At 38.6% G+C, this 72,089-nt stretch overlaps 3 protein-coding genes and 2 pseudogenes across 3 annotated transcripts; 4 read left to right on the top strand and 1 right to left on the bottom strand.

Moving 5' to 3' along the window:
- The first annotated feature begins 14,279 nt into the window (after window positions 1-14,279).
- On the top strand, window positions 14,280-15,209 carry LOC133065883 (olfactory receptor 4C6-like). The gene has a single exon (XM_061156400.1). It carries the CDS (start codon window positions 14,280-14,282, stop codon window positions 15,207-15,209), a length of 930 nt encoding a protein of 309 aa, XP_061012383.1.
- Window positions 15,210-41,306: 26,097 nt separating this feature from the next.
- Window positions 41,307-42,242, top strand: LOC133055794 (olfactory receptor 4C15-like). Its single transcript, XM_061140899.1, has one exon. It carries the CDS (start codon window positions 41,307-41,309, stop codon window positions 42,240-42,242), a length of 936 nt encoding a protein of 311 aa, XP_060996882.1.
- A 6,116-nt stretch (window positions 42,243-48,358) lies between these two features.
- Window positions 48,359-49,272, top strand: LOC133055784 (olfactory receptor 4C11-like; annotated as a pseudogene).
- Window positions 49,273-59,090: 9,818 nt separating this feature from the next.
- Window positions 59,091-60,005, top strand: LOC133055773 (olfactory receptor 4C11-like). The gene has a single exon (XM_061140888.1). It carries the CDS (start codon window positions 59,091-59,093, stop codon window positions 60,003-60,005), a length of 915 nt encoding a protein of 304 aa, XP_060996871.1.
- A 5,203-nt stretch (window positions 60,006-65,208) lies between these two features.
- On the bottom strand, window positions 65,209-66,146 carry LOC133055763 (olfactory receptor 4C6-like; annotated as a pseudogene).
- Window positions 66,147-72,089: the final 5,943 nt, after the last annotated feature.

The following is a 72,089-nucleotide window of genomic DNA, read 5'->3' as shown; positions in this document are numbered from 1 at the left end:
GCCTTTTTTAAACCACCTTGACCATCTGGAAGTTCAGGGTTCATATATTGCTGAAGCCTGGCTTGGAGAATTTTGAGCATTACTTTACTAGCGTGTGAGATGAGTGGACTTGTGTGGTAGTTTGAGCACTCTTTGTCATTGCCTTTCTTACGGATTGGAATGAAAACTAAATTTTCCAGTCCTGTGGCCAATGCTGAGTTTTCCAAATTTGCTGGTATATTGAGTACAACACTTTCACAGCATCATCTTTTAGGATTTGAAATAGCTCAACTGGAACTCAATCACCCCGACTAGCTTTGTTGGTACTGCTGCTTCCTAAGGCCCACTTGACTTCAATTCCAGGATGTCTGGCTCTAGTTGAGTGTTCACACCATCGTGATTATCTGGGTTGTGAAGATCTTTTTTTGTGGGGGGGTGGGGGTGGTGGTAAACACTTTTTATTAAATTTCAATAACAGGTATATGTTTAGGTTGTAAAGATATTGCTCCGTAAGTCTGATAAATATATTTACATCACATGATCATTTTATTATCCACCAGACACATTCACCTCAGTTGATTCATCCACGTCCTAAGCTGGTAGTTTCGTTTTTATTATCCCCACTTTACAGAGAACAAATTGAAGCCAAGAGAGATTCACTTGCCTCACATCACATGCGTTTCCCTCGTTAGTATGTCAGGAACTATTACACTGGAGTCCAGTCCTTTCAAAAGTTTCATGGCTGATTCATGTCAATGTATGGCAAAAACCACTACAATATTGTAAAGTAATTAGCCTCCAATGAATAAAAATAAATGGAAAAAAAAAAGTTTCAGCCATCAACTTCCAATTCAGGTCTTTCAAACTCAGTCTCACTTTCTTTCAAATGAAACATTGCTGTCTGTGGTATGTTTAGGTCTGTAGATGAGGAAAATATCTGAAGTCTTAATGATTTACTTTGTTGCTTAGTCATGTCTGACTCTTTGCAACCCCATGGATTGTCCATGGAATTCTCCAGGCCAGAATACTGGAGTGGGTAGCTTTTCCCATCTCCAGGGGATCTTCCCAACTCAGGGATCAAACCCAGGTCTCCTGCATTGCAGGCAGATTCTTTACCAGCTGAACCACAAGGGAAGCCCAAGAATACTGGAGTGGGTAGCCTATCCCTTCTCCAGGGGATCTTCCTGACCCAGGAATTGAACAGACGTCTCCTGCATTGCAAACAGATTCTTTACCAACTGAGCTATAAGGAAAGCCCATGTCCTTCAAGAAGATAGTGTTAAATCTGTTGCAGTCTCTTCTCACATGTAGCAATGTATTTCAGCATTACATTTTTTTCTCTCTCTCTCTTTTTTTTTCCACTTTGGCATAGTGACCTATGCCAACTCACTTTTACAATAGGCCAATGTTAGTATGGTAACAGATTTGTTTCTTTCTTAGAAAAGCAAAAATCTTCTTCTATTTCTTTCCATTAGTGAAATCGAGTACTAATGTTGGTCTTCAGTGACCCAAAGGACTGTAGCTGGCCAGGCTCCTCTGTCCTTGGGATTCACCAGGGAAAAATACTGGACTGGGTTGCCTTGCCATCCTCCAGGGGATCTTCTCAACCCAGGGATCTAACCGATCCACCCGGGAAGCCCCTTAAGCTGTTAAAATGATCAAGTTTTTTCAGTTAATAATGATAATTAAGCATTTCAAGGGTCTAGACTTAAATAATATGTGTGACAGTTAGAGATTAGCTAAGCATAATCCAGGGATAAGAATAGGGAAACTCTTGAATAAACATTGCTTCTACTCTAAGACTAAAGGGAGGATCTGAAGAGGAAATCTGAGGCCAACAGTTGGGCTTTAGGGGCTATATGAAGGGCTTGTTGGAGGGGTGAGATATTTAATGAGGTATATATTTAAAATTGTCAACAGAAAACTTAGAAGTTTTCAGAGCTGAAGATGGAAATATAAGGCCATCTGGCATTCTCAGTTGGAGACTTGCTGGCTTGTAAGTTCAAGGTATATTAAGATGTCCCTTCATACTCATCATCAAGAATGTCTCTTGAAGACTAACAGCTACCTGATTATTTCCAATTTTTAAAAAATAAAACATATAAGCATTCAAGTATGTTTCCTTAAAATTAATGACATAAATGTGTGGATCTTTATTTAAGGATACATTATTTTAATCTGGACTTTAGTGAAATTATTAGGCATTAAATGAGGAAAGTGAGTTCTCTATTGTTGAAGGCCAGCTATAAGGCTTTTCTCTTCCTTCCCCTTCTTGTTTTCCGATGAAATCAATCAAATATAGTGAAACTATCTGTCTATATACAGTCTAGTGAAAAGGTTTGAGTTAGAGTTTGAAGCTTTCATACCAACATGCTAGAATAGAAAAGTGAATATTTAATTGAATTTTTTTTTTTAATAACCAGTAACTGAAGAAGATTGTCCCTCTGTAGTGTGGTAACACTGAAGTACTTGCTGTATTGTATCTGAAGTCATGGCTGAGCTTTTAAAATTTGAATTAATTAGCAGTAACAATTTTAATTTATATTTAAACATAAATTTAAGATTTACCTTAATAATAAGACTAACTGTTTTTGAGTAAAATTAATAAACCATGTGCATGAAGACTAACACCACTTACACAAGAGATGCAGGTTTGATCACTAGGTCAGGAATATCCCCTGGAGAAGGGAATGGCAACACATTCCAATAGTCATGCCTCGGAAATCCCACGGACATAGGAGGCTGATGGGCTACAGTCCATGGGGTCGCAAAGACTTGGACACCACTGAGCAACTAACACAACTACAAGGCATATATTTGCGTAGGTTCTTTAAATAATTTAAGTGTAATTAAGGACTTTACTGTATTTCATAGAAAAAGATATGACTCAATGAAGGTAAGCCACACAAGTCTTTTAGACTTTATTTCCTTCCTCTCTTCTCACCTGACAACAGTGGTCCTTGTTGTCATGATGTGAAAATATCAAAACACAGGTATGATCATTTGGCACATTGTGGATACTGCCACTGAGACGTTTCCCCCTTTTGGTGGGGCGGGGACGCTGCCCTCTCTCAGCTCTCCCTTGACCTTCATTCCTCGGGCGACTTGCACTTTCCTGATTCCACTTTTGTTAGAGAGAAGCCTCCTGATGATCTCATCTTTGAAGATATATTACCCTTCATGGGCATCATGAAAAGTGAAACATAATGGGCTCAAGAAATGAAATTCAGTGGTTGAATTTCAAAGAAAGTGGCACTTGGGTGAAAGACATTTGGAAGGAAAAAAAAAAAAAACAGCTGAATCATTGAGGAGACTGCTCCTGAGTTCGGGCTTGAGGACAGCACCTTGAAGAGCTAATTGGTGTCATTTCTCTAGGGCTTTTCACATTGTTATCCCACAATGTTACCATCTTTACTGGGAAAATGGCTTCATGGCCAATTCAGTTTAGGAAATTAGACATTTAGTTCATTCAAAAAATATTGTTCGGTGTCTACAATGAAAAAAAAAAAAAAGCTGTGGGATTTAGGTCTAAGACATTGAATAATACAAATAGGGTTGTATTTATGTGGAAATAATTCCGGTGGTGAGTAGGTAAGTAATAAGCAAGTAAACAAATAAAAAATAAAATGTTGTTAGTAATGGGTAATATGAAGAATATTTTATGAGAGGGTGGTGTAGGAGAGAAAAATTTGATATAGATTTGTGTAGTTGTTTGAAGCACAGCTATAATTTCAGTTTATTCAGAGTTTAAATAACCATACTATCCTCCTTCCATTTTCAAAAATAAGCAAGTTATTTAAAAACATGCATTTGAAATGAGGGCAATATCTTTCCCAAGTAAGTAAAAATGGTTTCTTGGGGAATGAACGTTTCTTGCTGTTTTTATATATAATGCACAGATATACATACATCACATAAAAAGGTAGCAAATTTGTGGCATTCCCATTTCAGAAGAGGAAGCGATTAAGGAAACGAAACATCCAATGAAATACCCTTTGGGGCCGCAGTACTGAAAAAGAGAATCGTGCTAAGTTGCCCTGTGCTGGCTCTGCTCAGTCGCTCAGTCGTGTCCGACTCTTTGCGACCCCGTGGGCTGTCTCCCGCCAGGCTCCTCCATCCATGGGGTTCTCCAGGCAGGAATACCGGAGTGGGTTGCCATGCCCTCCTCCAGGGGATCTTCCCAATCCAGGGATGGAACATGGGTCTCCTGCATTGCAGGCAGATTCTTTATCGTCTGAGCCATCTGGGAAGTTCAAGTTGCCCTAACTCATGTCTATATTGTTAGAGGAGAGCATGGAGTAACTTTAGAATGCCAGGAAAGTTAATCCGAGCGCAGAGGTTGGCCCATCTCCTGACCTTCAGTAAAACTGAGAGACTCTTGCTTCTCTGGAGACTTCTGAGATTGTAGTCAAGTATGTTTGTTGGACCAGTTATAGTCTGTGAAGTATGTTGCAAATGTAGGATACTGTTTTTGTTTTTTTTATTAATAATAGTAGAAAAAGAATAATGGTTCTAACCCCCAAATATTTTTAATTTTAAACATGCTATTTGAAAATACCAATTTTTAAGGAATGTGAAATAATTTAGCCTTTCTTTTTTCTTCCTGAGGAGCATTTTTAAATGCTTTATAGTGGCAGTTAGATGTGATACTATTTTAATAACAGTCTTAAAAGATACAGAGAGAAAAACACCAATACAGTATACTAACACGTAAAGATGGAATTTAGAAAGATGGTAATGATAACCCTATATGTGAGGCAGCAAAAGAGACACAGATGTATAGAACAGTCTTTTGGACTCTGTGGGAGAAGGCGAGGGTGGGGTGATCTGAGAGAATAGCATTGAAACATGTGTATTACCATATGTGAAACAGATCTCCAGTCCAGGTTCGATGCATGAGACAGGTGCTCAGGACTGGTGCACTGGGATGACCCTGAGGGAGGGGATGGGGAGGGAGGTGGGAGGGGGGTTCAAGATGGGGAGCACAGGTACACCCATGGCTGATTCATGTCAATGCACGGCAAAAATCACCACAGTATTGTAAAGTAACTAGCCTCCAATTAAAATAAATAACTTAAAAAAAAAAGATACTGAGAATTTCAGATCAGGTGATGGAAAAATTCAGCCCTGGGGCTAGTGAGGTGATCAAGGATAAGTCCTACTGACTTTTATTCATCTCTATTATCAGGCAGATGAATCATTGTGCGGTTTTTCTTCTACTGAAGAAGAGAACTTAGTTCAACAAATAGCTCAATAGTTATCACCCACTGTGACCGGTTGTGTTTGTGGAGCATCAGTTCGGCCTCGCTCCAGCGAGACTCCACTCCTGGGAGATGCGGGTCATTGCAGGAGTGGATGGGAATTCCCTGGTATGGTGATTAGTGTCTCAGGCGGTGGAGACACAGCCTCAAAGGGGTGCAGTTGAATTGATGCAAGTCTACACTTTTTGAAATCCTGTGTCATTTGAAAATAACACTCTGTCCTCTTTAACCCAAGTCTATTGCCCAAAGGAAAACGTCTTAGTAATGATGTTTTTTTCTAAGATATGTACTGAAAACTGTTTACCAACTAAACTCAAATATAGCTAAATGGCAGGCAGTTCCATGAATGATTTTGCAAACTGTTTATATCTGGCTGCCTTTTTTAGAAAATGTTCATGTTTGAATTTTGCTCCTATCCACAGAGGCTGTTTCTTATATAAATCCTTGGACATTTAGATATGTTTTAAATGTGTTTTTCAAAATCATTAGAAACTCTGGTCCTATCAAAATTACTTCCCATTGACTGATTGGATGATTTGCTTCCAAGGTGATCCTGATTTACTCCATTCCATACTTGAATCTTCTAAGTTGCAACTATAATACATCATGATTTCTAGACCTTTTGTAGAGAAAAGTTCATGTAAGTATATCCTGGATGGAGTCAGACTTTTGATTACTCTGACATGATCTTAGAAAATTACTCACACACTCTCTGCCTTCTAGTTACAGAGATCATCAGGTAATTGGAGAGATGACATGAAATTGAGTTTTGGAGGTGATTTTAACAATTTTTTTGAGTATTAAACATGGTCTTATTAATTTGAATTACTGTTTTGAAGTCACTGAAATTACTGAATCATATACATACACAATTTTATTTAAATGTCAGTTGTTAACCTATTTTGTCTCTATAAGCAAATTTTAGCCTCAGGTTGAAAATTCTTGAGTTATCAACAATTTTTAGCTTAATTTACTTTAAACTCTTTCTTTGGGCAAATTACCAGAACTTAAGTGTCTACTTTTTTGTCTCTATCCAGTTCATGAGATTAGCAAATAAATTGCATGTTTACATGTCAGCGGCTTGTCTTAGAAAAGACAGGAATGGGAGTAGCTGGCACATACAGGATAGTTGTAGACAGACTGTGTTTCCCTTCTTTCAAGCAACATTCTGTGTGCATGTGTGTTATACAAGCAATGTATATGTGTATATGCATAGATACAGTTCTGTGTTCCTTTTGTACCAACTGCCTTTCTTTTTCTATTAGTCACCTTTGATAAAGGCCTTATTTAGTATTTTTTCTGTTTTGATAAATTATTGATTCTAGTTATTTCATACATATATTAAATTTATATATATAAATAATACATATTAAATTTGCATATATATATATATGTGTTAAAACACAGGCATTTATTTCTAGGAGCTCTGCCTATAAGGGTGGTGTCTGCATTGGTCCTGAGGGTGAAGCAAACGGTTGTTCAGGGTTGAAGGCCCCTGCCTCTGGAGTCATTTCAAGAAAGCATTAATTTTTGTATCTACAATGATATACTAATTTCTATCCAAAATTATGCTGCTGTATATAATTACATGTCTATTCCTCTTTCAAGGAAAGCAGGTGAGTTGGGAAGACTTAGGGACAGAAATAATCCTTTTAATGCCCTTCCTTAGAGACAGTCTGTTGATGATGCCTGTGCTCAGAGCATGAGTCTTCTAAGAAACACAGGACACTGTTGCTCTTTAAAAATGATGACCCAGAGGCTCTCCCTAAATACCTTGCTATCACTTCCTGTTATCCAAGATTTTATGGAATAAATCATTAAGCTCCATGAGAAATTCAGACACAAGAAACACATATCAAGTTAGATTTGTCTTCCTGGGTTCACATCAAGGCTTTCTTAATTACTGACTGTATACCCTTAAGCAAATTAATAATTCTGCTTTATCTCAGTCATACAATGTGTCTCCTCATAGTTAGATGTGAAGACTAAGTGAGAAAACATGTATTAAGTATTAGCAAAATGTCTGATGTATAGAATATACTAAATAATTTATTATTAGTTTGATCTGGATATGTGTATAGATGGTGGCTCTGTGGTAAAAAAATCCGCCTGTAATGCAGGATCTGCAGGAGACACCGCTTCTATCCCCGGGTCGGGAAGATCCCCTGGAGGAGGGCATGGCGACCACCCCAGTGTTCTTGCCTGGAGAATCCCACGGACGGAGGAGCCGGCTGGCTGCAGTCCACAGGGTCACAAAGAGTGGGGCATGACTAAAGCGACTTAGCATGCACAGATCATGTATCTCTACACAGATATTATAATATCTCTACACTGATATTACCTTGCTTTAATTTGAGCCTCCCTAGTGGCTCAGTGGTAAAGAGTTGGCTTGCCAATTCAGGAGATGTGGGTTCAATCCCTGGGTTAGGAAGATTCCCTGCAGGAGGAAATGGCAACCCACTACAGTATTCTTGCCTGGAAAATTCCATGGATAGAGGAGCCTGGTGGGTTACAGTCCATGGGGTCGCACAAGAGTTGAACATGACTGAGTGAATGAGCTCACAGGCATGCTTTAACAGACAGCTTTAACTCTGGAGACTAACATTTGCTGTTTATGTCACCAATGAGATTCTAAGACTGAATGATTTAGCAAATTCAAACTAAAATAAGATGATTTTTCACTTCATTATTTTTATATATTCAAGGTTCTTAATATTTAATGATGACAAAGCTGTGAGAAAAATTAGTTTTTAATACGCTATTTTGGGGAATAAAAGGTACTTCAGGATTTTGAGGGCAATGCTACAGAATCTGTCAAATATAAACATATGCATATATTTTGTCTTGGTGATGACAGATTTCTCCAACAGAAATAAGTGAAGATGTCTGTAAATGATGTTCATTGTGTACCTATGTGTAAATCAAAATAGTAAAACTAAAATAAATTTCAAGCAAAAATGGACTAAAGGAATTATATTGTAACAATGAAATGGAGTAATAAGTACAAATTAAAATCAAGGAAAATTCATCAATATTGACAGATAATGCTCACACAAAGTGTAATTAGGATTTCAAGTGCATTGTTATATTTTGTATATTTTCATATAGAGTAAAAGCATCAATGATGGTAAGTGAATTAGTGAAAGTTGCTCAGTCGTGTCTGACTCTTTGTGACCCCATGGACTATACAGTTCATGGAATTCTCCAGGCTGGAATACTGGAGAGGGTAGCCTTTCCCTTCTCCAGGGGATCTTCCAAACCCAGGGATTGAACACAAGTCTCCTGCATTGCAGGCAGATTCTTTACCAACTGAGCTCTCAGGGAAATCCCTCAATGATGGTATATATGCCAAATACAAATGCATATTTTAGGAGCATTTACTAAGCTGTTAATAGAGGATCAAATGAGTGAGTGCTTATGGTTGGGAGAGGGTTTCTGACTTTAATCTTTCTATCAATCTGTCGATATAAATTATTTCTCATGGGGCATGTCTTGCTTTCATAATTTATGAAAATAAATTATTTTAATTTGAAATATTCTACTTTTGGCTAGAAGAGTGTTTTAGGAAGCAGTTGCTTTTGAAGGTTTCCTTTAAAGTCAATTCAGAAACTTACACCTTACTAGGTGTTCAGGAGTAATTAAGCTGATACCCTTTTAGCAAATTTAGTATATAATAGATCCAGGGGTTGTTAGTTGTAAAGAATCAGCCTGCCATTGAAGGAGACCTAAGAGATGCAGGTTTGATCCCTGGGTTGGGAAGATCCCCTGGAGGAGGACATGGCAACCTCCTCCAGTGTTCTTGCCTGGAGATTCCCACAGACCGTGACGCCTAGCAGGCTGTGTTCCATGCGGTTGCAAAGAGCCAGACCTGACTGAAGCAACTCTGCACACACAGACACATATGTATTGATAAACGCCTCACCCAAAGTCAGGTGATCTGTTCTAAAATGGCTTTCTGTCTGTAGAATTTTACTTATTCTGGGGAAAGAAACAGGGATACTTATCTAAGTTCTCTACATTTATAAAATTATTATTAATGTATTATTACAATCATTGCAACAAGCCTTTCAGATAGGTAACATTACTTTGCATTTTTACAGGGAATAAAACTGAGGCACAGAGAGGTTATCTGACATATTATAGAGCTCAGAAGAAAGAACAAACTGTAATGTGAAAAATCATGAATTTAGGAAGATTTCTTTAAGATTATAGCTCTTACTTGTGCTTCTCACCTGGTGCTAGTGATAAGAACGCGCAGAGTCAGAGACGACTGAGGCATCAGCTCATAGCTCTTACTACTTATTCCCAATGGACTCCACTATGGCTAAATGCCTCTACTCAAAGGAACTCATATATGGGATTAAAAGGCATGTATGTAACTTTCATGAGACACACAACATATACCAGGACATTGCAATATTTTAAAATATTTAAGCTACAATTTAAGTTCACACTTTAATCATATTTTTTAACATGGAGAAGGAAAGGCAACCCACTTCATCATTCTTGCCTGGAAAATTTCATGGACAGAGGAGCCTGGCAGGCTACAGTCCATGGGGTCACAAAGAGTTGGACACGACTGAGTAACTAAATCACTCTTTTATAACATTGAATGTTAAAATATAAACTGTAATACTAGAAACTTAATTTGTTTAATATAATAACTCTGAAAAAAGCAATTGAGATTTAGAAAGAATAAGTAACTTTTAGTTAATTATACCCCTGGAAGATCCATAATGAAATCCAGGTTTTCTGATGTCAAAGTCCATATATTTAGACTATGTATCCCATATTTTCACTTTATTTTCTTCATATCTTGATCATGCTATTGCTATTCTTACTCACTTTCAAAATTACAAATTCATAAACTTAGAATTGTCTAAAATCTGATATCAAGGACTAGCTGATTTCATCTTTTTTGAAGTCTGAAGAGCATATCGATGTTTTACCTTTTGCATATGCATTATTTCAGGAGTGCTAATTCTGCCTCCCTCTTATGGAGAAGCCACTGCCTTATACCTCTCACACCATCAGATGTGCTATAAATGAGAAATACGTACAGTTTAGGTAATAATTAGGCAATTGAAGAAACAACATTCTTCACTTCTTTATATGGACTGTCTTTTGTGCAATGGTATTTCAAGGAACACTGGAAAGAGATAACATTGCAAAGAGGATTTGATGGCAGCAATTTAACACTGAATGGGAAGCCCAAGGTATGGTTCAGCACTTGGTTTTGCTAAAACATAAAAATGATTAAAAAAAAAAAGAACCATTGCAAATTGGAAATTTGAGCCAGATTGTCAGAGGAAGCACAGCCAAGCTCTGACAATGGCACTCTCAATTCTGGAGGTAGCGACTGTCACTGGTTTGCTTGTGCCCTAAGTTGAATACAGTTTTCTTAAGATAAATTCAATTTCATGAATATAGCTAACTTTAATTAAATGATTCCTTGGAAGGAAAGCTATGAAAAACCCAGATAGTGTATTAAAAAGCAGAAACCTCCCTTTGCCAACAAATATACATATAACCAAAGGTATGGTTTTTCCAGTAGTCATGTGTAGGTGTGAGAGTTGGACCAGAAAAAGAGCTGAGCACCAAAGAATTGATGCTTTTAAATTGTGGTGTTGGAGAAGACGCTCTAGAGTCCCTTGGACAGCAAGGAGATCCAACCAGTCCATCCTAAAGGAGATCAGTCCTGAATATTCATTGGAAGGACTGATGCTGAAGTTGAAGCTCTAATACTTTGGCCACCTGATGGGAAGAAATGACTCCTTAGTAAAGATTCTGATGCTGGGAAAGGTTGAGGACAGGAAAAGAAGGGGATGACAGAGGATGAGATGGTTGGATGGCGTCACTGACTCGATGGGCATGAGTTCGAGCAAGTTCCGGGAGTTGGTGAAGGACGGGGAGGCCTGGTGCACTGCAGTCCAGTGGTCACAAAGAAGTGGACACAGCTTAGTGACTGACAACAAAATTTCCCTGATGGCTCAGACAGTAAAGAATCTGCCTGCAATGCAGGAGACACAGATTTGATCCCTGGGTCTTAAAGGAAATGGCTACCCACTCAGTATTCCTGCCTAGAGAATCCCATGCACAGAGGAGCAAGGTGGGCCACAGTCCATGGAATCGCAGAGTCAGACATGACTGAGCGACTAACACACACAGAGTGTACAGAGAGCAGCATTCAAAATTTGATAGAAAGAGATTAAATTAGCTATCCCTAAGCATCCACGTCATTTTTAAATTTATTTCATAAACGTTAATTTTCTTAAAAAAAAATTGCTAACTAAGGAGATACCTGAATTACTTCTGATATGCAAGCTTTACAGATGCAGATAACATATATCCAGAATAACAGGTGAAGGAGATTTGGGAGATGATGTGAGGCTGAAAGCTGAGAGTAATGGATTTGTTTACCAGGTGACATGAGTGTAGAAAGGGGAGGCCGGGAGCTTATAGGAATGGAAGATAACCATGCTGACTGCTTGGACAGAGCTCTCCAAACATTCTCATGCCTGTTGCTTCCTTTGATTTTCATGAGTGTTGTGAGACAGGGTGTAAACTTTGTGGAGGAGCTGTGGTCAGTGACCTGAGCTATCAACTTAGTCACAAAGGCATCAGGAGGCTTTGAGCAAGTTATACACATTGTCTAAGTCTTATTCACTGCTTTAGAAACTCAGGATAATGCTAGGTCTTATTCCATATGGTTTCCGTGAGAATTAAAAAAGAAAATCATAAAGACTTTAGCACAGCGCCCTCAAGTAATGATCCCTTGACACTTAATGACCTTAACTGCTGTGGCGCTGTTTTATTTTTACAGGATGTAAAGGTTAGGTAGTCAGCAAGTGGCCTGATTGCAGTGGATAATTGAGTCACTCATTCTTGACCTCATGGACTTTTCCACTGTACAAATCACACTCGGATGTGTTCTGACAGAGATGGGCTTGATGGCAGGGGGAGGGAGTCACAGAAAAAGATGAGCTCAACTACTTTGGCAAGGGGTGTTGAATTTCAAAATAGGAAGTTGAGATGTGGACTAATAGTCAATAGATAAGAAAATAGAAGGGGCATTGTTATCTAGTACAGTGTACTTTGTTTTAAAATATTTGAAGTCATGAGATACTTCAGACGAAATATTACTTGGAAGTGTAAACATTTATGTAGATAAGAGCTGAGCTGCTGTGTTTGAAAGGAACTGAGTCTCTATGCTGGCTCCTTTGAACCCCAGTTCTCTAATAAGCTGCCATAGCCTCTTCATTCTCTAGACAAGAAAACTGAGGCCCAGAATAGTGAACAATGTAGCAACACTAGGAGTGAGAGGGACAACCTGGAATAAAACCAAGTTATCCTGATTTCCAAGAACACTTCCTTTATACTTCATTTGTTCTATTAAAATTTTCTGAAGTTCTTAGGCTGGAGATGAACGAGATTTAAGTTAATCTACACTGTATATTTACAGAGTGTCCTGGAAGTTGTATAATTTTGTTTAGCAAGAGCAATAATCCTAAGAGTGGGTCTTAGGTGTTTACAGGAGTCTCAGAAACTGTGTAGCTTGCATCCCCATTTCCCCATTTAAAGCAATCATCTCTAACAGAGGTACACCAAGACAGCCTCTGCTTAAGTATCCCTAGCAAAGAGACCTTGGCTAATGAAGCACTTCTCTTACATCTCATCATCCAACTGTGGTAACAAATGCGTTTAGCCAGTGGAGGCCACCATTCACTTCTTTAGTGATATAAGGCAAAGACTAAGAACTTGTGTTTTAAAATGAGATGATGCGGATTTGTAATTTTCACTCTTTTTAAGTGAGATGCTCAATGTGTCTAAGCCTCCGTTTCCTCATCCTCAAGATGAGATCTGTGACAGTACCCTGTCCCAAGTGATATGAAAATAAATGTAATAATGCAAACAGCAGACTGATCACCTTTCGTCACATAGTGAATGCAAAACAAATTAGTTGCTTTGTTAATGTTTTTATTATTCATTAGAATCTTTGGCTTTATCTGGGAGCACCCCTTTACAAGAAAAAAAAAATGAAGAAAGGATTTATGTTGACTCAGGCTTGTCTGCTGGGATGAAGCAGGCCAATTTGAATCTGGGTCTTCCTGGAGCAAAGAAAGAGATTTAAGCTTTTGTTTTCTTTAATCAGCATTTTTGCAAAATAATTAGAACCTCGGGAGGTTAGTTAAAGGTTATAAATCATGGTTTCAGGATTGGATTATAGTTATAATAAAAATTTATTCTTCATTGTAGTCTCATCATTGAATTAATTATTGAATTTTACTGTAGAATTATTGAGTAAGATATGCACAGGAAGCATGCATTTGCCTCTCTGGATTGTTATGATATGGAAATTATTGGGGTATAGTTCTTAATAAGTGGAGAGGCCTTGGGATATGACCTACCGGCTTTGCAGGCTCTTCAACTAGAACATCCTAGTGATCAATAAGAATATGAAACAAATGAATGAAATAAAATGTTCTGAGGTTACTAGGTATGCCCATTGAGTTCAGCTTCCTAGCTGGAGGGTCCTAAAAGGCAGCAGCTGAGAGGACTGTGTGTAGGTAGTTCATTTTGGAAAAGAGAATGAAGGTAGGGAATAGGGGAGAGTGCAACAGGGGAGGAGCAAAACTGAATCTTAGATTGCGCTAGGCTGGTTACCGTCTATCCACTGGCTCCTATCGACTGGTGACCTAGGCTTTCCTAAAGGTATGCTACTTCTCCATATTGTCACATGGTTTACATCCCAGGGTGATGAACCAGGATCTTCTAAGTGTCTCAAGCAGCAAGTGTCAGAAAAGAGATACACTGGTTAGCGGTGTTACAGGGGTAATGACAGGGATCAAGGTGTCATCAGGATACGACTGTTTGCAGCTAGCTGCTGTACTGATGGCTGAAGGAAAAGGTAAGTCAAGACGGTGTGAAAGAGAGTCCAAAAAATAAAAATCCCAAATTTGTAATAATTACTAACTTAGAATAATACTCTTTTGTAGATTTTCCAGCTTAGAGAGATAAGCTTACCTCAGCCCGCAGTAAATGGGGAACCCCAACAATGTGACGGAATTCATTCTTTCGGGCACTGCAGAGAACCCAGAGCTGCGGAAAATACTCTCTGCTATGTTCCTAATCGTGTACGTGTCCACTGTTTTGGGGAACCTCCTCACAGTGGTAACTGTGGTCACAAGTCAGAGTCTGAGGTCACCCGTGTATTTTTTCCTTACCTCCTTGTCCGTCAAGGATGTCACCTGCTCTTCTGTTATTGCCCCCAAGTTGATTGTGGACTCCCTCTCTGAGAGCACTGCCATCTCGCTCAAAGCCTGCATGGCCCAGCTCTTCGCTGAGCACTTCTTTGGTGGAGTGGGCATCATCCTTCTCACTGTGATGGCCTATGACCATTACGTGGCCATCTGTAAGCCTCTTCACTACAAGACCATCATGAGGCCTCCTGTGTGCTGCCTACTACTGGGAGGGTCATGGGTGGGGGCATTTATCCATGCAACTGTGCAGCTTCTCTTCATGTATCAAATTCCCTTCTGTGGTCCCAACGTCATTGATCATTTTATGTGTGATTTGTTTCCGTTGCTGAAACGGGCCTGCATGGACACCTGCACCCTGGGCCTCTTAGTCATCCTCAACAGTGGGGTGATGTCTGTTACCATCTTCTTTATCCTCGTCACCTCTTATGTGGTCATTCTCTGCTCCCTGAAGTCCTGCAGTTCTGAAGGGCAGTGTAAAGCCCTCTCCACCTGTGGCTCCCACCTCATGGTGGTCTTCATGTTCTTCATGCCTTGTATTTTCTTGTACGTGAGGCCTGTGGTCACTTACCCCATAGACAAGGCAATGGCTGTGTCCTTCACCATCGTTGCACCCATGTTAAATCCCCTGATCTACACCTTGAGGAATGTGGAGGTGAAAAACGCCATGAGGAAACTGTGGATGAGACAAGGGGCCTTGTGTGGTCATTAGCTTACATGCCAAGAGCAGTCTTTCTTACAAGGACAATGTGCCTTTCAGTTCAGTTCAGTTCAGTTCAGTTCAGTTGCTCAGTCGTGTCCGACTCTTTGAGACCCCATGAATCGCAGCATGCCAGGCCTCCCTGTTTATCACCAACTCCCGGAGTTTACTCAAACTCATGTCCATCGAGTAGGTGATGCCATCCAACCATTTCATCCTCTATTGTCCCCGTCTCCTCCTGCCCTCAATCTTTCCCAGCATCAGGGTCTTTTCAAATGAGTCAGCTATCTGCATGAGATGGCCAAAGTATTGGAGTTTCAGCTTCAGCATCGATCCTTCCAATGAACACCCAGGACTGATGTCCTTTAGGATGGACTGGTTGGATCTCCTTGCAGTTGAAGGAGTTCTCCAACACCACAGTTCTCTAATACCACAGTTCAAAAGCATCAATTCTTCAGTGTTCAGCTTTCTTTATAGTCCAACTCTCACATGCATACATGACCACTGGAAAAACCATAGCCTTGACTAGATGGACCTTTGTTGGCAAAGTAATGTCTCTGCTTTTTAATATGCTGTCTAGGTTGGTCATAACTTTCCTTCCAAGGAGTAAGTGTCTTTTAATTTCATGACTGCAATCACCATCTGCAGTGATTTTGGAGCCCAGAAAAATTAAGTCAGCTACTGTTTCCACTGTTTCCCCAACTATTTGCCATGAACTGATTGGACTGGATGACATGATCTTAGTTTTCTGAATGGTGAGATTTAAGCCAACTTTTTCACTCTCCTCTTTCACTTTCATCAAGAGGCTCTTTAGTTCTTCTTCACTTTCTGCCATAAGGGTGATGTCATCTGCATACCTGAGGTTATTGATATTTCTCCCGGTAATCTTGATTCCAGCTTGTGCTTCATCCAGCCCAGCGTTTCTCATGATGTACTCTGCATATAAGTTAAATAAGCAGGGTGGCAATATAGAGCCTTGACGTACTCCTTTTCCTATTTGGAACCAGTCTGTTGTTCCATGTCCAGTTCTAACTGTTGCTTCCTCACCTGCATACAGGGTGCCTTTACCTTCCCATTCATTCCAATCTATTGAGGATACAGCAGTCACTGGCATCATTTAATCATGCAAATCAGGTGAAGATTCTGTAATCCTGTTATTCCCCACCTCTACAGTGCATTTTGGGCTCCATTCCCTTTCTCACAAGGCTCTGGCCACTTTCTCTTTCTCTCTATTTTCTTATCCTGCCTTTTGAGTAATTGAAGCCTTTTCTAGTTTGAGGCTTTTGCTTTTCTTACTCTGCTCACTCCTGAGATTCTCTTTCCCAGAGTTTTTCTTCTCTGTCTCTATCTCATTTTTCCCCCCTCTTTTAGATGAACTCTCATTTCCTTAAACAAGTTTTCCCTGATGGCTTTCTCTAGCCATTCTTCTAGGTTACTCTTTAACTCTTCATCTGATTATATCCTTAGTATCAAAGTCACAAACTATACTTTAAAAATTATTTCTTGGCTTTTTTTATTAGCTTTTTTTAATTATTATTTCTTCATTTATTTTTATTAGTTGGAGGCTAATCACTTTACAATACCACAGTGGGTCTTGTCATACATTGACACACACATATATATATGGAATTTAGAAAGATGGTAATGATAACCCTATATGCAAAACAGAAAAAGAGACACAGATGTACAGAACAGACTTTTGGACTCTGTGGGAGAAGGCAAGGGTGGGATGTTTCGAGAGAACAGCATCGAAACATGTATATTTCTTGGCTTTTATTTTATCTTTTCCTTCGAACAAATTTGTAATCCTTGTAAGGCCAAGGATTATGTTTATTGCTTCATGCTATGGATAGAACACTGTCAGTAAGCTAGTAGGTGCTTAATAAATATCTTTGAATGAATATAAGTATGAAAGTAACTTGTTTTTTAATATTACAAATTAATACTGAAATGTAGAGGTGAATATATATGTGTGTGTATGTGTGTGTGTTTATGTATATATACAATATAGGAGTTAGAATTATCTGGCTTGCATGTTTCCAAGTGTCTTTTCTGGAAACTTTTGGAAGCAAACACAATTTCAGATTAGTACTGTACTCAGTACTTTACTATTTAATAAGGAATACAGCACTGCCAAAATTCTCTGCTGCTGTTATTTCTCCTTTAGAGAAGCAGAATAAGAATCACTCACACTGGGAGTCAAGATACTTCAGAATCTAGTGTCTGTAGCTATGGCCTTTATGAAAAAAAAGTAACTCTGTAAAGGTCTAAATTTTTCTTTAACTGTGGGAAAATTTTTTCTTGCTGTTACATCATAGAGCTGGATTTTATAATGCAAGTGACATTTCTTTTCCTCCAGATCTTGCTTTGTCTGTCACTAGAGAGTACTCTTGCCTGGAAAATCCCATGGACGGAGGAGCCTGGTGGGCTGCAATCCATGGGGTCGCGAAGAGTCGGACACAACTGAGTGACTTCACTTTCGCTTTTTACTTTCATGCATTGGAGAAGGAAATGGCAGCCCACTCCAGTGTTCTTGCCTGGAGAATCCCAGGGACGGGGGAGCCTGATGGGCTGCCGTCTATGGGGTTGCACGGAGTCGGACACGACTGAAGTGACTTAGCAGCAGCAGCAGCAGCAGCAGCAGCAGAGAAACACTGATATCTTTTAAAAAGTCTCCCTTACCTAGTATATGGGAAATCTAATGTCTTAGACTAAATTAGCATTCTGTTATAGTTTTCTTAGCTTTAAAATACATAGTATATATGATAGAAATAGTTACAATATCAGTCATAGTATTTAAAGCAAAGACAATAATTAAGCCAGTATTTATTTTTATACACAAAACATGTGTACAGTAGATATTTCATGTTAGTTATCATCAGCTATTTTCGAAAACTTTGAGGTTCATTTATCTACTGAAGAATATTTGGTTGCATTGTATGAGGTGTCCGATGAGGGGCACCTGTCATGAATAAGGTGATGCTTCTCTTTTACCTTGGGGATTGCATTCTAGTGCAGGAGACAATACAAGAAATGAAAACAAAGTCATGAAGTGTTAACCGATTGTCAGAAATTGTAATGGAATGGTGCATATGTGACCAGGCAACTTTAGTTAGGTGGACAGTGGGGCTTTTCTGAGAGGTTACTTCTAAACTTCTAAATGATGAGATAGAATCATTCTTAAACACATCCATGACAAGAGCATTTCAAGGGACTATGGAAAAGCTTGTGAAAAACTTATAAGGTAGAAGCCAGCTTGAATAGAAGAAGGTCAGGATAATCAATGGACAGGAGGGAATGTGATGCAAGGTGAGATGTGAAAATTACACAGGTTTCTTCTGATGCAAGGCAAGATGTGAAAATTAAACAAATTTCTTCTGATCAAGAAATCTGTTGTTTTTTGACTTTTAAGTTCAAAAAGAATTATGGGCATCAGAATAATTTTGATTAGAATAATAATTAAAAATCAAATCCTCCATGTGTTTATGGATAACTCAGCAATTTGGCGTCAAACATCTTTGCACATAGGCTTCCCAGATGATGCTAGTGGTAAAGAACATGCCTGCCAATGCAGGAGACATAAGAAACGCTAGTTCAATCCCAGGGTCAGGAAGATCCCCTGGTGGAAGGCGTGGGGACCTACTCCAGTATTCTTGCCTGGAAAATCCCACGAATAGAGGAGCCTGGTGGGCTCCATAGGGTCGTAAAGAGTAGGACATGACTGACGCAACTTGGTATGCATGCGCTGTCCTGGCAGGGAGTGTTCATTTGATTTTTGCTACATCATAACAGAGCGTAATGTTTACTGGCTGCCTACAATATCTTAAAATTGAACATCTGGATTCACCTAATAATTATTTCTCTTGCCTCATGTCAAAGAAGAAGAAAAAACTGCTCAGTTTCAGTTCAGAAGCTCAGTCGTGTCTGACTTTTTGCGACCCCATGGACCGCAGCATGCCAGGCCTCCCTGTCCATCACCAACTCCTGGAGTCCACCCAAACCCATGTCCATTGAGTTGGTGATGCCATCGAACCATCTCATTCTCTGTCATCCCCTTCTCCTCCTGCCCTCAATCTTTCCCAGCATCAGGGTCTTTTCAAATGAGTCAGCTCTTCGCATCAGGTGGCCAAAATATTGGAGTTTCAGTTTCAACATCAGTCCTTCCAATGAACACCCAGGACTGATCTCCTTTAGGTGGACTGGTTGGATCTCCTTGCAGTCCTGACAGTGTGTAAATGTTGATCTCTGTGAGAACTTTCTGATGATCACTTTTACTATTTTAATTATGAGAATTGGAAGGTTCATAATGAGATCCCTAAAGCTAAATAATATTTTTGGCAATTCTCTAGCATCAGAGTAGGTTCAGAATTTACGTTTTCTATTACAAAGGTAAGGCCATTCTGAGCATTCATGCTGAAGTTGTTATCCACAATTAGATTCCACAAATCTCTTCTCTCTTCTGTAGGTCTCCCTAGTTTCTTCACATGAAATAGCTTTATTCATTAAACATATTACTTTTCAGCTCACTGCTCACCTTTTTTGTTTGGTTCTTTAATGCTCTTATTTTGAAACAAATCTTGGTCTTGCTGCTTTTTAAAAGAAACTCACTGGAGATAATTGATTGTAAATAATCTAATCTGTGTAATAGAAAATTTCAACACTATTTATGATACAAAGACATTACAAAGTAGTAATAAGATAACATTTTAATTTGAAGGAGAGTATTGGCCTAAAAAAACACAAAAAACTACTGCAAACATCCAACTTATTTGGAGACATTAAATAAGCTTACTTGCTATATCATTCTGAAAATGTAAGCTATCTGAAGGGAACTTCTTTAGATTCTTGCAACTATATCTACCAATTTTCAAGCACCCATTCAGATATTTGCTACCTTCTTACCTACTCTTAAAAATTCATTCATTATCTATGCTCCTATGCAAAGAAATCAACCTCTTTATTGTACACTAGACCTTATTTCCTTCTTGTTTGCGTGAGGGCATTGGTCTAAAAATAGCTTCTATATCTATTTTATCTACATTTCACTTTTTACTTGATTATTTTACTTCAGCAAAGAATCAAATATGTTATACCCTTCATCTTTAAAGTAAAATCTCATGGAGAGATCACAACAGACAACACTGAAATACAAAGGATCATAAGAGACTACTACCAGCATCTCTATGCCAATAAAATGGACAACTTGAATGAAATGGACAAATTCTTAAAAAAGTATAACTTTCCAAAACTAAACCAGGAAGAAATAGAAGATCTTAACAGACCCATCACAAGCAAGGAAATCGAAACTGTAATCAAAAATCTTCCAGCAAACAAAAGCCCACGACCGGATGGCTTCACAGCTGAATTCTACCAAAAATTTAGAGAAGAGCTAACACCTATCTTACTCAAACTCTTCCAGAAAATTGGAGAAGAAGGTAAACTTCCAAACTCATTCTATGAGGCCACCATCACCCTAATTCCAAAACCAGACAAAGATGCCACAAAAAAAAAGAAAACTACAGGCCAATATCACTGATGAACATAGATGCAAAAATCCTTAACAAAATTCTAGCAAACAGAATCCAAGAACATATTAAAAAAATCATACACCATTACCAAGTGGGCTTTATCCCAGGAATGCAAGCATTCTTTAATATCTGCAAATCAATCAATGTAATACACCACATTAACAAATTGAAAGATAAAAACCATATAATTATCTCAATAGATGCAGAGAAAGCCTTTGACAAAATTCAACACTCATTTATGATTAAAACTCTCCAGAAAGCAGGAATAGAAGGAACATACCTCAACATAATAAAAGCTATATATGACAAACCCACAGCAAGCATCACCCTCAATGGTGAAAAATTGAAAGCATTTCCCCTGAAATCAGGAATAAGACAAGGGTGCCCACTCTCACCACTACTATTCAACATAGTGTTGGAAGTTTTGGCCACAGCAATCAGAGCAGAAAAAGAAGTAAAAGGAATCCAGATAGGAAAAGAAGAAGTGAAACTCTTGCTGTTTGCAGATGACATGATCCTCTACATAGAAAACCCTAAAGACTCTTCCAGAAAATTATTAGAGCTAATCAATGAATATAGTAAAGTTGCAGGATATAAAATTAACACACAGAAATCCCGTGCATTCCTATATGCTAACAATGAAAAAACAGAAAGAGAAATTAAGGAAACAATACCATTCACCATTGCAACAAAAAGAACAAAATACTTAGGAGTATATCTACCTAAAGAAACAAAAGACCTATACATAGAAAACTATAAAACACTGATGAAAGAAATCAAAGAGGACACAAACAGATGGAGAAACATACCGTGTTCATGGATTGGAAGAATCAATATTGTCAAAATGGCTATTCTACCCAAAGCAATCTATAGATTCAATGCAATCCCTATCAAGATACCAATGGTATTTTTCACAGAACTAGAACAAATGATTTCACAATTTGTATGGAAATACAAAAAACCTCGAATAGCCAAAGTAATCTTGAGAAAGAAGAATGGAACTGGAGGAATCAACCTGCCTGACTTCAGACTCTACTACAAAGCCACAGTCATCAAGACAGTATGGTCCTGGCACAAAGACAGAAATATAGATCAATGGAACAGAACAGAAAGCCCAGAGATAAATCCACGAACCTACGGACACCTTATCTTTGACAAAGGAGGCAAGGATATACAATGGAAAAAAGACAACCTCTTTAACAAGTGGTGCTGGGAAAACTGGTCAACCACTTGTAAAAGAATGAAACTAGAACACTTTCTAACACCATACACAAAAATAAACTCAAAATGGATTAAAGATCTAAATGTAAGACCAGAAACTATAGAACTCCTAGAGGAGAACATAAGCAAAACACTCTCCGACATAAATCACAGCAAGATCCTCTATGACCCACCTCCCAGAATATTGGAAATAAAAGCAAAACTAAACAAATGGGATCTAATGAAACTTAAAAGCTTTTGCACAACAAAGGAAACTATAAATAAGGTGAAAAGACAGCCCTCAGATTGGGAGAAAATAATAGCAAGTGAAGAAACAGACAAAGGATTAATCTCAAAAATATACAAGCAACTCCTGCAGCTCAATTCCAGAAAAATAAATGACATAATCAAAAAATGGGCCAAAGAACTAAACAGACATTTCTCCAAAGAAGACATACAGATGGCTAACAAACACATGAAAAGATGCTCAACATCACTCATTATCAGAGAAATGCAAATCAAAACCACAATGAGGTACCATTACACGCCAGTCAGGATGGCTGCTATCCAAAAGTCTACAAGCAATAAATGCTGGAGAGGGTGTGGAGAAAGGGGAACCCTCTTACACTGTTGGTGGGAATGCAAACTAGTACAGCCACTATGGAGAACAGTGTGGAGATTTCTTCAAAAGCTGGAAATAGAACTGCCATATGACCCAGCAATCCCACTTCTGGGCATGCACACTGAGGAAACCAGATCTGAAAGAGACACATGCACCCCAATGTTCATTGCAGCACTGTTTATAATAGCCAGGACATGGAAGCAACCTAGATGCCCATCAGCAGATGAATGGATAAGGAAGCTGTGGTACATATACACCACGGAATATTACTCAGCCATTAAAAAGAATTCATTTGAATCAGTTCTAATGAGATGGATGAAACTGGAGCCCATTATGCAGAGTGAAGTAAGCCAGAAAGATAAAGAACATTACAGCATACTAACACATATATATGGAATTTAGAAAGATGGTAATGATAACCCTATATGCAAAACAGAAAAAGAGACACATATGTACAGAACAGACTTTTGAACTCTGTGGGAGAAGGTGAACGTGGGATGTTTTGAAAGAACAGCGTGTATATTATCTATGGTGAAACAGATCACCAGCCCAGGTGGGATGCATGAGACAAATGCTCGGGCCTGGTGCACTGGGAAGACCCAGAGGAATCGGGTGGAGAGGGAGGTGGGAGGGGGGATCGGGATGGGGAATACGTGAAACTCTATGGCTGATTCATATCAATGTATGACAAAACCCACTGAAATGTTGTGAAGTAATTAGCCTCCAACTAATAACAAAAATAAAATAAAATAAAGTAAAATCTCCCATTGATTCCTTTTTCTTTATCAGCTACTCTTTCATTTCATTCTCTCTTCTTTCTTACAAAACACAAGAGATTCTTTAACACTTGTCTCCCCTTTCTCTCTTTGTGTTCTGTTTAAACCCTTTCAGCCAACTTCAGTTAAACTTCTCCTTTCCGGGTCACCAGTGCCTTCTATGTTATTCCACATAGCTGTCATCACTCACTTCTCATCTTACAGAATCCATCAGCAGTGTTTCATCCCATCTTTCTTGGCACAATTTCTTTGAGAAATGATTCTTTGAGGTTGAGACCTGGAAATCCAAATTCTTCCATGGTATTTCCACCTGAATGACTAACAGATTTCTTAAACTGGTCCCAATGACACAGCATATTTTCATGGAAATTGATATAACAATTCTAAAATTATATTCATGTGTGCTTGTCTTTAAATAAGTTTGGTGACAGAAGAAAAGAGAAGAATAGGAAACTAGATTTACTAGTTGTTAGAACACACCACATTCCACGATGTCTGGCTCTGGGTGAGTGATCACACTATCGTGATTATCTGGGTTGTGAAGATGTTTTTTGTACAGTTCTTCAGTGTATTTTTGCCACCTGTTCTTAATATCTTCTGCTTCTGTTAGATCGATACCATTTCTGTCCTTTATTGAGCCCATCTTTGCATGAAATGTTCCCTTGGTATCTCTAATTTTCTTGAAGAGATCTCTAGTCTTCCCATTCTATTGTTTTTCTCTATTTCTTTGCACTGATCACTGAGGAAGGCTTTCTTCTCTCTCCTTGCTATTCTTTGGAACTATGCATTCAAATGGGTATATCTTTCCTTTTCTCCTTTGCTTTTCACTTCTCTTCTTTTCACAGATATTTGTAAGGCCTCCTCAGACAGCCATTTTGCTTTTTTGCATCTCTTTTTCTTGGTGATGGTCTTGATCCCTGTCTCCTGTACAATGTCATGAACCTCCGTCCATAGTTCATCGGGCACTCTGTCTATCATATCTAATCCCTTAAATCTATTTCTCACTTCCACTGTATAATTGTAAGGGAGTTGATCCTGGAATGTGAAGTCAAGTGGACCTTAGGAAGTATAACTAGAAACAAAGCTAGTAGAGGTGATGGAATTCCAGTTGAGCTATTTCAAATCCTAAAAGATGATGTTGTGAAAGTGCTGCACTCAATATGTCAGCAAATTTGAAAAACTCAGCAGTGGCCACAGCACTGGAAAAGGTCAGTTTTCATTCCAATCCCAAAGAAAGGCAATGCCAAAGAATGCTCAAACTACCACACAATTGCACTCATCTCACACACTAGCAAGGTAATGCTGAAAATTCTCCAAGCCAGGCTTCAGCAATATGTGAACCGTGAATGTCCAGATGGTCAAGCTGGTTTTAGAAAAGGCAGAGGAACCAGAGATCAAATTGCCAACATCTGCTGAATCATCAAAAAAAATCAAGAGAGTTCCAGAAAAACATCTATTTCTGCTTTATTGACTGACTATGCCAAAGCTTTGACTGTGTGGATCACAATAAACTGTGGAAAATTCTGAAAGAAATGGGAATACCAGACCACCTGACCTGCCTCTTGAGAAATCTGTATGCTGGTCAGGAAGAAAAGTTAGAACTGGACATGGAACAACAGACTGGTTCCAAATAGGAAAAGGAGTACATCAAGGCTGTATATTGTCGCCCTGCTTGTTTAACTTATATGCAGAGTACATCATGAGAAATGCTGGGCTGGATGAAGCACAAGCTGGGATCAAGATTGCTGGGAGAAGTATCAATAACCTCAGGTATGCAGATGACACCACCCTTATGGCAGAAAGTTTAGAAGAACTAAAGAGCCTCTTGATGAAAGTGAAAGAGGAGAGTGAAAAAGTTGGCTTAAAGCTCACCATTCAGAAAACTAAGATCATGGCATCCACTCCCATCACTTTTATGGCAGATAGATGGGGAAACAGTGGAAACAATGGCTGACTTTATTTTTCTGGGCTCCAAAATCACTGCAGATGGTGACTGCAGTCATGAAATTAAAAGACGTTTACTCCTTGGAAGGAAAGTTATGACCAACCTAGATAGCATGTGAAAAATCAGAGACATTACTTTGTCCACAAAGGTCCATCTATTCAAGGCTATGGTTTTTCCAGTGGTCATGTATGCATGTGAAAGTTGGACTATAAAGAAAGCTGAGTGCAAAAGAATTGATGCTTTTGAACTGTGATGTTGGAGAAGACTCTTGAGAGTTCCTTGGACTGCAAGGAGATCCAAAGAGTCCATCCTAAGGGAAATCAATCCTGAGTGTTCATTGGAAGGACTGATGTTGAAGCTGAAACTCCAATATTTTGGCTACCTTGTGCGAAGAGCTGACTCATTGGGAAAGATCCTGATGCTGGGAAAGATTGAGGGCAGGAGGAGAAGGGGATGATAGAGGATGAGATGGTTGGATGGTATCATCAACTCAATGGATATGAGTCTGGGTAAACTCCAGGAGTTAGATATGGACAGGGAGGTCTGGCATGCTGTGGTTCATGTGGTCGCAAAGAGTCAGACACGACTTAGCAACTGAGCTGAACTGAACTGAGAACATACCACAAGGCTCTAGCTTGTAAATTTTTTGCTATATTCCCATGAATAAAGAATCCTAAAGAACAGAAAAAATGGTCCAGACTTGAGTCCTCTGTGTTTGTAGATTTAATATAAATGCTATAATTTATTTAGTTAATTTTCAGGATGGAATTTTAATCTGTCAGGAAGCATGGACTACTGGATAAATTCTGGAAGAGCCATATTGTCACTAACTCCCCTCTACATCATCCCCTCATGTCCTTCTCTCTTTTCTGATTTGTCAGGTTTTTCTGAAATTACCCTATTTCTATAACATACCTGTTACATTATCTGCCCCATCCCATTATCACAATATTATTTCTTATCCCACTCACTTCCTCTAGCTGAAGCAAATAATAAAGAATTAAGTAAATCAGGACTTGGAATAAAGTAAAAGATGTTACACGTGCTTTGAAGTAGGAACCAGGATTCCAGGTTAATTGCTGGAGTCCTGCTGTTGAGTAATAATTTTAAAATATCCCCTCTAGGAGTGTGGTTGGTCCATGTCAGATGGCTATTCCATGTCAGGAAAAGCATCTAAAATTTCATTGAAAATATAATAGCACTTGTCCCTTAATACCATGTGCAAATGAAGTCTAGGCAATTACGAATATTTACATTTCTGATGAATCACTTCAACAGTGCTTCTTTCTGGGGAGTGTGACTAAGCATTAAAAAATAGGTAGAATACAAGAGTGTATAGAGAGGCACATCATTGGTATAGACTCTCTGCAGGGACCTCATGAGCTAAGCCCCGGTTCTCCCTCCAGCTTCAATTGCAATGCTACAGTCCATCAGAGTAAACAGTCAATCTTGCTCTTAAAAAAAAAAAAAAAAAAAAAAAAAAAATTTAAAAGAGAAAGATTTCTTTAAGATCTGGAAATTGAACTTTTAATTAATTTAAAAATTATGGCATATCGAGACCAAGTACTGAGAGAAGAAAAACGGAATTTGGATTAATGTATAGATTTTTGCATGAAAAACATTCGCACATAAAATTGTTACTCTTTAGTAAGCATGACTTGCTCTAGTCCCCACACAGTACATGCCTTTCTGGATTGATACTGTGCCTTATCCCAGAAGTCATCTTTTGCATTTAGCAAATAAACACGCATTTCATCGCAGTCTGCAAAGGGACTATGTTTTGTCCTAATTTCTACAGTTTTCTCTTTCTGAACATGAAGGGAATTGAAAGCATCTACAAATAGAAGCAGCCCAGGAGAAGCCAAGATGGCGGAGGAGTAGGACGGGGAGACCACTTTCTCTCCTACAAATGCATCAAAAGAATAACTGAACGCAGAGCAAACTTCACAAAACAACTTCTGATCGCTAGCTGAGGTCATCAGGCGCCCAGGAAAGCAGCCCATTGTCTTCGAAAGGAGGTAGGACAAAATATAAAAGATAAAAAGTGAGACAAAAGAGCTAAGGACGGAGATCCGTCCCGGGAAGGGAGTCTTAGGCGGCATTGCTTGGGGTAGGGTCTGGGGCTGAGTGCCCTGAGGACAATCGGAGGGAGCTTCTGTGAGTTGCCAACTTGAACTGTGGGAGACCGAAAGAGAGAGAGTAAATTAACCGGCCGGAACACACTGCCGGCCGTTCGCAGAACAAAGAGACCGAGAAAGTCCAGAGAAGAGCTTGCAGGCTGCGGACCGACCCAGCCCCGCCGGAGGCAGGAGGCAGGGGGGAGGGGAATGTCGCGGCGAGACCCAGGGCGCAGGCACCCGACCGGCGCGGGCGGGGACTGGGGCTGGGGACGCGGAGGGCAGAAGGCGCGCGCACCCGACTGGCGCCCGCGGAAACTGAGACTGGGTCCGCGGAAGGGAGGGGGCGCGCCACACCTGGGGAGAGTGCGCCCACCAAGCCCCTGGCTGCCTGGACCGCTCTGACGGGGAAGGCACAGAGAGCAGGCGCAGCTTTTCGTTCCGCGCTTTTGTGGAACACCCGAGGGCTGGAACCTCGCGCAGCGCGGGGCGCGCTCCATATAGAACAGCCGGGGGCCTGAGCAGCGCAGACGGAGAAAGCAGCGTCAGCCCCTCCCGGGAGCCCCAGCCCCTCCCCGAGGCGCCGGCCCCTCCCCGCAGCGCCAGCCCCTCCCGGCAGCCCCAGCCCCTCCCCGCAGCGCCAGTCCCTCCCTGCAGCGCCAGCCCCTCCCCGGAGCTCCGGCCCCTCGCCGCAGAGCGACGGAACTAGCTACCTGAATAAGAGTCCACCTCCGCCCGCCTGTGTCAGGGCGGAAATGAGGCTCTGAAGAGACGGCAAACAGAAGCCAAATAAACAAAGGGAACCGCTTCAGAAGGGACTGGTGCAACAGATTAAAATCCCTCTAGAAAACACCAACTACACCGGAAGGGGTCTGTAGATATCGAGAAGTGTAAGCTGGAATGAGGAGCTATCTGAAACTGAGCCGAACCCACACTGACCGCAACAGCTCCAGAGAAACTCCTAGATATAATGTTACTTTTTTCTCTTTTTTTTATTTTTTCTTTCTTATTTTTTCTCTTTTATTTTCCTTTAAAATCCCCTATTACTCCCCCATTACTCCTTAACTTTCATTTCCATAGATTTTTACGATTTTTTTAATTAGGGGAAAAAACAATTTTTTTTTTCTTTCCTTTTTTTTCTTTTCTTTTTCTTTCTTTTTTTTCTTTCCTTTTTCTCTTCTATTTTCTATATTTCTTTTTCTCTTATTTCTTTAAAGTCCTATAGTACTCCTCTACTACTCCTTAATTTTCGTTTTCAATACACTATAACCTTACAAAAAAAAAAAGAAGAGAAGCCCTATTTTTAAACTGAAGATTATTCTCTCCCAATCTTGACTCTCTGTTTTCTACCTCAGAACACCTCTATTTCCTCCTTTCCCCTTCTCTTCCCAATCCAATTTTGTGAATCTTTGTAGGTGACTGGGCTACTGAGAACACTCTGGGAACAGACAGCTGCGTAGATCTGTCTCTCTCCTCTTGAGTCCCCCTTTTTCTCCTCCTGCTCATCTCTATCTCCCTCCTCCCTCTCCTCTTCTTCATGTAACTCTGTGAACCTCTCTGGGTGTCCCTAACGGGGGAGAATCTTTTAGCCATTAACCTAGAAGTTTTCTTATCAGGGCTGTATAGTTGGAGAAGTCCCGAGACTACAGGAAGAATAAAACTGAAATCCAGAGGCAGGAGACTTAAGCCAAAAACCTGAGAACACCAGAAAACTCCTGACTACATGGAACTTTAAGTAATAAGTGACTGTCCAAAAGCCTTCATACCTACACTGAAACCAACCACCACCCAAGAGCCAATAAGTTTCAGAGCAAGACATACCACGCAAATTCTCCAGCAACGCAGGAACATAGCCCTGAACATCAACATACAGGCTGCCCAAGGTCACACCTAACACATAGACCCATCTCAAAACTCATTACTGGGCACTCCATTGCTCTCCAAAGAGAAGAAATCAAGTTCCACGCACCAGAACACTGACGCAAGCTTCCCTAACCAGGAAACCTTGACAAGCCAATCGTCTAACCCCACCCACTGGGTTAATCCTCCACAATAAAAAGGAACCACAGACCTCCAGAATACAGAAAGCCCAGTCCAGACACAGCAATCTAAACAAGATGAAAAGGCAGAGAAATACCCAACAGGTAAAGGAACATGAAAAATGCCCACCAAGTCAAACAAAAGAGGAGGAGATAGGGAATCTACCTGAAAAAGAATTTAGAATAATGATAATAAAAATGATCCAAAATCTTGAAAACAAAATGGAGTTACAGATAAATAGCCTGGAAACAAAGATTGAAAAGATACAAGAAATGTTTAATAAAGACCTAGAAGAAATAAAAAAGAGTCAATTAAAAATGAATAATGCAATGAATGAGATCAAAAACACTTTGGAAGTAACCAAGAGTAGAATAACAGAGGCAGAAGATAGGATAAGTGAGGTAGAAGATAAAATGGTGGAAATAAATGAAGCAGAGAGGAAAAAGGAAAAAAGGATCAAAAGAAATGAGGACAACCTCAGGGACCTCTGGGACACTGTGAAACGCCCCAACATTTGAATCATAGGAGTTCCAGAAGAAGAAGACAAAAAGAAAGGCCATGAGAAAATACTCGAGGAGATAATAGCTGAAAACTTCCCTAAAATGGGGAAGGAAATACCCACCCAAGTCCAAGAAACCCAGAGAGTCCCAAACAGGATAATCCCAAGGCGAAACACCCCAAGACACATATTAATCAAATTAACAAAGATCAAACACAAAGAACAAATATTAAAAGTAGCAAGGGAAAAACAACAAATAACACACAAAGGGTTTCCCATAAGGATAACAGCTGATCTATCAATAGAAACCCTCCAGGCCAGAAGGGAATGGCAGGACGTACTGAAAGTAATGAAAGAGAATAACCTACAACCTAGATTACTGTATCCAGCAAGGATCTCATTCAGATATGACGGAGAATTCAAAAGCTTTACAGATAAGCAAAAGCTGAGAGAATTCAGTACCACCAAACCAGCTCTTCAACAAATGCTAAAGGATCTTCTCTAGACAGGAAACACAAAAAGGTTGTATAAACGTGAACCCAAAACAACAAAGTAAATGGCAACGGGACCACACTTATCAATAATTACCCTAAATGTAAATGGGTTGAATGCCCCAACGAAAAGACAAAGATTGGCTGAATGGATACAAAAACAAGACCCCTATATATGCTGTCTACAAGAGACCCACCTCAAAGCAAAAGACACATACAGACTAAAAGTGAAGGGCTGGAAAAAATATTTCACGCAAACAGAGACCAAAAGAAAGCAGGAGTCGCAATACTCATATCAGATAAAACAGACTTTCAAATAAAGGATGTGAAAAGAGACAAAGAAGGACACTACACAATGATCAAAGGATCAATCCAAGAAGATGATATAACAATTATAAATATATATGCACCCAACATAGGAGCACCGCAATATGTACTGCAAACGCTAATGAGTATGAAAGAGGAAATTAATAGTAACACAATAATAGTGGGAGACTTTAATACCCCACTCACAACTATGGATAGATCAACTAAACAGAAAATTAACAAGGAAACACAAACCTTAAATGACACAATGGACCAGCTAGACCTAATTGATATCTATAGGACATTTCACCCCAAAACAATCAACTTCACCTTTTTCTCAAGTGCACACGGAACCTTCTCCAGAATAGATCACATCCTGGGCCATAAATCTGGTCTTGGAAAATTAAAAAAAATTGAAATCATTTCAGTCATCTTTTCTGACCACAGTGCAGTAAGATTAGATCTCAATTACAGGAAAAAAATTGTTAAAACTTCAAACATATGGAGGCCAAATAACACGCTTCTGAATAACCAACAAATCATAGAAGAAATCAAAAAAGAAATCAAAATATGTATAGAAATGAATGAAAATGAAAACACAACCACCCAAAACCTATGGGACACTGTAAAAGCAGTGCTAAGGGGAAGGTTCATAGCATTACAGGCTTACATCAAGAAACAAGAAAAAAGCCAAATAAATAACCTAACTCTACACCTAAAGCAATTAGAGAAGGAAGAAATGAAGAACCCCAGGGGTAGCAGAAGGAAAGAAATCTCAAAAATTAGGGCTGAAATAAATGCAAAAGAAACTAAAGTGACCATAGCAAAAATCAACAAAGCTAAAAGCTGGTTTTTTGAAAAGGTAAACAAAATTGACAAACCATTAGCAAGACTCATTAAGAAACAAAGAGAGAAGAACCAAATTAACAAAATTAGAAATGAAAATGGAGAGATCACAACAGACAACACTGAAATACAAAGGATCATAAGAGACTACTACCAGCAGCTCTATGCCAAAAAAATGGACAACTTGGATGAAATGGACAAATTCTTAGAAAAGTGTAACTTTCCAAAACTGAACCAGGAAGAAATAGAAGATCTTAACAGACCCATTCCAAGCAAGGAAATCGAAACTGTAATCAAAACTCTTCCAGCAAACAAAAGCCCAGGACCAGATGGCTTCACAGCTGAATTCTACCAAAATTTTAGAGAAGAGCTAAAACCTATCTTACTCAAACGCTTCCAGAAAATTGCAGATGAAGGTAAGCTTCCAAACTCATTCTATGAGGCCACCATCACCCTAATTCCAAAACAAGACAAAGATGCCACAAAAAAAAAGAAAACTACAGGCCAATATCACTGGTGAACATAGATGCAAAAATCCTTAACAAAATTCTAGCAAACAGAATCCAAGAATATATTAAAAAAATCATACACCATGACCAAGTGGGCTTTATCCCAGGAATGCAAGCACTCTTTAATATCTGCAAATCAATCAATGTAATACACCACATTAACAAATTGAAAGATAAAAACCATATAATTATCTCAATAGATGCAGAGACAGCCTTTGACAAAATTCAACACTCATTTATGATTAAAACTCTCCAGAAAGCAGGAATAGAAGGAACATACCTCAACATAATAAAAGCTATATATGACAAACCCACAGCAAGCATCAGCCTCAATGGTGAAAAATTGAAAGCATTTCCCCTGAAATCAGGAATAAGACAAGGGTGCCCACTCTCACCACTACTATTCAACATAGTGTTGGAAATTTTGGCCAAAGCAATCAGAGCAGAAAAAGAAGTAAAAGGAATCCAGATAGGAAAAGAAGAAGTGAAACTCTTGCTGTTGGCAGATGACATGATCCTCTACATAGAGAACCCTAAAGACTCTACCAGGAAATTACTAGAGCTAATCAATGAATATAGTAAAGTTGCAGGATATAAAATTAACACACAGAAATCCCTTGCATTCCTATATGCTAACAATGAAAAAACAGAAAGAGAAATTAAGGAAACAATACCATTCACCATTGCAACAAAAAGAACAAAATACTTAGGAGTATATCTACCTAAAGAAACAAAAGACCTATACATAGAAAACTATAAAACACTGATGAAAGAAATCAAAGAGGACACAAACAGATGGAGAAACATACCGTGTTCATGGATTGGAAGAATCAATATTGTCAAAATGGCTATTCTACCCAAAGCAATCTATAGATTCAATGCAATCCCTATCAAGATACCAATGGTATTTTTCACAGAACTAGAACAAATGATTTCACAATTTGTATGGAAATACAAAAAACCTCGAATAGCCAAAGTAATCTTGAGTAAGAAGAATGGAATTGGAGGAATCAACCTGCCTGATTTCAGACTCTACTACAAAGCCACAGTCATCAAGACAGTATGGTCCTGGCACAAAGACAGAAATATAGATCAATGGAACAGAATAGAAAGCCCAGAGATAAATCCACGAACCTATGGACACCTTGTCTTTGACAAAGGAGGCAAGGATATACAATGGAAAAAAGACAACCTCTTTAACAAGTGGTGCTGGGAAAACTGGTCAACCACTTGTAAAAGAATGAAACTAGAACACTTTCTAACACCATACACAAAAATAAACTCAAAATGGATTAAAGATCTAAATGTCAGACCAGAAACTATAAAACTCCTAGAGGAGAACATAGGCAAAACACTCTCCGACATAAATCACAGCAAGATCCTCTATGACCCACCTCCCAGAATAATGGAAATAAAAGCAAAACTAAACAAATGGGATCTAATGAAACTTAAAAGCTTTTGCACTACAAAGGAAACTATAAATAAGGTGAAAAGACAGCCCTCAGATTGGGAGAAAATAATAGCAAATGAAGAAACAGACAAAGGATTAATCTCAAAAATATACAAGCAACTCCTGCAGCTCAATTCCAGAAAATTAAATGACCCAATCAAAAAATGGGCCAAAGAACTAAACAGGCATTTCACCAAAGAAGACATACAGATGGCTAACAAACACATGAAAAGATGCTCAACATCACTCATGATCAGAGAAATGCAAATCAAAACCACAATGAGGTACCATTACACGCCAGTCAGGATGGCTGCTATCCAAAAGTCTACAAGCAATAAATGCTGGAGAGGGTGTGGAGAAAAGGGAACCCTATTACACTGTTGGTGGGTATGCAAACTAGTACAGCCTCTATGGAGAACAGTGTGGAGATTTCTTAAAAAAACTGGAAATAGAACTGCCATATGACCCAGCAATCCCACTTCTGGGCATGCACACTGAGGAAACCAGATCTGAAAGAGACACGTGGACCCCAATGTTCATCGCAGCACTGTTTATAATAGCCAGGACATGGAAGCAACCTAGATCCCCATCAGCAGATGAATGGATAAGGAAGCTGTGGTACATATACACCATGGAATATTACTCAGCCATTAAAAAGAATTCATTTGAACCAGTCCTAATGAGATGGATGAAGCTGGAGCCCCTTATACAGAGTGAATTAAGCCAGAAAGATAAAGAACATTACAGCATACTAACACATATATATGGAATTTAGAAAGATGGTAACGATAACCCTATATGCAAAACAGAAAAAGTGACCCAGAAATACAGAACAGACTTTTGAACTCTGTGGGAGAATGTGAGGGTGGGATATTTCAAAAGAACAGCATGTATACTATCTATGGTGAAACAGATCACCAGCCCAGCTGGGATGCATAAGACAAGTGCTCGGGCCTGGTGCACTGGGAAGACCCAGAGGAATCGGGTGGAGAGGGAGGTGAAAGCGGGAATCGGAATGGGGAATACGTGTAAATCCATGGCTGATTCATATCAATGTATGAAAAAACCCACCGAAATGTTGTGAAGTAATTAGCCTCCAACTAATAAAAAAATAAAATAAAATAAAATAAAGTAAAAGCTGAATAATATTAAAAAAAAAAAAAAAAGAAGAAGAAGAAGAAGAAGCAGCCCAGGAGAATCCAAAAAAAAAAAAAAAAAAAAAAAAAAACCAAGCTACCTGATTGGGGTCATAAAATTTTTACAAACACTTGAGTAAGTCAAACCATAAATAACTGTGTCTTGGAAAACTGTAATGATGGGAAATTTCCATACCCTGAGGGGAGCTGAGATCCAATTCTAAGGTTCATGACTTCTCAGGGAAACCTCTTTAAATTCCACTTACAGGTCAAGGAGGAAACTTGTGCTTCTTTATGTTTTCATTGAGACCATGAAGACAGTGTTTGAGAATCAGTAGGGAAAATTCTTTACCTCATTTACCAGAATTGCAATATCTCTCTTTCTTAGATATAGAAGTAAGACTTAGAAATTTTATATTTCACATTTTGACCAGCTATTGAATGGGTTTTTCACCATAGAGAGAAGCATATTACCATTACGAGAATTTTCAAGAGACCGACACATGGTGAGATTTATAATTCACATTTTGCATATTCACAGGTGATTTTAGATTGTGATGTAGCATGTAAATTTATGGATATTGTGGGGCAGGCTCCCAAGTTCAAGGCAAGCTGTGGTCTATCACTTAGTTGTGTACATTTGGGCCAGTTCTATAAACCTTTTTGCCCTCAGAATGTTTATTTTTAATGGAGATTATATGTTCACAAGGCCAAAGGATTTGGAAACAAATAAAATAATACATGTGGAATTAATTAGATAGGACGACATAATTTAAGTGTTGAATATGTAGCAGCTGTTTGAATACAAACATTTTTGGAGGGTTGCAAGTTCCTATTCAAGTCTAATGAAATTAGAGATATCATCAGGTTTTTATCTTCAAGTTAAATCCAAATAACTATAAAATAAAACATCTGAGTATTTTTGTTAGAGTTAGTCAATAGCATTTTATTTACTGTTTGTTGATATGTTATCATTTATTATTATTGTTTCTTAACTTGTTATCATTTAATTATTGTTTCTTAATATGTTTTATTTATCATTCATTGACCCCTCATCCTAGTGTTTTAGATTTAAAAAAGTAGACTACATAATATCAATGAAGGAGGAAGGTGATTTATATAGATAGCTATTCATATGAAATACAGCAGTTAATTTCCCACAAAAAGCACTAAAGAGTGGCCCAGGAAAGGACATGAAGGGAAATAGGGTCTTACTCAACTGACAGAGCAGAGTCTTCTGGTTTTAAGTGTATGTATTTTCTCTACATACACTTGATGTCATAAATAGCATTAAATTTCTGCTGCAGAATTGTTCAAGAATATTTAAATGACTGAAGTTTCTAACTGCTTTAGTGCTAGTTTTGTGGCTTTTTCTCTCTCTTAATATGAACTAAATCACTAGGATAACAGAAGGAAAAAAGGCTCAGGCGTCCATCAGGAAGGACACAGGTAAGAACACTGAAAGGTTATTTCTCTAAATTCCCCAAATAGTAAGAGTATAGAAGCTGAGACTTTCAGGGCAATCAGCAGAGCAATGTTGAGGGGAGAGAAAAAGATCTGAAATCTGAAGGGAACATTTCTTCTCAGCCGTAAAGGAAAAGAATATACTTAGATAGATGAAAAATTAAACTATTATTGTTGAAGCAAATAGCAGTGTTGGATAAAAATTCAGTGGATTCAAGGAATTTAACTTGGAAGGTAATTAGAGTGGGTTTTTAATCTATTAAGTTAATATTAAAATAGAAAAAACTGCATATAATGATATCCTTATTCCTAATTTCTCACATAACTTTGAATAGTATATTTATTTTATAACACTATTATGTAAACTATTGTATAATAGCTATGTCAGCTTTAAATTAGACACAGGGATTTCTATATTATTTTCAGAATGATCAATGCTAGAATAACGTTGCTGCCAAAATGAATGGGAAAAAACAGTAAGAGGCAGGAGGCAAAATTTCCAGGGCCCCAGATCCAAGAGACGGCTCAGAGCCCACAGTTCATGGTGTGAAGGGCCCTCAGCAATCTGCTGAGCATCTCCAGCATCTGAAGAATATGGCTGTCAGGAAAGGGAAGTCCGTGAGACATTCTCTCAGAGATATGAACAGAGCAAGCTGTTTCCAAGAGAAATATATGTAGTTAAAACTGATAGGGAGGGCTAGCCCTATGATTTGGCTATCCGTGGATTCTTTACAGCAGGTAAATACTTTTAGTGAAAGATTCTATGTTATGTTAGCATATTTGTTCCACCAGTACAAATTAATTACATGGGATAAGTAATAAAATTATCCTCAAACATCATCTTTTCCTGAACAAATACTTAGGTGATGAATAATATGATGTTGTGGGCTTTAAAATTTATTTTTAAGGTTAATTTTCTTGTAATTATTTCAAAATGCATGTTGAAAATAAAAAGTCTCTACTATCTTCATACATATTCTTCTTGATTTTAAAAATTAAATTAAGATGTCTGTATAGATGAGTAGGGTTGCTATAATTTTTCATATAACATGCTGCAAAAATTCTTCACTAAGTATGTCTTTATATTATTAATTAGTATTTCATTCATAGCATATTTTGTTATCAATAAATAGTAGACTGAATTACATAAACATCTTGTTCAACATTTTGGATATTTCTAATTTTTTTATAAATGAAATATCATCTTCCATAAAACTTATATCACTTCATTTCACTTTTAGAATAATTTTCAGGGTTGGGGTTACTTATATGAGAAATATAGTGATTTTTATGCCTCTAAAAATATTTGCTAAAACATTTCCCGATTAGATAATATGAATGAGGTATTTTGTTGCAATTTAGAAGACGTCATTATTTAAAAACCTGACTTAGAAACCTGTTTTATTTTTATGATGGATTCAATTCTTCAGTGCACTTTGTATGTATAAACACTATTTAAAATTAAAGTTTATATCAATATTACACATCTCCCTGTTGAATTATGCATTGAAAAGCCGTTCATAGTAACTGTCTTATTTGACACTCACAGGTCAGCAGCTTGAACAAATGTCACTCTATTTTATGGGAAAGGACTTAGAAGCTTCGTGGTTTCTTCAGGGACACATGACTATAAATCTGTAGCTTCTAGATTTTTTTATATTGGAAAGTGAACAATTGTTATATTATTTTAATTAACTTTTCATTTTGGAATAATTTTAGATTAATAGAAAAGTTGCCAAGATAATATAGAGTTTCTGTCTAGTCCTTGGTTATATTCCACTAATAATTATCATCTCACATTACTAGTAGCACATTTGTCAAAACTGTGGAATGAATGATGCTATACTACTCTTAAAGAAGCACAAGATTTTATTCACGTTTCACTAACTTTTCCACTTCTATCACTTTTCTAAGGGTTCTAGGGGTCAATCCAGGACAACACAGCACATTTAAGTACCTTTTAAATGATTTCTAATCATAAAGCTTGTGATCATAAACTCTGAGGACACTGTCCTCTCCATTGCCTAAGTATTAACAGTAATTTTGGAAATTCCTTTTATATTAAAAAAAAAGAGCAGTTTGGTTTGTTCATGTTTAATGAGCATTTTGATTCTAAAATAGTATTTCTCTTAGAAACTTCACAGATTAGGGACATATAGAGCCTAAGAACTACTTGTTAGATTAATACAGAGCCTTGCTCTTTCTCTCCACTGTTTGCATTATTTGATGTTCTTTGTTCAATGACACTGCCTGAAAAAGAAGTGGGCTCCTGAGGATCTGGGCTTCCTAGGTGACGCTAAAGGTGAGGAACCTGCCTGCCAGTCCAGGAGACAGAAGAGATGCAGGTTTGATCTCTGGGTCGGGAAGATCTCCGGAGAAGGGCACAGCAATCCATTCCGACATTCTTGCCTGGAGAATCCCATGGACAGGAGGGGCCTGGCGGGCTACAGTCCATAAGGTCACAAAGAGTTGGGCACAGCTGAAGCAACTTAGCACCCACACACGCACACAGGAGGATCTGAAGACTATACAATTATATTCAGGAGCTATTAAAGACTTAAATGTGTTGCACACTTAAATGATACCATATCTTCACTGTGGCAACCAATTAAAATATTTTATATTTGTGAACATGTAAAAGGATGAGTGAAGACATTTGTAAGTCTAGATCATGGGAAAGCAGACATTAGGAGTAAAAGCACTGTCATTTCTGCTCTGTGTCAAAGGCTCTGGGAGTTGTTCTCACTGATGGCAACTTTCTCCAGTGCATCTAACTGCATTCATGGTTTTATCAATATCAGTATTGCCTTATCTGATTCTTCCAAGAACCTTATCAATAGGTGTTGCTAAAATACTCAGGTACAGAGAATCTGAACTCTAGAGAATTTTAAGTAACTTTTCTCATCACATAATATAACTTAGTACAAGAGCTTGAATTTGAACCTAGGTCTCTGTGACTCTGGAACTGATGTCTTTATTTCATTTCATTGGCTCCACATATATTAACAGTCTCTACTTTTTAATATATAGTCATTCACTGATCCAATGATCTTACAAGGTTTGTTTCATGTTCTTGTTTACTTGATGACACAGCTGAATATGGAGTTCAGAGTACAGGGGCTGCTTAGGAATGTCTGGTATCCTGGAAACAATTTGTTTTAAAGTAAGTAAAAAGACATATTGCATATATATCTGTATATATGCTAGTTTTATTCATATTTTCAATCATTTTTGTTAGCTGTCAGTGTCATTCATAAAAATCAACTCATTTTTAATTCTTTCAGAAAGCCCAATTATTCTTTTACTTCCCTATTTAACAAGCATAGATCGTATGTATATGTACACACACACACATACTCTCTTGCCCCTTGACTGATGAACCTCTCATATGTACAAGGAAGGACACAATCAGGCTTTCCTGGTGGTTTAGTGGTAAAGAATCTGCCTGCCAATGCAGGAGACATGGGTTTGATCCCTGCATCAGGAAGATCCACTGGAGAAGGAAATGACAGCCCACTCCAGGGTTCTTGTCTGGGAAATCACATGGACAAAAGAGCCAGGCAGGCTACAGTTCCTGGGGTCACAAAGAGTCAGACACGACCAAGCAACTAAACAACAACAAAGGACACAGTCATTCTTCAAACATGTCCTGCTATAAGAAATGAAGCCAAAAGTTGGCCTTTCTGTGGGTAAGCTGTCTGGCTGTTTAAGAGGGAAAAGAGTCACTAAAATCAGTAAGGGCATTTTATCATAAGCAGCAATTTCACATTTTCCAATTTGGCCCTCATTATAATTGTATGAAATGAGTAGGGAGGTTATATGTGAATCTCCCTACATTACAGTAAGTCATATACATTTGAAACAGATACACACTGGTGAGTATTACTTGGTCTGATTGGACCACATTGAATAAATACTTAGCAATCAATTAATAAAACCTCAGGCTCTGGCTATAGCCAGCATGCTGTTTCTAATCCTTCCCTATGTAGTTATTGTCAATTTGTATCTGTAAATAATTGGACCATTACCTTCTGATTCTACATCATTGGCTCTGTGTCCTTCATTAAGAAACATCAGTCAAACTTTAACACAGAAATCAGAAGGTTATAATCTCTACAGTGAATGGAGACTCTAGAGAAGCCCTTCCTGCTCTGAAGCTCTTGATAGGAAAAAAACAAAAACAAAAACAAAAAACTTCTTCTTTCCCTGTAGTCAGTCACTTCCATGTTGGAGTCAGAGGTTCTCGGTTAAGATACAGAGCCAGCATCTGTTATTTCTTTAATTCTATCTCTTTAAGCATGGGCTTCCTACCAGTAAAATTGGGTAATAAGATCTAACGTGGAGTGTTTCTTAGCCACTTAACTCTGAACAACTGCTTCCTTACATTATTTAGCTTAGTCATCATAACAGTACACATTAGTAGGTATTACTTATTTTTGTCAGCTTCTATTCTTGTTTTTAAATGAGTGAAGAGAAAACCAACTTAACACATGGATACTTATTATGTCTTAGTCTTCAGCAAGATGTGTTCCCAATGATCATTCTCTTTTTAAAAGAATGAATTAGTTGATTTTAAACTCTCAATTCTGTTTAGAATTTTAAAGAAATAACTAAGGGAATAGCCATGATCCAAGCACCTCTTCAGTTTTGTCTTATTTCTCCTTCTATCTGTAGATAAGGAAGTCACTTAATCATGGACAGCTTGCAACACCCTACTGCCCCCCGCTTCTCACATCCATGCACATGGCAGGCATGACCAATAAACTGCAATTTTCCTTTCCTCAGATCATGGATGTGGCTTCAGAACTCTTCTCACAGTTCACTCCAGGAAACTATTACTATTAACATATGACCAGAGCTGGCAGTGGAGATAACAACTATTTCTTATCCCCACAGGTGGATCCTATCCTTCTCCTACATTGAAGCTCTATCTTAAAATATTTAATAATTTATCTGTACTTCAATTCTTCCTGGTATCCCCCTGGCACCTTCAACAAATTTCTGGCTTTGTGTTCTCAATGATAAAACAAGCACAAGAACATAAGTTAATTTTTCACATGGATGCAGCAATTTGTTGATGACTGATGACCCCTCAAACTGGTCTGAGACACATTTGTCTTTTTTCTTTCTGTAGATTCTACATGCTCACTGTGGTACCTTTCACCTTTTCATTGGAAATTATGCAAAACCAAAGCTTTGTAACTGAATTTGTCCTCCTGGGGCTTTCACAGAATCCAACCATGCAGAAAATAATATTTGTTGTATTTTTGTTCATTTACACTGCAACTGTCGGGGGCAACTTGCTAATGGTGGTGACCATCAGTAGCAGCCCAGCACTCCGGGTCTGCCCCATGTACTTCTTCCTGGCTTTTCTGTCCTTCCTGGATGCTTGCTTCTCCTCCGTCATTGCCCCAAAGATGATTGTGGACTCTCTCCTTTGGAGGAAAACCATTTCTTTCAAAGGCTGCATGATCCAGATCTTTGCTGAGCACTTCTTTGCTGGGGTGGAGGTGATTGTCCTCAGTGCCATGGCCTATGACCGCTATGTGGCCATCTGCAAGCCCTTGCACTATTCTTCTATCATGAACCATAGACTCTGCGTCCTTCTGATGGCAGTAGCCTGGACAGGGGGCTTCCTGCATTCCATGATACAGATTCTTTTCACTTTCCAGCTGCCCTTTTGTGGCCCCAATGTCATCAATCACTTCATGTGTGACTTGTACCCACTGCTGGAGCTTGCCTGCACTGACACTCACATCTTTGGGCTTTTGGTAGTTACCAACAGTGGGTTTTTCGGCATCTTAATCTTCTCCTTGTTGCTTGTCTCCTATGTGGTCATCCTGCTGTCTCTGAGAACCCATAGCTCTGAAGGGCAGCAGAAAGCCCTCTCCACCTGTGGATCTCACATTGCTGTTGTTGTTTTGTTCTTTATCCCATGCATATTTATGTATGTACGACCTCCATATTCTTTCTCCTTTGACAAAATGGTAGCCATATTTTATACCATCCTAACTCCTTTGTTCAATCCTTTGATTTACACTTTCAGGAACAAAGAAGTGAAAAGTGCCATGAGGAAAGTGTGGAATAGGGTAATGGTGGTTTCTAATGAAAAATAAAACATTTAAAGTTGAATAAAAAATTCTAAGTTTCTAATCAAATCAGACAAAAATTTTATATGGATGAGCATTGTTTGACAGGGGGTAAAGTAATGTAATATTATAAAAAATAGCATAAGTTCCAGGAAATAATTTAGTTTTCATTCTTAGATCACTTATGGACTCTGATTTGACAATTCAATATCCTCAAATGAAAATTAAGAAGACTTGAATTTTATGCTTACTTAAAATCTAGAAGTCAAAAAAGAATGAAAAAATTACTCTCACTTCTTGCTACTAATTTGATATCTTGGAAAATATTTCTGGAGAGAAGACAAAATTGTCTTAGAGATTAGGTTTATACATATATAACTATATATATATATATATACCAATGAACTTTTTGCCCAGATTAATGTATCCGGATCACTGCTGTGCAACTGAAAATTAGAAAATATTACAAATCAAATCTATTTAAAAAAAATAAACAATAGAAAGAAAAACATAAACATACTAATATTTCAAATTTGGCAAAGAACTGTAATTATTGCTAATATTAGCCCTTCGGTATTGATGATAACTATAATTAACACTTTGAAAGTGAAAGTGAAGTCGCTCAGTTGTGTCTAACTTTTTTGTGACCCCATGGACTGTAGCCTACCAGGCTCTTCTGTCCATGCGATTTTCCAGGTAAGGGTACTGGAATGGGTTGCCATTTCCTTCTCCAGGGGATCTTTTCAACCCAGGATCAAGCCCAGCTCTCCCTCATTGCAGGCAGATGCTTTATCATCTGAGCCACCAGAGAAACCAATTCAAACTTTCATATAACATGAATAAGCGTAGTTAACCACACATATTTCAGAGTGTAGGAAGAGCTTACTCCAATTAAGTTTCCAAGAACCGAATTAAGAAATTCACTCCATTTTCAGTGCACCCTCTCTGCTCCACTACAGACCTTGCTGTTCTGTCTGACCCAGTGTTTCCAGGAAGGAGCTGTGTGAATTATGGCTACATGAAGTGTTCCCTTCTCCATAAACTCTTTACATCCCATCATCACTTGTGATAGAAGGCAATGATAAATCTCAGTGAAGTATAGTTTATGTGTTTTATTCAAGCATCACATAATTCACCTTCTAAGTAAATGAGAGTTGAAGATATGAAAAATACACTCTGTTGGAAGTCATCTGTTTGGTTGTAAGAAAAGAGATAAGCTTCTCAATCTGTCTGAAATATTTCCTACTGTGTGTGCTTAGCCTCTCAGTCATGTCTGACTCTTTGTGACCCCATGGACTGGGGACCACCAGGCTCCTCTGACCATGGGATTCTCCAGGCAAGAGTATTGGAGTGGGTTGCCATACCCTCCTCCAGGAGATCTTCCCAACCCAGGTACTGAACCTAGGTCTCCTGCACTGAGGCGGATTCTTTACCATCTCTTGGAATCTATACTCAGTGTATCTTCTAACAAATGATAGAGCTCCTGGGGAGTGTTTCTACCAGTGAAGAATATGGTGCTTCGGGCTTCCTAGGCCTCCCCTGGTCTCAGCACATAACTGAACTACCTCTCAAAGGCATCTCTGCTCACAGAGGATGCAACACACTGAATCAAGGCCAGCTTGGCAGAAGTTCCTATCTTGGGGAGAACCTGGTTCAAAGTTTATGGCCAGGGCTGAGGTTTCTGGGACAGAGTATGAAATTGGGCTTCACTTTCTACACACCTGGGTTTTCAAGATCCTTGACAATCCTTGCTATGACACACAGCAACGATCTCTCTTTAATTGGGGTAAGTGAAGGCGTGGTTGTTCAGGAAGAAAGAAGCTGAACTGTGGGATGAACGTTCGGATTAAATGACTTTCTCTAAGATGTTTGCTCTCCTCCCCACTCCATGTCTCTCTATATCCCATCCCCAACTCTTCTTTCCCTGGTACCTGCTCACTCCTCTCCTGTTCTGACTACATGAGCCTGCTTCTTTCCTCCTCTTCAGTATTATCCAGTTAGATCTTTATTTTCTTTTGCTTTGGTATCAGCCTCAGCATGCAGTTTAATGAACTTGGTTTTGGAGCCAGGACAGAAATTTAAGATATCAATTGTCATCCTTCTCTCATTACTCATGATTTCTCTTTTCTAAGATGCTATTTACATGATGATTAGGACTTGATATTTTATATGACATGTAGGGTGAACGCTGAGAGAGAGGCTACCTAGTAACATCCCTTTCTAGTTCTAGCCTAACTGCCTTAATTAAAACACTCTGTATCTCAGGTCATGCTTTGTAAATAGAAATGGATGAATCACAGGGCCAGTTACCTGGCAAAAAAAAAAAAAAAAGTGTAGGTCAAATGAAATAACACAAGGAAAAACTTGTTTGAAAGACAAGATTATGGAACAAGAATATTTTATCCTGAATTATCTTATTCATTCATACATACATACATATATATATATATATATATATATATTATATATATATATATATATGGAACATAGGAGATAGAGGCATGTGTTTATTTAATTTAGGAAGAATGGAAAAATTTTGGTACCAAATATATTTGAATTAGTTGACATTTGAGTAGGGAAAAGGAAAATGTAAGGATCAAGGAAGTAAAAAGACCTTCTGTCATCATGATGGCCTCCTAAATCAAAGAGGCAGGGTAATCCAGAAAAGTTTGGAGATAATGGTTGAATTCAATAATAAAGTCTTCAGGTAGTATTGGTTTGACCTAAGGCATACATCTTGTCAATGATGCTTTCCTGTTTTTATGTCTCCAAATCTTCTCTTCACTTACTTAAAATAAAATAGAATTACTTGAACTGGATTTCATGGTTGTCTGTTACCTACCCAAAATTTATCTCTTAAAACTTTTGGATTTAGTGAGAGTGTAGTTTTTAATGAAGGGGGCATCTGTTTTTCCTGAAGTAATGTATGTTCCCTTTCTAAAAGTATTTAGTCACTCTTCTGTCCTAACTGCTCCTCTTTTCATAGCAAAGGGCTCCCTCTTTTTTGTTTTTATCCCCTACTGGAAACCTAATGTATTAAAATTAAATAATCATTGATTTACTTTCTTTTTTTAATAATCATCAGAGAAAATTGAAACACCCAATCAGAGTTTGCAATTATTGTGATATTTCTAATTTTTCACAGTGAACTAATATTATTTTAGCTCAACTGCAAGGAAAACCTAATTGTATTTAGATGTGTAACTTTACTAGAGTTAAATAGTTTGACTTACTGATATTAATATATTTATCTTACTTAGGGAAACCCTTTATAAACTTTTTGAATATTTAGTTTTCAGAGAACCTTGTTGGAAATTGCAGCTTAATTCAATTAAAGCCATAATTTCACTTATTCCCCATGTTTAAACCTTTAACAACAAATCAATTTATTTTCTAGGATCTTTCTGATATGGAAAGATCATATCACAGAGTTTTGTGTAGTTTTCAATGATTAAGAATCTTACATGGAGAAATGGTATCCCTCCAATGTCATTGTGAGGAGGTGGAGGACATCTTTTCATGCCCTGTAAATTGACTCCAGATATGATGAGTAGGTTCTCAGTACACATTTGATGACTGACTTGATGGTGTTATTGAATCACTAAAGAATTGATGATTAATCAGAAAAAGGAAGTGTACATCAAAATTCATGTTACAATTTGTTTCATTTGACATTAAATTTTAAAGGCATGATTCACTAAAATGGAAACAGGAGTGTAAAACTGATAGAGTTTATTGCATAATGTTGAAAAAAAGAGCTCAAAACTTAAAGATATAAAAAATTAGACAAAGCATACAAAATTCAAAACAAATAGAAGAAATTAAAATATACAAAAATATTATACTGTATTGCTAATCAAAATATATATTTCATGATGTTAATTATGTTAACTAAGCAAATATAATAGTGCCTCAAGTTAAGTTTTTATTTATAATTTGTGTCATATTGTTATAGTTTTGGAAACAATGGAAAATGATCTAATTTGTATATAAAATATTTCACACATACATTTGTGTGTATATACATACATATATATCTGAAAACCCAGCAGAATGTGTAAGGAACAAACTTTTACTTCTGGTTTATGGGCTCTGCTGGTGTCTCAGATGGTAAAGAATCTGCCTGCAATGCAAGAGACCTGGGTTTGATCCCTGGGTCGGAAAGATACCCTGGAGAAGGGAGTGGCAGCCCACTCCAGTATTCTTGCCTAGAGTATCCCATGGACAATGGAACCTGGTGGGGTTCATGGGGTCACAAAGACTCTGGCAGGACTAGTGACTAACACTACCATAGGATTGGTTAAGTATGAATTTTTTAAGGTCACTTACTTTTCTCACCCTGTAATACCCTGAAACCTCCAGAAACTTTATTATGCAGATGTATCCATACAGTAATTAATTTTCTAATAAATATTGAATCAACCAAATTGAAAGATTATTTGAGAATAGTGTCAATAATTATGGGCTTCCCTGGTGGCTCAGTGGTAGAATATGCTTGCAATGCAGGAGATGTGGGCTCGATTCCTGGGTCAGAAAGATCCCCTGGAGAAGGAAATGGCCACCCATTCCAGTATTCTTGCCTGGAAAATCCCATAGACAGAGGTGCCTGGTGGGCTACAGTCCATGTGATTATAAGAGTTGGACATTGACTTAAAATAGTGATATTTATATTATGAATCTCCTGGGCATATATTTGATGAAACTATTAAAATAAGCACAAGCTATATGAGAAGAGCTTATTAAAAATATTCTAATTAAGATGAAAATTTGGAAAAACAAAGAATAAATGGTAGAATTTATATTTCAAGATTTGTAAGATTTTGATATGTTAATTTTGGGCCCCCCTGGTGGCTCGGCTGGTAAAGAATCTGTCTGCAATGAAGGAGGCCTGCCTGGGCTGATGTCTGGGCTGGGAAGATGCCCTGGAGGAAGGAATGGTAACACTCGCCAGTATTCTTGCCTGGAGAACACTGTGGACAGAGGAGCCTGGTGGAGTCCACGGTGCCACAAAGAGTCAAGCATCACTGAGTGACTGACATCCTGTTTGTTTATAACTGCTAAGGAGATAATTACACTACAAATACAGTTTAACTACATAGCAAAGGCTTTTAAATTAAAACAGGAAAATCATAAAATATAATAACATGATTGAAATTATATAGATATATGCATATAAGGAAAAGTAAAGGAGAGCAAGGAGATGTATTTTTATGTTGAATTTCTGAAATACATTATTAAACTTACATTAAAGTGATAAAAATGGAAAGAATGTAATCTTCTAGATGACAGTGGTAGGAGAATCAGATATGAAGGAGGATAGTACACAGGTTACAGAAAAATAGGAAGTGAAATAACAGGTTGGAGCCACAGAATTTGAAATTTATTAGCATGCATCTAATGTATGTAATGGTTTATATCAAATGTATAGCAATTTCAAAATTGTTGTTAGCCTAAATGATTTGTTCAAATATCTCATGTACCCTAACCAGCAATGAAGGTAAAGTTATAGCTGCAATGAACCTAAAGATGGAAAAATAAGTTTTTTTCTTAAGTATAACCCAACAAAGATACTGAAGAGATCAGGAACAATGGGTACAAGCTGTTGTTCAAATAAACAAATGTATTCACTCAGGAGAGAATCTCCAAATGTATTATTTCTAAATTATATAAGGATATTATTATCAGTAATTGATGTGCATACATGTTATATGCACATATATGTATCATATGCATATGCTTAATAATGTATCTGTTAGAGTCTCTATCATATAAAGAAAGAGCCTCAAGACATTAAAATGATTTTATCAAGATCATAAAGCAAATTCACTAGTTCTCAGACCATGGCAGAGTGCCCTCAATCACTTGAGGGCTTTTTCCCCCACAATAAAATCTTGGCAACCCATAAGAAGACCTCGAATCAATGCCAATGTTTAAAGCATGTCAACATTAAAAAAAAAATTCTGAGTGGGTATAGTCTACGAAAACTTTGAGAAACACTAAATTATACGTTTGATGAAATTAGAACTCTAAAAGTTGCAATTCTGGATGCAAATAGACTGCTATTGCCAAGACATCATTTCTCCAACTCTTTTTTTGCAGATGAACCACTTTTCAGCTGTGTCTGTGCTATATTCACCATAACCATGGAAGAGAACAGCAGTGTGAACGAGTTCAGTCTGCTTGGGTTAACACAGGATCTACTGAAGGAGAAAGTAATATCTGTTACCTTCTTATTTCTATACCTTGGGACTCTGTTGGCAAGCTTCCTAATTGTGATGACCGCACGATATGGCCAGACACTTCAGAGCCCCATGTACTTCTTCCTTTTCTACTTATCCTTTACTGATGCCTGTCTTTCAACAATCACTGCCCCTAGGCTAATTGTAGATTCTGTATCTGAGAAGAAAGCCATCTCCTACAATGAGTGCATGACCCAGATGTTTGCATTTCACTTCTTTGGGTGCATGGGAAACTTGGTACTTGTCCTCATGTCCTTTGATCGCTATGTGGCCATTTGCAAGCCCCGGCAGTACACAACCATCATGAGCCAGCGTGTCTGTGGCACACTGGTGAGACTGGCCTGGATGGGGTCTTGTATCCATTCTTCAGCACAGGTTCTCTTGGTTTTGAGATTACCCTTCTGTGGCTCCAATGTCATTGATCACTATTTCTGTGATATGCAACCTTTGTTGAAACTTGTCTGTGTGGATACTTATGTCATCAACCTACTCATAGTGTTTAACAGCAGGGCCATGTGCATTGTGAGTTTCATATGCTGCTAATCTCCTATGTTTTCATCTTACATTCTCTGAGTAACTGTAGCACAGAAGGAAGGAGGAGAGCCCTTTCCACATGCAGCTCCCACGTTATTGCTATTGTCTTATTCTTTGTACCATGTATATACATATATGCTCGCCCTCTAACTGTATTTCCAGTGGACAAGATGGTGGCTGCATTTTGCACTATTTTGACACCTTTACTCAGCCCTCTGATTTACACTCTGAGGAATGCAGAAGTCAAACAGGCCATGAGAAAGTTATGGTGCAACAAAGTCTGACTCAAGATGACAAAGAACAGAAGAAGCCAACTGCTAATTCTGTCAGAGTTTAAGTATAATTGGACTGATGGAAAAGAGAAAATGTTCTCATTCTATTGTAGACAGTATAAATGTGTTCCAGTGGGCCATTTAGGGAAATAGGCAGAATGAGCACCCGGCAAAATCTGTATTATTTTAACCAATGTCTCAGAGAGACAACATAAAGTTCCATCATCTTTGTGGGGGCACAAGCCCATTTCTCATGTCTGCTGTCTGCTTTGATGTTTCTGCTCGTGAACCACATACTGTTCTTTCTGTAGGTTTAACTTCTGGTTTTGTACACTATTATTTTTTTTTTCTTATCCAGGTTTAATATTTGCCCCTGATTTCTATCATCCATTTTGTTGGTAAATAAGGTCTGGGAGTACTATGTCTGTATCATATACTTTCTGGCCAAGAGTCAATAGCATAACATCACTCCTAGAAACCTATGCTCCCCAAGGAGCATAAGTATCAGCTAGTCAAGCCTCTCTATTTGGGGCTTGTCTCCCCTTTGTAATACTCTGAAAAATTAGCTCTTTCTTTGCCTGCATATGTATAGGGAAATAATGTATCACTTCCTATTCAAATCAGGCAATTCTAGTTATAACAAAGATATTCACTGTATTGATACATAATTTCTCTGTATATACATTAATATGTTTTGTTCATCATGTTGATTATTACTTTCATATTTCTTAGCTTTTTATACATATCTGTTTTTGTAGTTTAAGTTCATGGACACTTTCCTAATCTTTGGTTACTTCTGAATGGATGACCATTTTATAAAGCTGTTAGAGTTATATTATAAAAACTAAGATCTCACAGATGAGATCATACATATGAAAAAGGCAATAATTGACAAATAAAATAAAAATAAAGTCATAATGTGTGTGTGTGTGCTCAGTCGCTCAGTCGTATCTGATTGTTTTGAGACCCCACGGACTGTACCCTGCCAGGGTCTTCTGTCCTTGTGAATCTCCAGGCAAGAATATTGGAATGAGTTGCCATTTCCTTATTTAGGAGATGCTCCTGACCCAGTTATGAAACCTGCATTTCTTGCATCCCCTGCATTGGCAGGCAGATTCTGTGCCACCTGGGAAGCTCATATTTTTCATGCATCTCACTAAATTTGCTTTCTTGTTTGAGTAATGTTAACTAATGAGTATCAACAGTAGGAGCCAGCCCACAAGGAAACAGACATTGAGTCTATCTCTGAGAATAAGTATAATCAAGACTATTTTGCTATAGTTGAAACTCCAATACTTGGGACACCTGATGTGAAGAACTGACTCATTGGAAAAGACCCTGATGCTGGGAAAGATTGAAGGCAGGAGAAGAAGGGGACAACAAAGATGAGATGGTTGGGTGGCATCACTGGCTCAATGGACATGAGTTTGAGCAAGATCTGGGAGTTGGTGATGGACAGGAAGACTGGCATGCTGCAATCCATGGGGTCACGAAGAGTCGGACATGACTGAGCGACTGCATGACTGATTTCCCTATAGATCTGAAAACTGGACTGTAAACTGTGGCAGATGAACTCATATGATGCCACTTTGAGATGTTCTGCATGAGCGTGTCTCTTTGGGAATCTCAGCACTCATGGACCTTCAGACTCTGACAATCAAAGTGTGGAAGATCTGATTATATTCTCTTCTGTTAACAACTTTTTATGGTTAAAGATAGTAACTGGTATTCTTGCTGTGATCATTTCTAAGGATCTTTGCAAGCCTGTTTTCTGTCTCTCAATTATTCTTCCTCTGGATATATTCATAGCTTATCCCCTCAGTACTTTTGATTTATTATTAAAATGCATCCTCTCAATGACTTTTCAGCTACTTAATAAAATTGCAACACCCACCCAGTAACCTTCCATATCTCCTATTCCTCCATCTCTGCTTAATTTTTCTCCTTAGCACTTATCATTCTCTAACCTGTCATACAGTTTATTCATTTTATCTGCTGGTTATGATGGTAGGAATCTGTGTCTTAAAAATAATATTACATCTTCAGTGTCTAGAATAGCACCTGGCATAGTGGAAATGGTCAAGTACCTGTTGAGCTAACAAATAAATAATTGTAGAAACATATAAACCACCAGAGGCTAGAAAGTGGCACGGAATGGACTGCCTGTCTTACTTCAGAAGAAGCCGTGTTATAATACCGAATAATAAAGAGCGGAAGGAAAAGTAAAGAACATAATTATGAAGAGAAGACACACAGAAAGTCGTAATCTGGTCCTTTGAATAGAAGAACAAAATTAATATTCTCCTGTCATGTGGTGGCATTTACATGAGTGTATATATTTGTCATAAGTTATTACTGTATGTTTAAAATGATGCAGTCTATTATATGTAAATCATGCTTTAAGAAGTTCATTTAAATATAAAAGTATGTAAAAACATTTTTCTTTCCATTTTTCTCTTCTCCCTTTATCTAGTGACTGATCTCAAAATGCTATAGGGTTTATAGAAATTTAAATTAGTAGTTTTCATTTTCATTAGTTATGTTTCACTGGTATCATCAGGATTTATATAATAATTAATATATCTAACAGTAACAGTTTCTAAAATACAAAACTAGGAGAAATTAAGAAACTTGCTTAAAGCCACAGAAACATAAGTCATGAAGCTAGAATTCTATTAGATCAGATGTATCTGAACCTTTACCTACGCTCAGAGCTTCTTCTGTCATTGGGAAAAATTTGACTTAAAAGAGTCTTTGGTAACTTTTTGCAGTCTATACCTCCATATGACTTTGAAAGTGTGTTTTCTCCCTTGGAGTAGGGTACATGAGTGGAGCTCTTGGCAACTGAAATGGAATGTGTCCCATTCATTAGGACAGAGTAGGAGGAGAGGAGGGCTCCCTGGGCAGAATCTCCCATTTGACAATCTTGTCTGGGATTAATTAGCTTCATGGTTTGCTGTGATTCTGGATTAACTGAACTAAATAGCTCATTTAACAAGTCTTTGAGGGTTGGGTGGGAAGGGTGAAGACATTTTACCTTCAAAGCCTCGGCAAAGAACTTTTCATTAAGTCCCTATAAATATCTGTTGGAGGAAGAGGAAATGTTTAATTTACATGCTCTGCCAGGGAATGATTTGGGGTTATTGGATCTGGCTATTTAGAGATAGTTTTATCACAGACTAGTGGGAATATTTCCTATTTATTCTAGAAATTTATAAGAGCAGAGTAAGCAACTTTCTGCCAGTATTACAGACCCTTCTGAAGAGTCTAACTCAGGCCTTCTAGGAAGGGTTGGTATTTATGGAGTATCTTCTCTCCCCATAGGTCCTGGGATGGAAAGCAGAGTGGATCTATTTGGAGTACAATGTACGTGTTGCAAATACTGAGCATGATTCATCTTCATAGTAAATCAGGATTGAAGGAGCAAGAGCTCATAGCTCTATCCTTTTTTTTTTATTTCCACAAAGAGAAAAGGTAAGTTTTCAAGCCCAACTGAACAATTTCCTTTTTCTTGCCTCCCATTCAAGACTGGCTTTTAGGTCAGCTGCCTCTACCCAGTTCTGTCTCCTGAGAAACCTCAAGTTCAGGAAACACATTTCTCTTGGAGATGACAGGGCTCTGATATTTGAGGGAGCCTCTTCTTTCATTGGTCTCTGCTAAAGCAACACTGGCTCAGGCCCAATTCTTATCCATAAAGGGGAGATACTGAAGGGAGCAGAGGCACAGTATTCTATGCCTCTCATTTACAGAGCATAGGGGTAGGAGAAGGACAAGGGCGCAGATGAATGATGTGCAGTGGGTATGCACTGATACTGGTGATGTTGTGATACTTGTTGTCCTAATTATTACACTAACATTTTCTGTCCAGGACACACCATCACCCCTACTTACAGCCCCAAATTGCATTCTTTTTCTGGGATTGGAGTAAGGGACAATATGAGGACTGGAAAAGAGAAAAATAAACTTTCTAGTGAAACCCTGGGATAAACTACTTTTTATCCCTAACATGGGTCTTTGCTCACCCTTGTCTAGTGAGATTTGCCCTGTTTCATCCCCTGATTATTCTTATTTTTCTGGCTCTTTCCCACAGTCAAATTTTCCCCTTTTGCTCTGGTTTCTCCCACCATTTTTTAATCTCTCTATCCCTTAATCCTTACTATTATTTTTCAGATATACATCTAAAATGCTGATCTCTTTGTTTGACCCATCTGGAAGTTTGCACTCATTTACTAGTCAGGACATGCACTGAACATGTCAGAGGTTTACTTCTTTACCTGCTTAGGATTTTCTGGCTTTATGCTGGCTCCTCCTGGATGGCTGGAGACTGATATTTTATGTAACTGTGTGGAGCAGAGTGTTAGCAAGAATTGCCATGGAGCACAAATGCTTCAGTTCCAGTCCAGGTTCCTCTCTGACTATTCTTTGCTAAATCCTGCCTCCCAGCTTAACTTGAAGTAAACAAAATAGAATAGTATGAACGTGCCTCTGTATGACAGTTTCTAGGCCCATCCACATCTCTGCAAATGGCACAGTTTTGATCCTTTTATGGCTGAGTAATATTCCATTGTGTATATGTGCCACATCTTATTTGTCCATTCCTCTGTTGATGGAGAGTGCTTCCGTGTCCTGACTACGGTAAAAAGTGCCACAATACACATTGAGGTGCATGTATCTTTTGGAATTATGGTTTTCTCATATAGCAGAAAATAATACAACATTGTAAAACATCTCTGCTCCAGTAAAAAGTAAAAAAACAACCAACACATGAACTTGCCTTATGAGATGGTAAAATCAAATGAACAAAAAATATTAAAGCATATCTGAAAAGATTGCATAATTCAGTAAATACAGTCCACACACACACACACACACACACACACGCAAGCATGCCCTTTAAAATGGATAGCCATTAGCAAGCACGTGATTTGACAGAGCCAGGCTGGGCTGCAGCATGCAGAAGCAGAAGCACTGAGTTAGAGGACTCTGAGAGCCACAGTGAGTATCTCAGTCATTGTTCTTGAAAACCATAGTAATCACTTTACTGCATTTATGAGGTGTCATGTCTCTAAAATGTTCACTTTCCCTTTTCTTTCTTTTTTCCTTTGGCCTTGTCTAATGGCATGCAGGATCTTAGTTCCCTGACCAGGGACTGAACCTGTGCCTCCTGCACCAGATGCATGGAGTCTTAACCACTAGACGGCCGTTTGTTATACTGATGTTTATGAAATATCAGCCCGACTTTATGGTATGTAGGAGCTAATAGTTCTTACAATCAAAACACACAGAGAGATCTCACTCAAAGTGTTACTTTTCATCCACTAAATTTTTGTGTGAGACATTTTATTTAGAATTGAGTGAAAATTAAGTACTCTGTGAAAAGACTTAATATGTTCCATGTTTTAGAAATATAAAAATGATCATGTTTTAGGGCAGTGAACATATTCTCTATAATATTATAGCAATAGATACACATCATTGCACATTTATTCAAATCCATAGAATGTACACCACCAAGGGTGAGCCCTGTGCTAAATGATGGACTTCAGGTGATTGCAATGTGTCCGTGTAGCTTCAGCAGTATAACAAACGCACCACTCTGGTGGGATAGGCGATAATGGGGTGGAGGTTATACATGTGTTGGGGCAGGGACTATATGGGAAATCTCTGAACCTTTCTCTTAATTTTATTGTGAACCTAAAACTGCTATAAAAGATAAAGCCTTAAAATGATAACAATGACAGCACATGATCCTATAAATATAAAAAAGATATATTTAATTTTGTTGTTTTGCATGAGACTAATCAAAAAGGAGCATTTAAGATCCCTCTCTAACAAGTGAAAGTCGCTCAGTCATGTCCGACTCTGTGCAACCCATGGACTATACAGTCCATGGAATTCTCCAGGCCAGAATACTGGAGTGGGTAGCTATTCCCTTCTCCAGGGAAGGAAGTAAGAAATCCAAAGTCACCAACCAATCATATCTGGGGTCACTGAGGGTCCAGACTTCATTTCACTGGGACCACAGTGGATCAACTTGTATGCCTCTCACTTAGTTTCTTAGTGTAGGGAATAGAAAGACATATCTCCCCTGGAAGCTGCATATCTTCAAGAAGGTAGACATTTCATTGCAGATGAGCTTAAACTCCAATTGGATTTTTTTTTTTAATGACAATTTTGTTAAACAACTTAGTTATTTCTGTTCTTAGGTAATGAATAAATCATAATAAAAGCTGTTCACATCTTTTTAAGCCTCTACTTTTTATATATTCCTAAAAAAACATACTCAAACAATACACTCTTGCTTTCATGGCCTTTGGCTAGGTAGAAAACCTAGTTTTCGAAGCTTTTCTACTATGACTTTGCTGTTGTTCAGGCGCTATGTCATGTCTGACTCTTTGCCACTCCATGGACTTCAGCATATCAGGCTTCTCTTCCCTCCATGACCTCCTGGACTTTGTTCAAATTCATGTCCATTAAGTCGGTGATGCTATCTAACCATCTTGTTCTCTTCCACATCTTCTCTTTTTGCCTTCAGTATTTCCCAGCATCAGAATAATCCAACTAAACTAGAAGTTTTGGTTTTATTTTCTTTTTATTTGCTTGATAAAGCATTTGCCTTATCATGTCCATTTGGAGAAGGCAATGGCAACCCACTCCAGTACTCTTGCCTGGAAAATCCCATGGACGGAGGAACCTGGTAGGTTACAGTTCATGAGGTCATGAAAAGTTGAACACAACTGAGCGACTTCACTTTCACTTTTCACTTTCAAGTATTGGAGAAGGGAGCAGCAGCCCACTCCAGTGTTCTTGCCTGGAGAATCCCAGGGACGGGGGAGCCTGGTGGGCTGCCATCTATGGGGTCGCACAGAGCTGGACATGACTGAACGACTGAAGTGACTTAGCAGCAGCAGTATCATGTCCATTAAAATATTGCTTTCCTCTCTCCTTCCAAAGCCCTCACTCCTCTGAATTCTATCTCTGGATTCTAGACTTTTTCACATCCAAGGGCCTATGTTCCTTCTACTTTTCTCTTATCAGGGGCCCATATTACTGAATGTGTTGTGTACTTTTGTTTATTTATATTTAAGTACATATTATAATTTCTGAAAGCATCATTCCTAACTTCTGGTCACCATGAGAAAACTGGTGTGATACACAGTGCTGTTATGATTTCAGCTACTTAGAAAGGGAACTTAATGTTTAAAACAGTTGTGCAGTTGTTTTATAGGTAAATAAAAATTTGGAATTGGTATCTTTGAAAAATGAAAAATCCCTCTTGGAAAGCTAACACTCATAATCATAATGGAAGTAACCACTGCACTTGAAGGTACCACATACCTGCATCTTCCATATGTTTTGCACATCCTGAATTATCCAACCTTCATAGCAATCTTGAAAGGTAGATTGCTTTATCACATATTTTCACAGCTGGAGAAAATGAAATGCATAGAATCAAGGAATTTGTTAAATATTACACCCTCATAGGCAGCAGGTTGAGTGTGAATCTAGGCAGTGTGGCCTCAGATTCTATGCTAACTCACCTCTCAGACCTAATTTAAAACCTGACTTTCTTCAGTTAAGTTCATCTCTTTAAAAAATTCTGAATTTTTCACTGACCAATGTACTCTTTAGGAATTTGTACTTTTCTCTCTGCAGATGGTTTCTACTCTTATAACACCAATCATATGATGACTTACATAATTAGTGATCTTATCTCCAAGTACCTTAAAACTCATATTAAACTTTTAGGAACAGGGAGGATGTTTTCCACATTCCTCATAATAACTCCAAACAATTTCAATTCAGTATTTAAAGTGAAAGATAATTATGGAATTATGGAAGGTGAGTGGATACTGTATTACTATTTTAAAGTTTTTTCAAAATATAGACTACATTAAAATGGGAAAATTGACAGCTTGTATTTTATAAAAAAGAACAAGGTCACAGAAGAAGAAAAGAAGCAAAGTCATAAAAGTGCAAGTAGCAGAGACTGAGACTTACGTAGTTCTCACTTACTATGAGCCACATCCTTCTTCATTTTAACTGCATAGTAACCGTAATTACCTCTAGTAAACTAGTAAGTAGCAGAGACTGAGACTTACATGGTTCTCGCTTACTATGAGCCACATCCTTCTTCATTTTAACTGCACAGTAACCATAATTATGTCTAGTAAACTAGTAAGTAGCAGAGACTGAGACTTACATAGTTCTCGCTTACTATGAGCCACATCCTTCTTCATTTTAACTGCACAGTAACCATAATTATGTCTAGTAAACTAGTAAGTAGCAGAGACTGAGACTTACAGAGTTCTCGCTTACTATGAGCCACATCCTTCTTCATTTTAACTGCATAGTAACCATAATTACCTCTAGTAAACTAATAACTAGTTTACTAACAAATAGTAAATAGTGAATCTGGGACTTGAACCCAGACAAACTGACTCCATCAACTGTATTCTTTACTAAGAAACATCATTTTGCTCAATTAATATTGATTGTAAATAAAATACCAAAATTACAAAATATAAGACAACAAAAGATAGAAGATACTCAGGACCATATGTTTTCATAAAGATGTGGTAAAAAATAAAATGTGGCCTGTAATATAATTTAATATACATGTAATAAAAAGATATTTTTGCTAACCAAGTGAAATAATACAATAAGTTTTCTTTGCTTGCATGTGCATTGATTTTTCTGCAATATTCTAAAGCTTTATATACCATTATATCATTAAGTCAATAATTAAACTACATAAATTATTGTGAAATTTCACATATTAAAGTGAAAATTGTTATAATAATTCTAAGTGAAAGTCAGAAACTACAATGATGACTTCATTCAAACTATATATGATATTAACAAATATCTGAAATAGAAAAATTGTATTACTGTATATTGGAATCACAGGATTTTTTTCAAACAATATTTTTAGCAAAATACTCTGGAAAATTTAGAGTAAAGAGAGACTTGTGTAAGTAAGATCATATGTTAGATTATACACATATTGGAAATTTTACAAGTCAAATCCATAGGCAGAAAGGCTTAGTACTTTAATGGGGTAAGTTCAGGAGTATAGTTGAGAGGGTAAATAATAGTTTCCCAAATTATAGAAATCTTAGTGTATTATCCACGCATTTGTTGTATTATGACCATCAGTGAAGCTGACATCTTGAACACAAGAAGCATAGGTAAAAATTGTCAAAGCATACTTCAACCAAGACTCCAATAGAGTCAGGTATAATAGACACAAAAATGAACCAAACTAAGAATGGCTTCTTCAGCAGGGCCTCTAATAGTGTTAGCACTTAATATTGAAATAGTGCTATTTAGATTTTAAAGAACATAGAAAAGATATATAATGCCTGGAATATACCTGTGTATATTGATGTCTTTGTGGATACAAAACCGGCTTTAAATTTTCAGGAAAACTCAGAATAAGATATGGCAAGTATTTGCACCCCATTTCTTGTCTGAAGGTTAAATTTCAAAGTGCTAAAGTCATTTGTCCAAGGAAAGTACTAGTTCTGGAGTTCATGATCTTGGTTGGAATAAAAAATTTTAAAGGCCATTCATTCTGTATTCTCAAAATGCAAAAACTTTGATCCAAGGCTGCTAACTTCTGAATCATAGATAGATCTGGGAGAGATTAGAACATGTGCAGATTTCCAGAGATTCAGATCGGATTAAAGGCATTTGGAAAAAAACAGAGCATGCAGCAGAAACTAGGACTTCAGAATTCAGTCCACTTATCTTCCCGAGATGTCTGTTCTTTTCTTCTTTCTGCAGATTAAACCTTTGTCACCTAGATCTTGTCTACAGTCATTACCATGTCAGTGAATAAGAGTGTGACTGAATTCATTCTTTTTGGCTTGACACAGGATGTGGAAAAGCAGAAAGTGATATTTGGAGTCTTCTCGATTTTATACCTTGCAACACTGTTGGGGGACTTTCTTATTGTGGTGACTATTAAGACAAGCAGGACACTTGGGAGTCCCATGTATTTCTTCCTATTCTATCTGTCCTTTGCTGATGCCTGCTTCTCTACAATCACAGCCCCCAGGTTAATTGTGGATGTCCTTTCTCAGGAGAAAGCCATTTCCTACAATGAGTGCATGACCCAGGTCTTTGCAGCCCATTTCTTTGGATGCATGGAGATCTTTGTGCTCATCCTCATGGCCTTTGATTGCTACATAGCAATCTGCAAACCCTTGCGATATACAACCATCAGGAGCCGGCACCTCTGTGGTGTACTGGTGATTCTAGCCTGGGTGGGGTCTTGTATTCACTCGTCAGCACAGATTTTCCTGGTTTTGAGGTTGCCCTTTTGTGGCCCCAATGTGACTGACCACTATTTCTGTGATTTGCAGCCCTTGTTGAAACTTGCCTGCATGGACATTTCTGTGATAAATTTGCTTGCTGTTTTTAACAGTGGGGCCATATGTATGGTGAGTTTCACAATCCTGTTTATCTCCTATGTTGTCATCTTACACTCCCTGAGAAACCACAGCACAGAAGGAAGGCGAAAAGCCCTTTCTACATGCACCTCCCACTTCATTGTGGTTGTCATATTTTTTGGCCCATGTATATTCATATACACACGCCCACCAACCACATTTCCAATAGACAAGATGGTGGCTGTGTTTTATACAATTGGGACACCCTTACTTAATCCGCTGATCTATACACTACGGAATGAAGAAGTGAAAAATGCCATGAAAATGTTATGGTGTAGCAAAGCATGACTTCACTTGATAAGTGTATATAGAGGAATCCTTGTGTATATTTCCTTAAAGATTTAGTTCTGCTTTATGGACAGAAGAGATAGCATATTTTTGTCAGAAGCAAGAGTAGAGAAATACAAGGATATAAAGACAGAGATACACAGTATCCTTATTCTGAGAGGCTTGCATTAGAAACTAAAACCCATAACAATTTTGAACAACCTCTGATGACTCTTACTTTAATTCTATCCACATCAGACAATATTCACATGATAATTTAGTTTCTTGCACAAATATTTCTTCAGAGAGAAGAGGACTGACAGAATGTGTGTGTATGTGTGTGTGTGTGTGTATGTGTGCACATTGATTCTTTTCCTAAATTTTATTTTAGTTCTTATGAAGGTGGTCATAAGAGCTTATCCATAGGGGACTGGAACTCTACAGAATCACAGTTTCTGTCTTGACAACCTAACGGTTAGAGAAGATTCTCTGAGAAAATGCTACTCTGGAAATCAGTGCCTGAATCCACCTCACTAGTGTATCTACACTGATGACCCTCAAACTCCTATAAAAGCTGGAACTATCAGTGAAAACCTAGACTGTCCCTGAAAAACCTCTTAAAATATCATGAATAGTTAAGAAGATGAAGGGTCTTATATTTGGCTTAATAAGACATAACAGCCAGTCAATCAATTGCCCTTCAGAGTCTTTCACATTGCTCTTCATAAAGGAGAGGGAAGAGGAAATAGAGTTTGGCAGCATGAATGTGCAGAAGGGAGGGTAAAGGGCAGGAGGGAGGACAGAAAAGGTGCTTTATAAAGAGGACAAGTGAAAGGAAGTGGTCGTTTTATCCAAGTAGGAGAGAAGGCGCTTCATCTTCCTTATACTTTGAGAATCACTTTTGGGAATATGAACATTTGCAGGAAATAATGAAGTTTCAGGCTCTTCCCATACCATTAAGTTTTCTTTGTTATATTCATTTGTGTACAGGAAAGAAGCATTTTTGTTCTTTTGCTTCCCCAAAACATCTGAAACTTCAAGTTTCAGGATTCTGGGAAGAACCTGAAGTTGAAAGCTTAGCACTTCTCAAAATTGGATCTTTTATTTTATATATGATTATTGAAAAACTGTGTATTTGAAGATAGCTTAATATATAAATAATGTTCACTCACCACTCCCACTACCACAACCACTATATAATCTCATGATTAAGTACTGTCATGCTATTTTAGAACCTGAGCTTATAATTCTAATTCAAATTGGCACCAAGAGTATTATTTTGTGATATTTAAGTATCATTTAATACTCAAGTACTTAAGTATTGCTTTAAGGGAAGCATTTCTGTCAAATGAAGACAAAATGTTAGTATGTTGCACCTAAGATCCCAAATAGCTCTAATATAAAAAGTAGTGACAGGAAAAAAAACATCTAAGAACAAAAACGACATCTTGTGTATACGTACCATGAAAGACGGTAACGCTAACCCTGTATGCAAAACAGGAAAAGAGACACAGATGCACAGAACAGACTTTCGGACTCTGTGGGAGAAGGCGAGGGTGGGATGTTTCGAGAGAACAGCATCGAAACATGTATATTATCTATAGTGAAACAGATCACCAGCCCAGGCTGGATGCACGAGACAAGTGCTCGGGCCTGGTGCGCTGGGAAGACCCAGAGGAATCAGGTGGAGAGGGAGGTGGGAGGGGGGATCGGGAGGAGGAATACATGTAACTCCATGGCTGACTCATCTCAATGTGTGACAAAAACCACTACAATATTGTAAAGTAATTAGCCTCCAACTAATAAAAATAAATGAAAAAAATGACATCTGTCAGAGCCTTTAATACCATATTCACAAATTGTAAACTTGCTATACACTCCCTCCAAATAAACACCCCCCATTTTTCTACTTTTATGTCTGAAGTTCTGCTTTTAAAGCATTTCCATTTGATCCTATGCTGTGTTATGCTTAGTTGTTCAGTCATGTCTGACTCTTTGCATGGACTCCAGGCTCCTCGGTCCATGGGTATTTTCTAAGCAAGAATACTGGAGAGGGCTGCCATGCCCTCCTCCAGGGGACACCCCCAACCTAAGGATTGAAGCCAGGACTCCTGCACTGCAGGCTGATTCTTTACCAGCTGAGCCCCTAGGGAAGCCCAAGAATACTGGAGTGGGTAGCTTATCCCTTCTCCAGGGGATCTTCCCAACCCAGGGACTGAACTGGGGTCTCCTGAATCGCAGGCAGATTCCTTACCAGCTGAGTCACCCCCTTCTCGTCCTGCCCTCAGTTTTTTCCCAGCATCAAGGCCTTTCCTATGAGTCAGCTTCTTGCATCAGGTGGTCAAAGTATTGGAGCTTCAGCTTCAGCATCAGTCCTTCCAATGAATATTCAGGACTGATTTCCTTTAGGATTGACTGGTTTGATCTCTTTGCTATCCCAGGAATGCTCAAGAGTTTTCTCCCACACCAGAGTTCAAAAGCATCAAGTTTTTGGCACTCAATCTTTAAGGTCCAACTCTCACATCCATACATGACTACAAGATAAACCATAGCTTTGACTACAAAGACCTTCATCATCAAAGTGACATCTCTGATTTTTAATACACTCTCTAGATTTGTCATAGGTTTCCTTCCAAGGAAAAAGCATCTTAATTTCATGGCTGTAGTCACCAACTGTAGTGATTTTGGAGCCCAAGAAAACAAAGTCTGTCACTGTTTCCATTTTTTCTCCATCTATTTTCCATGAAGTGATGGGACCTGATGCCATGATCTTCTTTTTTTCAATGTTGAGTTTTAAGAGAGCTTTTTCACTCTTTTCTTTCACTTTCAACAAGAGGCTCTTTAGTTCCTCTTTACTTCTCCCATTAGGGTGGTGTCATCTTAAGTAAACAAGACATAATCCAAATATAACTTTCATTCTTTTTTCTTGTTGTTTATTCAAATTTAATATATTGGGGAAATTATTTACCCATGCTTGAATAGAAACTCAGAAGTATCAGCATTGCATACATGATCTGAGTCTCTCATATATTTTTGATCTTGCTCCTGGCCTCTCTCTGCCTGGATCACTATGTTCCATTCATTCTGTTATTTTACATTTATTTCCTCAAAAACACCCTGATACTTCTTGAATTAGAGTGTTCTCTCTCTAGAATCTTTATCTCGCTAATCCTCACACGACTGTTTCCTTCTGGTCATTTTTGTAACTACTCAGCTCATTGGTATTAAAACATTAATATAGCTCATAACTTTTTTCTAATGTAATATCAACAGAATTCTAATCAGTTTAAAAGATGCATGCTAATAGAATCCTTTTCTGGCTGCCCAACATGAAGTACTTTCCATGAAATAATCACATCCTGCCATTTCCATTAACTCTATTATAATGTTCACTTTCTGCCTTTTTGTTTCAGTTACTTTTAATTTTAGTGTTTGTTTCTTTTTGTGCCTCAACCATCTGAATTTGGCTATTTGAAAAATATAAGCTCTTGTGTTTTATATTCATCCAACAGATATTTATTGAAAAATGAATCCATGGGAAGGATAAACAAAAACCCCTTCTGGGCTTTGTTAGTATCTCAGCGGGAAAGAATCCACCTACCAATGCAGGAGGCATGGGTTCCTGATCTGCGAAGGTCACACGTGCCACAGAGCAACCAAGCCCGGGTACCACAACTGTTGAGCCTGTGAACCGAATCTGTTGAAGCCCACAAGCTCTACGATCCATGCTCTACAACAGAAGAAGTCACCACAATGAGAATCCCATGCATAAGAACTAGAGAGTAGCCCCTGCTTGCTGCAACTAGAGAAAAACCCATGAGACAATGAAGACCAGCACAGTCAAAAATAAATAAAAATTAAAAAAAAAAAAATCCCTTCCTGGAGACATGTCCAGTCTAGACCGGCATGGAATGTAATAAAAGTCAGAGCATAGTTATACAAAATAGACTTGCTTTTGGTCATTGTTACTAAGGAAATGAAAACACTGACATAGAGAACAATGGTGAGAGTATAAGAACCATTGAATAGAGTCACAGAGGAAGGCTCTCTAAAGTAATGACCCTTCATCTAGTACCAGAAGTTGGAGAGAAGTAGTCACCTCAGTAGGATGAAGGCTTGTTTTGAGAGAGAGAGAAGGAAAATCTTTCATGAATCTAAGAAGTGAAGAGAAGTGAAGTGAAATCACTCAGTTGTGTTGGACTCTTTGTAACCCCATGGACTGTAGCCTACCATGCTCCTCTGTCCATGGGATTTTCCAGGCAAGAGTACGGGAGTGGGTTGCCACTTTCTTCTCCAGAGGATCTTCCCGACCCAGGGATCGAACCCAGGTCTCCCGCATTGTAGGCAGATGCTTTATTGACTCAGCCGCCAGGAAAGTTCTGAGGGCAAATGACAAGTCTCAGGATGTCTGATGCACACCAAGGGGTTGGGTGAGGCACTCAAGATGTGATTAGAGATTTAGAGGAAGTAGAAAGATTAACCAGGAAATTCTAGTATGAGGCAAGGAGATTCCAAATAACCGATAAACAATAAATAAAATGGTTCGTTGAGATGTTAAAAATGTGTACACTGCACTTTCAAAAGTCACTAAGAACGAGTCCTAGAAAAACATCTAAATTTTATAACAAATTGTAGTTTTAAAAAGTTAATTTCTTCCAGAAAAAAATAAGCCATCAGAAAACATTCCTATTTAGAAGTGGTTCTGCTGAGAGATGGCTGTATTTTCTCATTACTGATAACGAAGTACTTGATAGTTTGTTATCCAGCTTTGTGATAGAACTATCAAAATCCAATTGGAATTATGTTAATGAAAATGAATTAAAAATAAAAATAATAAAAATAATAGCAAGAAATTTGGTGATTTTGCTTGGAATGAACTTTTCCATCAATTCTCCTTTCTCATGTTATTTCTTTTAAAATAATTGCATTTATTCGCATTTTGATTTAAGCTGTTGAGATATTTTCTTGGACATTATGTAATTATAATTTAAAAATAAGTAGGAAAAATGAAAAAAGCTATGAAGGCAATAGGAAGCTAAAGAAGAACAGAAAGCAGAAAGATATCATAACCCTTAAACTGCAAACACTATCAATCAAAATCAGATTTATATTTTTAAGAAATCTCGCTGGTTGTTAGTGGAGAATGGATAGTTTTGTTTCCCCCATGTTTCTGAAAGAACAAAGTTCTCTTTAATGGAAACACATGATATTCTTAGCATGACAGTCACTTGCCAACCAAACTCCCCAGTTTTATCCACAGTTTTCTCATGGCATTTTTCACCTCCATGTTCCTCAGGGTGTAGATCAAGGGATTTAACATGGGTGTGATGATGGAATCAGACTCGACCATCACCTTGTCTATGGGGTAGGTGGCCACAGGCTTGACATATAAAAACATACAAGGCACAGAAAACATGATGACCACAGTGAGGTGGGAGCCACAGGTGGAGAGGGCTTTATGCCACCCTTTGGAGTTGCAGGACTTCAGGGAGCAGAGGGTGACCACATAGGAGGTGACGAGGATGAGGAAGATGGCCACACACATCACCCCACCGTTGCGGATGACTAAGAGACCCACGGTGTGGGTGTCCACGCTGGCCAGTTTCAACAGGGGGAACAAATCTCATATAAAGTGATCTATTGTATTGGGACACAGAAGGGTATTTGACACATGAAGAGAAGCTGTACTATGGTGTGGATAAATCGCCCACCCCCCCCACCCCCCCAGGCCCCTCCCAGCAACAGGCAGCATGCCTGAGGTCTCATGATGGACAAGTAGTGCAGGGGCTTACAGATGGCCACAGAGCAGTCACAGGTCATCACGGTGATGAGGAGGATGCCCACTCCACCAAACAAGTGCTCAGCGAAGAGCTGGGCCATGCAGCCTTCCAGGGAGATGGTAGTGGTCTCAGAGCAGGAGTCCACAGTCATCTTGGGGGCAATGACGGAAGAGAAAGTGACATCCAAAAGGGACAGGAGGTAAGGAAAAAATACATGGGTGATCTCAGACTCTGACTCATAACCATGGTTACCACAATGAGGAGGTTTCCCAAAATGGTGGACAGACATGATTAGAAAGACGACAGAGGGTATTTTCCGCAGCTCTGGATACCGCGTAATGCCCAAGAGAATGAATTCTGTCACATTGTTTTGATTTCCCATGTGTCAGCTGCTGATATGAGCTCCAGCTAAGAGTTAGAAGACCTGAAAAAGCAGCACATTATTTATAACTAGTGATTATTTGACTTCAAGTATTTCTGGGATCTCAGGGAACTTATGGGTTTTTTTTTTTTATTGTTTTGTTTTTTGTGTCTTTTTTTTCCCCCCATTTATTCATTATCCAGCATTTGGCGCTTAGTAACCTACTAAATGGACTTCAGTGGTGGCTCAGACGGTAAAGCGTCTGCCTACAATGCAGGAGACCTGGGTTCAATCCCTGGGTCGGGAAGATCTCCTGGAGAAGGAAATGGTTATCCACTCCAGTGTATATAATGAAAGAAGAGGTGGCAAGAGTACACAGAAGAACTGTACAAAAAAGATCTTCATGAGCCAGATAATCACAATGGTGTGATCACTCACCTAGAGCCAGACCACCTGGAAAGTGAAGTCAAGTGGGCCTTAGAAAGCATTACAACAAACAAAGCTAGTGAAGGTGATGGAATTCCAGTTGAGCTATTTCAAATCCTGAAAGATGATGCTGTGAAACTGCTGCACTCAATATGCCAGCAAATTTGGAAAACTCAGCAGTGGCCACAGAACTGGAAAAGGTCAGTTTTCATTCCAATCCCTAAGAAAGGCAATCCCAAAGAATGCTCAAACTACTGCACAATTGCACTCATCTCACACGCTAGTAAAGTAATGCTCAAAATTCTCCAAGCCAGGCTTCAGCAATACATGAACCAAGAACTTCCACATGTTCAAGCTGGTTTTAGAAAAGGCAGAGGAACCAGAGATCAAATTGCCAATACCCGCTGGATCATCGAAAAAGCAAGGGAGTTCCAGAAAAACATCTATTTCTGCTTTACTGACTACACGAAAGCCTTCGACTGTGTGGATCACAATAAACTGTGGAAAATTCTGAAAGAGATGGGAATACCAGACCACTTCACCTGCCTCTTGAGAAACCTGTATGCAGCTCAGGAAGCAATAGTTAGAACTGGACATGGAACAACAGACTGGTTCCAAATAGGAAAAGGAGTACATCAAGGCTATATATTGTCACCCTGCCCATTTAACTTACATGCAGAGTACATCATGAGAAACGCTGGGCTGGAAGAAGCACAAGCTGGGATCAAGATTGCTGGGAGAATGATCAATAACCTCAGATATGCAGATGACACCACCCTTATGGCAGAGAGTGAAGAGGAACTGGAAAACCTCTTGATGAAAGTGAAAGAGGAGAGTGAAAATGTTGGCTTAAAGCTCAACATTCAGAAAACTGAGATCACGGCATCTGGTCCCATCACCTCATGGGAAATAGATGGGGAGACAGTGGAAACAATGTCAGACTTCATTTTTTGGGGCTCCAAAATGACTGCGGATGGTGACTGCAGCCATGAAATTAAAAGATGCTTACTCCTTGGAAGGAAAGTTATGACCAACCTAGATAGCATATTAAAAAGCAGAGACATTACTTTGCCAGCAATGGTCCATCTGGTCAAGGCTATGGTTTTTACAGTGGTCATGTATGGATGTGAGAGTTAAACTGTGAAGAAAGCTGAGTGACGAAAAATTGATGCTTTTGAACTGTGGTGTTGGAGAAGACTCTTGAGAGTCCCTTGGACTGCAAGGTCATCCAACCAGTCCATCGTAAAGGAGATCAGTCCTGGGTGTTCACTGGAAGGACTGATGCTGAAGCTGAAACTCCAGTAGTTTGGCCACCTGATGCGAAGACTTGACTCATTGGAAAAGATCCTGATGCTGGGAGGGATTGGGGGCAGGAGGAGAAGGGGACAACAGAGGATGAGATGGTTGGATGGCGTCACCGACTCGATGGGCATGAGTTTGAGTGAACTCCGGGAGTTGGTGATGGACAGGGAGGCCTGGCGTGCTGTGATTCATGGGGTCGCAAAGAGTCGGACACGACTGAGCGACTGAACTGAACTGAACTGAACTGAGCCTGCTAAATAAAGAGCTTAAAAGAGAGCTACTTCATTAATGCTATGTTCTCTTCAGGCTTTTTTTTTTTTTTTTTCCTTCTTCTCCTCTTTTTAAATGGTGTTTTCATGTGAAATACATTTCTCCCTTTCACTCTTATTATTGATTGTCAGCACCCACCTTCTCCAGGCCCTAGAATAATGCCATAACTGACTCTGTTTTACAAATGAGAGAGCTGATTCTCACAGACTTGAGGCAACATAGCCAAGGTTGTACAGCAAGTGAGTGGTGAAGCCAGAATGTGGACCACATTTTCTGACTCCAGAATCAGTGCTCTCAAACATCAATATTTCTCCTCTGATCATTGCATTGTGATTTTATCATTTACCAATCATGGTACGAAGTATATTACAATATACTATACAACCCTGCTTTATCTTCAAATAAATATGAAGTAGCTACTTTCTGTGCTCTTTTCAAATGTTATGATGATTCTTTAGTAATTCAGTGCCTTACTTATAAATATTAAGTTAATGAAATACATCTAAAACTATAATTTCTGAATAATATATTGTTTATTAATGAAGATCACAAAGCATGACGATCCAGCAAACACCCAGGTCACAATATAATCCACTCAAACCTGAGTCAGTCCTAGTCATTCCTTTCAGTTTTCTCTGTTCCCTAAGTGGAGTTAAGGATTCTAGAATACAATAATGACAATTCAATGATTAGCTTTTAGGTTCACTAACTCTGCTGCTGGGCAAAGTGCCAAGATCCACATTGTCTCATTTAGACCTCATATGATTTAATTCTCATATGATACCATATGAACTATGTACCATTAATATTCCAATTTTAAAGAAGAGAAATTGAAATGTTAAGGTGTTGTTAAATCTATTGCATAAGATTATATAACTAGTGTGCTATGAAGCTGGCATTTTGGTCACATAGCTCAAATTCATAACTTCTGTTTCCACTACTTGAAAAGAGAACAGATTTATGTGGTGTTTCAGGAGAGTTGTTGCAACCTAGGGAAAAAAGTTACAATGAAAATATGCTTCCTATTATTGGGATTTTTCAGGGAAGCTAGCTGCCTTATTTTATGAATTTTGCAAGGAGCTTAGCTTCAAATTGACATTTGGACTGTAATATTTGGCAAATGATGAAAGGTCACTCTGGCTGTTCAACAACGCCAGCCCCACCCCTACACATTGCACAAAATGGCAAGCATCCACAGGAGACTATGGAACTGCCATGTATACATTCCTTAATCTCATCCCCTCCCTCCCAGCCCAAGAGCTGAGATCTTTCTTACAAGCACCCTTGTGAATTATAAGGAGCACCGGCTCAGGAGTCAGGAAGCGAGAAGTGTGTTTCGTTCCAGGCTGTGTCACTAATCTAGCCTATCACTCGAGCGTGCTCCTGGCACCTCTGAGCCTGTCTCCTCATTTTCAGTATAAGGATGGTCCAATAGTGAGTGGCAATGGAAGGGAAACTGTCCTCTTCATATAGTTACCCTTAATCATATTCATTGACTATGCCTCTGGGCAAGATTTCCTTAGGTGATTTGTTTCATGTAAAAAAAAAAAAAAGAAAGAAAGAAAAAAGAAAAAGCCACCGCTCTAAATAATATCTAGTACCCCTTTTGTCCTTATGACCAGAGTGACTCCTACCTGACATTCAACTCCTGTCATCAGCACCCCTCCCTTCTTTATTCAGTGTTCCTGTTTCCTCACTTTATTTCACTGTCATCTCATCCACCTCCTGCCAGACTCACATCATTTGGTTTTCATATCTGCCTTTATGTTTACAGGGACTGTCACTGGGTCCAGACACAGAAAACCTATTAATAACTCTAATCACCGCCAGTCCGTTTACTGCTTCATACACAACTTCAGCTTCCTCAAGCCTCAATTTCTGCACCAGTGCAATTAGTAAACGAGAAACCATAGATGCTGTATATGTATTGCTTACTATCTGAGGGAAATGTGCAAAGCTTCTGTTTTGGGGTTTCTCAGTCATCACAAACAACAAAGTGCTGTAAGCATTTTAATTGTGTGGGTTTTCTGAAGTAGCAGCTGAGCCTTAGAGAACCTGTGATGACCTCCTTGCAATGCATATGATTCACTCCATAGTCCTACTATTGACTCCTATAATTCCCAGCCCGCTGTACTCACTTCCTGCATTACAGAGCTGTTGTGAAGGTCCAAGGAGAAAATACATATGGAAAAACTTTGGAAAGCAGGACTCACCCTTTTTTTCCTGAGCACATCCTTATCTCTGTGAGTTCTAGGCTTGCTTACTGCCTTTGTTTGCTCTCTTTTTACCAACCATTAGCAAGTGTCATGCCTGCTGCATTTCCCCAATGCCTGCCCTCACCTTCACTAGCCTGAACATTTATGCCACTTGCTCATAAAATATTTTTTAATATACTATTATTACATGGGGCTTCCCTTGTAGCTCAGCTGGTAGAGAATTCACCTGCAACATAGGAGACCCAAGTTTGATTCCTGGGTCCTAAAGTTCCCCTGGAGAAGGGATAGGCTACCCACTCCAGTACTGTAGGGAATTCCTGGTGGTTCAGATGGTAAAGAATCTGTCTGCAATGAGCGAAACCAGAGTTTGACTCCTGGGTTGGAAAGGTCCCTTAGAGGAGGGCATGACAACCCACTCCAGTATTCTTGCCTGGAGAATCCCCATGAACAGAGGAGTCTAGCAGGCTACAGTCCATGGGATCACAAAGAGCCGGACATGACTGAGCGACTAAGCACATTTTTCTTTATATTATGCCTTCATGCTTATTTCATGTTTTTTCTTATGTCCATAGGGACATGTTTCAGGACTGTCACTTCTTTCACACTTCTGCAAGTTCTTAATAAATTGCTAAGAATGTGTTTGTATCACCACAGTCCAAGGCATTTCATCATTTGGAGGGGAGCTGCAGTGAGGCATAGGGCGCAGGGCATGCTGGAGCCAGCTCATCTCTGGGTTTGAGAGCAATTCTGCCATCAGAGCCTGGCTGATATTTCTCTGTCACCCAGGCACAATGATGCTGTGTACTGACTGTCTGCACGGGGATTCCTAGATGTGCTTCAGCCAAAACCAAGAATTAGAGAGTACCTACACCTTCCAGTCCAGGGTTGCATCACACAACCCATTACCTTCCTAATACTTCTTTCACAGTGAGTCAGTAAGGAGGTAAAATGAAGACAGGGGCAGTTCTAATTAGCACTCTTCTTTTCCTTTGCCAGTGTACTTCCCTCACTTTTCCCTAATATTTAAGCTGATGGCAAGTGTTTTGAAAGTCTGTCAGATGTGATTCATTTCCTTACCAAAAGGCAGGGTTGATAAATTTAAAAATAATTAATAATCATTGTGAAGGTAATACATGAAAGAAAACCAATTATCAAAGCAATTATTGTAAACCTTAGAGCTAGACCATGGCTAAGAGACAGGACGAGTAGGTCTATTTCCAGCAGAGGGAACATCGTGGGCCAGGGCCCAGAGGTAGAATGAAGAGATATCATGCAAATAAAAGAGAGATCAAGGGTCTTGGCACACACACACCAGTTCAAGAGTTTATTTCTGGATCACTTTTTAGCTATGTAACTTTTTGTTGTTGTTGTTTAGTTGCTAATGTGTCCAACCCTTTTGCAATCCCGTGGACTGTAGCCCCTCAGGTCCCTCTGTCCAAGGAATTTCCCAGGCAAGAATACTGGAGTGGGCTGCTACTTCCTTCTCCAGGGAATCTTCCTGACCCAAGGATTGAGCCTGCATCTCTTGCTTGGCAGGCAGGTTCTTTACCACTGAGCCACCAGGGAAGCCCATAACTATTTTAGCTGTGTAGTTTATTCTTTGCCATGTGCATTTGTATTTAGAAATGTTGAATTTGCATATTTATACATACAGTTAAATAATTATACAACAAGTACACATATACACTGCACTTTACAGTTTAATGAGAAAAATTATCATTGATTTCACTCCTTGTCAGTATAGGAAGAT

Source organism: Dama dama, chromosome 1 (assembly GCF_033118175.1).
Source record: "Dama dama isolate Ldn47 chromosome 1, ASM3311817v1, whole genome shotgun sequence".
Classification (NCBI taxonomy): Eukaryota; Metazoa; Chordata; class Mammalia; order Artiodactyla; family Cervidae; genus Dama; species Dama dama.
The sequence above is the reverse complement of the archived record's forward strand: the minus strand, read 5'-3'. Positions and strand labels throughout refer to the sequence as shown.

Excerpts from the sequence above, each read along its gene's own strand:
- LOC133055773 (XM_061140888.1), top strand. The coding sequence starts at position 59,091 with ATGTCAGTGAATAAGAGTGTGACTGAATTCATTCTTTTTGGCTTGACA.
- LOC133055794 (XM_061140899.1), top strand. The coding sequence starts at position 41,307 with ATGCAAAACCAAAGCTTTGTAACTGAATTTGTCCTCCTGGGGCTTTCA.
- LOC133065883 (XM_061156400.1), top strand. The coding sequence starts at position 14,280 with ATGGGGAACCCCAACAATGTGACGGAATTCATTCTTTCGGGCACTGCA.